The following is a 71,770-nucleotide window of genomic DNA, read 5'->3' as shown; positions in this document are numbered from 1 at the left end:
ACAATATTATAATGCCACAAGTTTTAAAGTACTATATTTAAGGGTGATTCATAATTGTTCTAACACTCTCAAACAAACAAGATAACAAGCCCAGACACTAGGACTAGAACTACATTTGAAATTCCATTTGTTAAAACTTTAAATGGTACAAAATCCATGTGAATCATCACAATCGACATCATGCAAATATAGCAAAGGACTTTTTTTCCAGCTATCATTCGGTACTGGCTTTCATATATAAAAGTAGAACTTACTTGAGAAGTATTAGTATCCACTCCTTCCTCCATACGGGATTGTAGTGTGTGAATTATCTCTATAACCAGTCAAAGGCTACTTCTTAGCTACAAGCCAAGAATCTTGATAAATATTCATGACAAAAATAGCACTTGCTATTCCACTTAATCATCTTGCTAGGGCCTCTGAGGATCTTAGCGGCCTCTTGAAATTTTTGCAAAGCTTTTGAGCAGACTTTTGAGCCTGTACATACTCCCTGTAATTTGTACTGCAAGATCATGCATGAGGAGAAAGACTCTTACTTTTCTGCAAGGCAGCCCTGCCAGTTCTATACCTTTCATCTAGTGCAAACCCCATGGTTCTATTACACAGTGTTGCAGAACATTGCTTGACCTTTAGGAAGCAAGGGCAAGCACAAGAGTGTTGTAACAGGAAAAATCTGGAATACTACTACAGACATTTATTTCACTTATCTATACCCAATCCTTGTATCCTTAAAAACTCCTGAGTTCATATATATTTTTAAGTATTTCATCAACATTCCTGTTACTCTTTTCTGCCTTTGAAAAAGATCAGCTTCCTGTGGCTTCACTTTACCCTTCTTGAGTGGTCTTACTACTTCCAACAGCACTGCAATACATTTCCCCCCAATGGTTTTTAATGTGCATTCCTACAAAAACCTGTTTCCAAAGCACTGCTGCATGCCATTGGATCCAATGAATACATTTTAGCCTTAGGAGATTAATTAAGCCTGTCGGATTAATCGTGATAGGAGCAAAATCTTGTGCAGTGAAAAAACACAGCATTATTTTCTTACATATAACTGGGGGCAGGGGGTAGTTAATCTGTGGCAGTACACTCGATGTCTTCCACTGTTTTTTATGAGCCAGTGTTTTGTGAAACTTCTTTTTACCTTTGCTTTTTCTTTCATGTTCTCCAGCACTGATCATTGTGGGTTACAAAATGCTCTTTTAACAGTTTTGGGCAAAGTTTTTTTTTAAGGAATATCATCTGTGTAACACAAATTGTGCATTTGTTTCCAGTTAGGATTTTTAAAGAACTTTGGTGAGTTAAAGAAGTTTGCTGATTGCTACTGTCCAAAAAAAAAAGGGGATGGGTGGTGTGGATGAAATTTTGTTCTTGTTTAGTCATTAAATTGTGTCTGACTCTTCGTGACCCCATGGACCAGAGCACGCCAGGCTCTGGAATGTTAAGGTAGAGCAAATTGCAATCACCCAAAGCAGGTCTTTGGACTCTGCTCTACTAGCAAACCATTATACACTGTCCAAAAATCACTCCTCGCAAGAGCTCTGCTTCTGTGTCTGGTTAAAAAGGAACAGTGGGAAGTAACATTGTACACGGATCCAGTCTATATATGCTTACTCATAAATGAGGACTGAAATTCCCCAAAACTAAGCATGGATTGTTGGACAGTGCAGCTTTGCATGTGATGGCAGCAGTTGTGGCTGGTCTCTTCAGTGAATTCCTTCCTGGAGAGATGCTGTCTGGGAGTTGTGGGGAGTCCAGGGGAGAGGAAATACACCCTGGAAATGCCATGTTCGCATGCTTAGGATCTCTAGCATAGGGAGGCCCTGCATCAGATGGCTCACGCATGTGTAAGGAAAGCAAACTGGTTTAAGTGAGTTGCCCAAGGAATCCAATTCCGTGGGGAAAGGCCAGTGTAAATTCCTCAAATAAAAAGGCCAAGGTGGAAGTGGCTACTGTTGGATTTTGGAAGTTGTCTGTGAGATACATGGAATCATCAAAGTTCATAAAGTTTATAAAAATGTATTCCATATCAGTTTCTGGAGTATGACTGTCAAGCAGTCGCTTAGCAGGAGAATCCGTAATCAGAGCTGTCCTACATTCGTTGTTCAGAGGGAGACTGTTTGGAGGATGGGCACTTTGTTTAAGAGGACCTCCAGCCAACATGGCACCCAACCCAACCCACCACAGAAATGATCTGCAATTTCTGATCCTCATCTCGTTGCAGATTACTCAGGAAATTGGAGTTTGTTCTATAGAGACCCATTTTGCTTTTGTTTTTGAGCATTCCATTTCTTCACTGAATTAGTACTCATAGAAGTTGCCTGTCTTCAGAATTCTAACCAATCTGTCATTTTCTTGATGGGATGAATTAGATAATCATTTCAAAGTATCTTGGAAGAAGGTACTGTATTAAGATATGTTTTGTATGGTGCTTTCCACAGGATTTCCAACCTGCAATAAACTGAATTGGCCACTTGAGGGATGCAATTTCCTTGCATTTCCTCTGCCTGCTCCCCCCCATGACTGTGCCAGTAAAATCAATATCTTAAGAAAGTGCAACTGAATGAGTTGCCTTTGCTGCAACAGTAATGATAAGGATCTGCTGATCCACACTTGTGAATGACAGAACAAGTTGCGTTCCTAGTTCTTCCCCAACAAACCATATTGTACATGTGTTTTTTTAAGCTCCTAAAAAAGTGTGCTGCTTATATACCGCCCCATAGCGCTTCAAGCACTCTCTGGGCGGTTTACAATTTAATTATGCAGGCTACACATTGCCCCCCCCCAGCGAGCTGGGTACTCATTTTACCGACCTCGGAAGGATAGAAGGCTGAGTCAACCTTGAGCCGGCTACCTGGGATTTGAACCCCAGGTCGTGAGCACAGTTTTAGCTGCAGTACAGCGGTTTAAGCCTCGTGGCGCAGTGGTTAAACCGCTGTACTGCAGCTAAAACTGTGCTCACGACCTGGGGTTCAAATCCCAGGTAGCCGGTTCAAGGTTGACTCAGCCTTCTATCCTTCTGAGGTCGGTAAAATGAGTACTCAGCTCGCTGGGGGGGGGGCAATGTGTAGCCTGCATAATTAAATTGTAAACCGCCCAGAGAGTGCTTGAAGCGCTATGGGGTGGTATATAAGCAGCACGCTTTTTGCTTTTGCTTTTAACCAGGTACAATGACATTATCTTGTTCTGTTTAGCATTGCTGTTAGATGAGAATTGGGTGGCCATATTACACAAGGTTTCCCTATGTACTGTAGTTCTGGTCCCTGTCCAGTGTGTTTGCCTTGACCTCTGTTCTGGTTATCTTAGGAGCAGCCTTCTCCTAAAAATTACACCTCCCACAATTTAACATTGGCTTGTAATTTTACAACCCCTTGATAGGGAGGGGTGGTTCAACATTTTCTCCTTTGGGTTGCAGCTATGGAGCCAAAGGCTGAGAGGTCAAATCCTAATGTGCCCCCAAGGAGAGGGGCCAGACAACATCACCCAGAGCATGTGTTTGCATTCCAGATAACAGTCAGCTAACAGTCAGCTAGGGGTGTATAGTAGAGCTGAATGAATGCATATAAGTCAAAAATAAATAAAATATAAACATGAATGACAATAACAATGTCGTGGCACCTTCAAAACTAACTGCTATATTTTAATGTGAGCTTCCAGGGACAAATCCACTTCCTCAGACTTTCTCCACAAAATTTTGAGGAGGTGGACTTGTTCACAAAAGCTCACTTTAAAATATAGCTGTTAATCTTTAAAGTGCTGCTATATTTTTGTCTTACTTTTTGTAATTTTTCTTTTCTTTTTACCAATATGGTAGCACAGACTAAAATGGCTCCCTCTTCTAAAACTGCTGCTGTAGTGGTATTTTTAAATTTCTTTCAAATTGGCATAGTGATATGCTAGTATAACGGGGGGGGGGGGGAATAAAACAGAGGGTCCCTGCAGTTCATGGAAGTCAGACACAATCCCCTCTTTCAGTAAATTTTTGAAGTGGCAGCAGCCTTCTCTTCTTGAACATTCCTGAGTGAGGATTCCCAGGAGAGAGATGGGGTGGTGGTGGAATGAGACAGCGGAAGGAAAGAGAAACTGACAAGACCTTTGACAAAGCCCTGAAGCTTCTAGGCTTCAGAAGGAGGGAGCACTTTCCCCCTGGTGCTGGCTGCCTTTTTTTAAAAAAAAATCTTTCAAACTGTGACACCACTAATGTCAAACTAACAGATAGCAAATTATAAAAATAAAAAAAAAATTGGACTGCAGCCATATGTCACATGGACACAGACGCATATGCACACGTGTACACACACAGAGGCCCAGTGGAGGAGATGACAATTCAAAGTGATGGTTCCAACCTATAAAGCCCTAAATGGCTAGGACCCACACCATCTAAAGGACCATACAGTATCTCCCTTTAGGAGCCTGCTTGGATGATAAGAACATCAAGAGAGGCCTTCCTCTCAGTCCCACCACCTTCACAGGTGCGCTTGGTGGGGACACAGGAGAGGGCCGCCTTTCTCTCTTGCTGTGCCCAGACTGTGCAGCTCCCTCCCACAGGAGGCCAGCCTGGCCCCATCTTTGCTCTCCATCCGCAAGCAGCTAAAAGACCTTTCTCCTCAGGTAGGCTTTCCCCCAGTGACTGGCTATAGAGGGAGGGAGGGAGGGAGGGAGGGAGGGAGGGAGGGAGGAAGGAAGGAAGGAAGGAAGGAAGGAAGGAAGGAAGGAAGGAAGGAAGGAAGGGAGGGAGGGAGGGAGGGAGGGAGGGAGGGAGGGAGGGAGGGAGGAAGGAAGGAAGGAAGGAAGGAAGGAAGGAAGGAAGGAAGGAAGGAAGGAAGGGAGGGAGGGAGGGAGGGAGGGAGGGAGGGAGGGAGGGAGGAAGGAAGGAAGGAAGGAAGGAAGGAAGGAAGGAAGGAAGGAAGGAAGGAAGGAAGGAAGGAAGGAAGGAAGGAAGGAAGAGAAAAAGAAAAGAAAGAAAGAAAGAAAGAAAGAAAGAAAGAAAGAAAGAAAGAAAGAAAGAAAGAAAGAAAGAAAGAAAGAAAGAAAGAAAGAAAGAAAGAAGCTGGCAACCAGTTGGCAGGAGGGAAGGCACACCAGATAGTGGTGCGATTGGAAAACTCCACAGAAACAATTTACACTGACAAGAGGCATTCTCATCAAAATAAAGAACCCTTTTGCTGCTCAGTAAAATACTTTTTTCCAACCAAAAAATACATTTCCTGTGGAAAAAATTCCAAGCTTCCATGTGTTATCATGTAATCACCTTTTAAAAAAATTGATTTAAAACATGCTAAACCCAATTCAAACATAGTTCCCCCGCCCCAAAGAAATCAGAGTCTAAGAGCTGTGCTTTGGCTCCATACACTAATAACATTTTATCTAACTGCCTGACTCTTAAGAGGAATACAGATATTTAAATATTTTTTTTATTTAAGATTATTTATATTAAAAGTTGTGTTTATTTATTCATTTATATTATTTACAATAATTCAATATTATTTGAATCTAATAAATACATCCAAACAAGAGTACTGTAACATAGTGGTTAAACTGCAGTACTGAAGCAAAGCCTCTACTCGCGACCTGAGTTCAGTCCTGACAAATTCAGATAGCTGGCTCAAGGTTGACTCAACTGTCCATTCTCCTGAGGTAAGTAAAATGACCTCACTGGGGGAAGGGGGGCAAAGTGCTTCTTTATCAAACCGTAAACTACCGAGAGAGTGCTTTAGCACTATTAGGGATGGTATAAAAGTCAAAACAACAAACAATTAATTAATTACATTACTCCCACAGTGCAATGTAGCACTTTTCTAAGGGCATGAAGAAGAGCCATGAGAAAGGCACGGAGGTAAAATGGCTGCCCCAGCCAAAATTTGGCGGGGGGCAAAAGCCCTCTCAGGTATTTGATATAACTTACAGTGGCAGCCTAAATGAGAGGGAAAAATCCTTCCATTTCTGTCTGAGATCCAGTGAAGGAGGAACTAGCTAGCTGGGGTTAAGCTCTGTGGCACTGCAAAGCATTAGGGATACTGTAGTCCCCTTGCCATTATAACTACTATATTCCTGATGCTTTGCAGTGTGGCAGAGCTGAACCCCAATTCCTCCTCCATCAGTCCTTAGAAATGTAAGGATCTGTGTTCTAATTTATGCTGTCACCGTAAGTTGGATCAAACACCAGAGAGGGTTTTTAGGGGGTGGGGAGGCTGAGGCGCCCATGACAACCCCATTCCTGATTCTCATCCCTTCTGTGTTCTTTGGGGCCGGGTGGGAGGGGAGGTACATGTGCGTCCTTCAGCATCAGTTGCCAGCTGCTGCTGCTTGGGGGTTGCCTCCGATGCCTGCTGTCACTAAACAGGTAAACTCTCTTTTGCCACGGGCTATGATTTAGCATAGTCTTCATGGAACTTACAGATGAGTTGAGCTCTAGGAACGTCAACAAGGCTTTAAAATCAGAGGCTTTGCCTTCCCTTGTTGGCCTTAAGACCTCTGTATGGAAATACAGGTAAAGATAAGGAGGAACACAACTGAACATTCCTGGTCTTTCTCTCAAAAAAGCATTTTAAGCTGTTCCTTCTTGGAAAACAACATTTTTGATCAGCGTCTTTGTGCCATCTGTGTGGGACTGCCTGTACAGATAACAGCTCACGGAGACGTCCTTTATAGAACTACTGCTCTTTGGCACTAGTGGTTATGTTTGTGCTTCTGGGCCACATGCAATGTACTGGCTTTGACTTAGGTCCTGTATATAATACCAGCTCCCCAAATAATGTCCCCATAATTGTTGCCACTTTAACAGTCTCATGATTTGGGCTGTAGAGGGAAATGAGGTATCACAATTCGAAATAGTGGTGCCTTGACTTACAAACTTAATCTGTCCCAGAAGATGTTCATAAATCAAAACGTTTGTAAGTCAAATCAGCATTTCCCATAGGAATGCATTGAAACCTGATTAATCTGTTCCAGCTGTTTTTTGGTTGTATATAAAGGCACCATTTGTAAGTCAAAGTATTAGTTCTCATAGGAACTAATGCAAAACTGGTTAATCCATCCTCTACCACTAGGGGGAGAATTTTTTTTCAACCTAAAATGATTTACAGTGGTGCCTCACTAGATGATGATAATCCGTTCCACTGAAATCGCTGTTTAGCAAAATCATTGTCTAGCGAAAAGCATTTCCCCATTGGAATGCCTTGAAACCTGTTTAATGTGTTCCAATGGGGAAGAATCATAATTGTCTAGCGAAGATTGGCCATAGGAAAGCCGCTTTGTGAACTGCCGATCAGCTGTTTAAATCGCTGTCTTGTGAAGCTTAGGTCCCGAAAACACCTGTTTCCAAGCATGGAGGGAGCTGTCAAAATTGTTGTCTAGCGAAAATTGGTTTGCGAAGCAGGGACCAAACATTGTCCAGCGAAATTCCCCCATAGGAATCACTGTTTTGCAAATCACTATAGCGATCACAAAAAGCCAATGTCTAGCGAAAAAAACTGTCATGCGGGGTAATTGTCTAGCAAGGCACCACTGTAGGTTTAAAAAAAGGGCAGGAAACAAGGGAGGGAGGGAACAAACACCTTTTAAACAGAACACCTTTAAAACCAAGCAGCTTTAAACCAAACCAAGCACCTTTTAAACCAATTCTTACATTTTAAAATTACAGTGCCAGGTAGTCCATTTCCGGCTTTCCCCATGGTTGTTTTTTTGTTCGCAAGTCAACGCAAAATTTTGCGAACAAAGCTGTTCGTAAATCAAAATGTTCGTATGTCGGGACATTCGTAAGTCAAGGCACCACTTGACAGCATAAAAGAGGAAGAACTCTGGGATTCGCTCAAGAATGTGAAAGTGAGGAAGAGCAATAGTAGGTGCTCCCTGAGAAGTTTGCCTAATACATATATCCTGATGAAAGTAGAAAAAGCTGTTTCTGCGCACATGCCAAGCACATTTTCTTCTCTGTGGAACTCAATCCTCTTGAGTACAGTTTCAGGATGTTGAAGCCCTGAGACCATCTTTGGGCTGACATCTTCTGTTTAGCTTGCTCTGCTGACCCAAAAACCACCATCCCTTTCCTCACAATTTGCCCAAACAGTTTAGAGAATGCGGAAAAATTGCCACCTCCTTATCTAAAACCGTCCACACACACACACACTTTTGTAATCCTGAACATAGGCTGGGAAAGTGAGAATGTGCTCTCTGATCAGTCCTGTAATCTTACTGTGCTTACTTTACCTAAGTGAGTAATGGGAAGCCAGCTACGCTGTTCCTTGTCTCCATCTAGGCCAGTAAGACATTCACTTGTGTTTTGCCACAGGGCTTCCCAACCTTTCTTGACGAGAATGTTGAGTCATCGGTTGAATCTCCAGAGCCCATGGCTCTCCTATTTTCTCTAATCTCTCTGCAGTGACTACTTATTCAAAGCTCCCCCCATTTCCCCCCCCTTTTTTCCCTTTCCTTTTTTTCCCTCTGGTTACCTGCCCTTTAACAACACACACACACACACACACACACACACACACACACACACACACACACACACACACACACACACACACACACACACACACACACACACACACACACACACACACAAAGACACAAAGACATATACAAACCACCAGTATCTGACAAACAAGAAAAACAGCATCCAAGAAATCCTCATCCAAGCAGATTTAAATCAATCCAGCAGTTAATTAACCAATAAAACCTGCATGGAGTGACTTGTGTGGTATTTTCTGACCCAATAGAAATTCTAATCTATGGAGGGTTAGACAATAGAAATGGTCAGAATTCCCTCCATTCAGTAACTATGGGTCCTTTTTTATGCACAGCACAAAAAAAATCATGGTTGCCCCATAACCCCACTGGAGGAAATCATCAGATCCTGCTGTCTCAACAGAGTAAAATTTTTAGGGATGACTCCCATCCGGGACAGCACTTCTTCATACTTCTACCATCGGGCAAGAGATATAGAAGCATAGCCAACCAGACAAATAGGCTGAAACATAGCTTCTATCCATGGGCCTTCAGACTTCTAAATGCCACATATCATAACTAGACTTACTATAACAGACTCACATGTTGTGCATTGACAATAAAGGTTGTTATTATTATTATTATTATTATTATTATTATTATTATTATTATTATTATTATTATTATTATTATTATTATTATTATTATTATTATTATTATTATTATTATTATTATTATCATCATCATCATCATCATCATCATCATCATCATCATCATCATCATTATTATTATTATTATTATTATTATTATTATTATTATTATTATTATTATTATTATTATTATTATTATTATTATTATATTAATAATAGCTGTTTAAGCAGCCGTGATATTCTGCAGCACCCAAGAGCATGTCAGCCTATCCCCACAGTAATTTGAAAGGAGGGTTGGGAAGTAGCCTCCTTTGCAGTTCAGGTTCTGACAGAGTAGCTGCACAGTTTGACTATTATTGCAGAATTATGAGATATCCCATAGGGGTGGCTATTCTAACAAAAAATGAAATAAAAAGCATTGGCCAAAATATTGTAACAGGACAGAACAGAATGTAAGCAGAACATTCTGTATCGTAACATGAATCTGTTAATAACTTGAAAAAGTTACTTTTGATTCAGGATAAAGAGTTTTAAATAAAATAATAATAATAATAATAATAATAATAATAATAATAATAATAATAATAATAATAATAATAATAATAATAATAATAATAATAATAATAATAATGCTTCATGTTTCAATTGGATCACTTGCTACTGGAATTTTTGCGTGATCAGCAGGCAGAAATCATAAGACGGCCACTGTCTGTACTTGAAGTGATGCCACTCTTCAAGCAATCCAAAATGCACCCTTCGACCAAGTCCAAAAGCCAAAAACTCCTTGCCAGGGGAATACCTTGATTAGGCCAACCCCTCTCAGGGGAAAAGCACCGCACCTCATGCACGCTTTTGGGATCACCAGACCCTTTCCTCACATGAAGTATTGCAAAAGAGGGAACGAAGGGGCTGGGTAGAAATGGCAAAAGCAGACTGAATGTTTAAAAAGTGTATGTCCCCTTCCCATCCTGGTTGTGCTAGTGGGGAAGAATCAGCAGATATGCAAACCTGGCTCCACCAGATTGAAACGGCAGTTAGATGCAACTCAGAACTAAGATGTGAGACAAGTTATGGGCCTCTGTTACTTTCGTACAATTGGGGTGGGGGGGAAAGAGCCCGAGACTGCTGGCATCCCTGTGAGCATTTTGACCTACTGAACTGTTGCAGCTGCCGGCCTTGAGGGAGTTGCATGGTACCGTGGGGGGCGGGGTGAGTGACTGGCATGGCATCAGTGGGAGCTGTGAATCCATTCATTCCCTGGAAGGTGGTCTCCTGACCTTCCCTATAGCTTTTCGAATGAGATACCTACTGAAGCTTGAAGATGATGAAATTATTCCCACTGAAGGCAGGCAATAGTAGAGATACAGCCCCAAGTTCACCAACTGTTTGGAATTGTAGGTGAGAGGGCAGCATTCCTCTCTGGCAGTACCTGCAGCTGGGCGCATGGCCTTGGCGGGTGGGCACATGTGTGCACCCAGTTGACCTGCCTAGAATCACCAGTCCTGCAAAGAAGCCCCAGCTTTGCTTCCCATGTGCAACCTGCTGTTTGGGTTGTTTTGGGTTTAAAAAACTAAACAAATAAAGCAGCAACTACAAAGAGATTGGATAAACCCACAGAATCCCCTCATCAAAATTACTAGAGCTTGGAAAAGATGATGATGAAGATGATGTTCACACACCCTTAGTCAGTTTTTCCAGGCTCCGCAAACGATACAAACCCAAGTAGTGCTGCATGTGGAACAATCTCTACTAACAATCACTCCAGACTGCCCGGAGTCATACAGACACCTGCTTCATTCACTAGCATCTCCAAATTGTGTTATTTTTCTTTCTTCCCTGTAATACAAAGAACTATCCCTTACATTTTTTAAAAGAAGGGGCACAGTTTTTCTTGCACTTGTAACATAAGAAAGACTATGTAGTGTTTTGCTATGGGGTGTGTTTGCAAGAGAGAGAGAGAGTCCCTGACCTAAACTGGGGATGCCTTAGAAGTGTAGGAAAGCTGGTGAGTCACGGCATGAAACCAAAGTTTCAGAGGAAGCTGCCTTACAGATACAGTCCTGTTCAAGTCGGTCTGTGGATACTTGTGAGGGCTTGTGATTCTGTTCTGATTCATATTTTGCACTCAACATTTCATCATGGTGTGACTCATAGTCGGAAGCATGAACAACCTCTCCTTAAATGTTGCAGGTGATGGGGAAGTTCCCTCTGTGAGGGTGGATCTTCAGTGGTTATCTTGTCCACCCAAGTTTGAACTTGATGATGTAGTCACCATAATTTGTCTGCTGTGCAAAGTAATCTGTGGATTACTTGTAGATTAGTAGCATGGTTTGTGAGCAATGTTCTGCCAATCTCACGCCACCTCTGCCCCTCCCCACCCCACCCCCAGCCCCACAAGGTTAGTATTGTACAAAGCCGTCTTTGGACACTTTTACAGGGACAACGCCAGAAACAGAAATATTGGGTGTAGGCAGAATGTGTGGTCTGAGCAGAAGGGTCTCTCCTGTGAGTTCCCCTCCTTCACTTGGATCATGGAGGGCTTGTATGGTGGTGGGAGGCCCAGGACCGAAGGGATGAAGTGAATTCAAGGCTATGAATGCATTTGTGTCCCACATCTGATTTCTTTAAAACTATTTGGTTTGCATTAACATTCTCATCAGAAACGTATCTTCTCTGAAATGAGTCCTGCTGATTATTTTAGCGATGTTAATTTACACATAAGCATGCTTCAGGCTGCAGCCCTACATTTAATCTCCATTTAATTGTGCAAACTGTAATATATTCTAGTAATAATTTGCACAATGGTCCAAAAATGGGGGGGGGAATAAAATCTTCATTGGGAAGACCGCATGTCCCTACCCCTGCCCCTGCCGTTGCCTAAAGTTTGAATGCTCAAAGGTTTGTGTACTCACAAGGCGATGCTAGATATATCTGCTCAGAAGTAAGTCCCGTTTTCTTCAGTGAACTTTAACAACAATAACAACCACAACCACAATCACCATCATCATCATCATCACCATCATCACCATCATCATCATCATCATCATCATCATCATCATCATCATGGGCCATCAAATTAATTCTTACTTATGGTGACGCTCTTCAGGGTTTTCCAGGTACAGAGTCCTCAAAGGTGGTTTCCGATTCCCTTCTTGCGGGGTGGGGGTGCCTCTGGATTGTGCAGCTTGCCCCCAAGGCCATGCAGGCTGGCTCTTCTTCCAGGAGGCATAGTGGGGAATCAAACTCCCAACCTGTGGCTCTTCAGTCAGTTATTTAAGCCACTGACTGCTAGGAAAATCCTCACAGGATTTCAAATGAGGTACTATTATTTAGCATGCCAGCTGAAAACCTTGCTTTAAATGGGGGATCTTGTAGAAGCCATGAAGAGATTTGCACAGGGCCAGCATTTGGGGTGATTTGCATAACCTGATAAAATCGACACAACAACATTATACAGGGAATGTAAAGGTTTTGTGGCCGTCTCAGGTATGGGCATGCCGAAAGGGTACAAGGGTTGTGTGGCCCAGCTGAGAGCAGAATGGAAGGATTGCCTGCCTCATACTCTGAATTACTGCACAGACACTGTTTTCTGCAAGAAACTTTAGCCCTTGTATCCTGTATGGGCTGAATACTTCCCCTGCTAACACACTGCCCCCAGTATGGCTAGCGGTGCTCAAGTGAGGGGTAGTCCTTCACTCACTTGATCTCCGATCAATGTGGCTTTGACTTTGACTTGTGCCGTCAGGAGAGTGGGTGCAAGCAGTCTATTTCACCGATCCTCCCTGCTGCAGACATAGCACCATAAGCAGGATAAGGGTTATGGGAATAATTATGGCAAAGTATGCCCAGTAAAAAAAAAAACAATGCCTAAAAAAAAGATGCATAATAAAATTACGCACATGGAAACACAGCTGCACATACAATTTTAACAAGGAGGGGGTGCTAATTAAAACTGCCCATATTAGAAGAAGAGAGTGTGCTTTTCATCAGAAGACTGGATAGGATGTTTTTGTTAAAAAAAAAAAAGAAGGGAGGGAAAGAGAAAGAAGGTAAGTAGGTAATTTTGTTATACTATATTCTCAGCACATACACTAAAGTGGTTTTTATCACGGCGCAGTGGTTAAAACGCTGTATTGCAGCTAAAACTGTGCTCACGACCTGGGGTTCAAATCCCAGGTAGCCGGCTCAAGGTTGACTCAGCCTTCTATCCTTCCGAGGTCGGTAAAATGAGTACCCAGCTTGCTGGGGGGGCAATGTGTAGCCTGCATAATTAAAATTGTAAACCGCCCGGAGAGTGCTTGTAGCGCTATGGGGCGGTATATAAGTCCAATAAATAAATAAAATAAATAAATAAATAAATAAATAAATGGAATAGCCAAGACCTGTGTTTTTGCTTCTGCAGTGCTACTCTGTGTGCTCAAGTGTTCACATGTGCAGGACCTGCTAAGAACAGCAGGTCGCTTCTAACTACACGTTATACCTTAAAAAATCCTACAAAGGATCACCATACATGGAATTTACTTGACCACATAATTATTATTAATATTGGTGCAGGCCCTGGAGAGAGAAATGAGTGGATGGATTATGGGTTCCCACTGTAGAACTATTCTTGCTCTCAGGCATTCTGTGGATGAACACATGTCTTCCCAGTCCCAGATGTTGAGAAGCCAAGACCTCCCTTTGACTCCTAGCAACACGGAGACAAAAAAAAGACAAAATCATTTCACATGTATTTTATTATATAACAGCAATTAAATCTAGCATGCCATTAATGAACAGACACAGAATCTTTACTTACTTTCTCCACTTCCAGGCAGGATTCTCATTTTTCCATCTACACAGTACAAAATTTAATAGAATTATAAAATATCAGAGTTGGAAAAGGCTGGTAAGGCCACAGAGTTCAACCACCACCTGCTCAATGCAGGAATCCAGATTAATGTATATCTGACAGACAGCTGTCTAGCTTTATCTTGAATGCCTCCAGTGTTGGATGCTCACTACTTCTTGAGGTAATTGGTTCCACTGCTCTAACAATTAGGACGTTTTTCCTGAAATTCAACCAAAATCTGGCTTCCTTTAACTTGAGCCCATTATTGCATGCCCTGCACTCTGGGATGATCCAGAAGAGATCCTGCCAATCCTCTGTATGACAGGCTTTCCAGTATTTAAAAAGTGTTATCATCTGTCCCCTCAGTCTTTGTTTCTCAAAGCTAAACATGCCCAGTTCTTTCAGTCTTTTCCTCATAAGATGTGGTTTCCATCCTCCTCCTCCTCCTTGTTGCCCTCCTCTGAATGTGTATCCCATATGCTTTTATATCACCTCATTATCTCCGTGGATTTTCCTCAACGGGCTTCAAAGCCATTATAAATTTTAACCCTGCTAACATGTTTCTTAAGATTATATTGATTATTTAATTGCTGTATAGAGTGTAGACTTCCCCTCAACCACCCTTTCCCAAGCTAGGCGCCTCTAGGTGTGTGAGAACACAACGCCCATCATCCCAACCCAACAGTTATTGACAGATGTGGGGCACAACTGACATTGTAATCTAACACATCTAAAGAGTGTCAAGTTGGAAGAGATGGGCGTATATCGGCATCTTCTGACTGGAAGACAAGTTCAGTCTTCCAGCATCAGTGGGAAGAAATTTGTTACCCTCTCAGACCAGCCCTGTCTTTTACACAAGAAAGTGAGCCCATAATCAAAACACCACTGTTCTGGTTTCACTCAGCTTTCCCTCTTCCAAAGTCTTCCCTTGGCAACAGATGACTTGCTGTTGACAGTCGAGGCCTATTTTTGCCTAAGCAGTTATGCAAGTAGAGACAGAGCAGAACGGGAGCAGCAGGCCAAGACAGGCATCTGGCTGAACCTGCAGAGAACAATCCTGCTCATTTCCTGTTGTTTGAATAAGCAATTCTTTGGGAGGATAAGCCTGTTGGTGCTCCAGCAAAGCCTTGGGCAGGCCACTCCGGCTACCCAGACTTCAGCTCAATGTGCTTGTGGTTGTTACACATTCAGTTCCCCTTTAGTTTTCTTAAATTAACAAGGTGCAACCTGGAGGAAAGAGGCATGGAAGAGGGCAGAAGAAGGAGCACAAGTACCACATTTCTAGTTAAGGTAAGAGAGGTGCTCTTGTGCCCAAGTGCAGTCAGCTCTCCTTACCTGATCCTGTTGTGGATTGCATTGTTAGGGACAAACTGCATAATACCCCATAGAAGCCAAGCGGATCAGGAGTATGACTTTCCAAAGGGCATTGAACTACAACTGCTATCCACCCTAAACAACACAGACAATGCTGAAGAATGACAGGAGTTGCCCATCTTTGATTTAGATGTTCACCAACACTGCCCTTTTTTCTTTCCCTTTTGACAGCAACAAACTCTCTCTGAGGTTGACCTTGTCAAGAGAAAGGAAAATAAAAATAGGGATTTTTTTGTGAAAAAAAAAATCTAACTGAATCTTTCCTGAAATTTTGGTCCTTCAAATGTTTTAGGTAAGAACTCTAGTCACTCTTGTTCATTCTGGTGGAGCTGATGGAAACTGCCATTGAAAGATCTGGAGGGCACAAGGTTAGGAAAGCCTAATCTAGAGGCTCCCCAACTAAATGGACTTCTTTTGGTATCTCCACGTCATAAACGTCCACCCACTTCCTCTTCTCCATCAAGCTTCTATAGGGGAAGAAGGCAGGTGATATATCTACAAAGGAGGCTTCCAAACAATTCTTGGCTTCTCTCTTGCTAAAGACAGCCTGCCTTTAAATAGTATGAAAGTAAAACAATCCTAAATCTTATTATAAAGAAGGAAGAACATACTTTGAAAGGAAAGGAGAGCAGTCAATATTACAAAAGAGGATTCTGCATGCTCCCCACTCCCTATTCAGACCACATGCATAGTCAGATGGCTATGGAGGTAGGCCAGCCTGTAAAGTAGCCTTTCAGCAATAGCGCCATAGGTAAACACACACACAGAATGCAGACAATAAGCCTGTAGTACAAATAATGGCCTTAAGCAGTTCTAGCAAACTCCACCTATGCAGTCAGTTCTCAAACAGGGAAAAGGCAGGAAACAGACGCATGCCTGCAGGGAAGGAGAAGGAAGAAAAACAAAACCTCCCTGGCAAAGACTATGTCTCTGAATATACATTCCCTTAGAAGGACTATCTTCATAAAATAAAAGGGTAGTATTACTGATCCTAGTAAATAGGATGCTGCATTATAACAGGTCAGTTTATTCATCCACCTGGTCCAGTAATTTTCTACTTGAGCAATGTATCTCAGGGGTCTGAGGCAGTGGTAATACCAGAATAAAATATTAGAAGTGGGTTTTTTTTTTATAAAGCTGTACTGTATTATTCCAGTCTACTTTGTTCTTTTATGTTTCTGCCATGAACCACCCAGGCAGTATTTGCACACGCAGAGAGCAGCTTAGGGCTACGTCGTCGTGAGCAGACGAGAGACCTTTGGAAGGACAGGTGGCTAAGCAGCCTTTCACCAAACGAGAGTTGCCCAGTTGACTAAAAAGAAATTGCCTGACCAGATTTATGGCCTTTGGCCCATATCCCAGAATTTGATGTGTAAACCCTTAGAATTTGAAAAATGGCTGCCAGAATTTCTGACAGTGGGATTTCCTAAAGAAATGATTTAGACACATTTCCCCCAACACTGAGTGAGCAAGTGCAAACGAATGCCTCTAGTGAAGCGGGCTTTTCATGAAATGAAATTATGTTAATTTATACTTCTTAGGCCTACATCCAATTAATAGGTGCATTGTAGGACAGACCCACTGAATCAATTGCCAGCTGGTGAGTCAACACTGACGTAAATCCCACTCCTTCAATGGGTTTACTCCGAATGGGGCTCTCAACTGCATTCAGATCTTAATATGTCAAAAGATTATTTGATGTTTATGTGTGGACTGGTAACCCACCTCATGACAGCTAGGGAGATAATGTGTGTGTCGGAACTTCTCTAGCTATTACAGTCTGTAGAAGTCCATCAAGTCTAAGATAGCAAAATGTGTGGTGGTGAAGGTGAGAATAATAGAGTAATTTAGCAGGATCAGCTGTGAAAAGAGTTCTTAACATCAGAGACAGAAAGCCTCTGGCCTTCCAAACATTGTTAGACTCTACCTCATCAGTCCCGTGGCCAATAGCTGAGGAGAACGGCAATTGTTATTCAACACTGGAAAAGGGAAAAAGGTTCCAGAGCCCGTCCTTTCATCCATTTCCATGCTTAGCCTCTCTTCGCAACTATAACCCTATTTATACAGACCCTATTCTTTCCCTCATAGGGAAGCCCCAAACAGTTTCATTAATCCAAGAAAAAATCATGCATATTAAATAGAGTATCAAAAAGATAAGAATATGAAAGAAACTATCTGATGAAACTTGGGAGAACCAGATTCAAATCCTTACCCCGTCATGAAAATTTGGAGCAGTCCTTATCATGCAGCTGAACCTCTCTCACAGCATGTCTGTAGGATAAAGCAGAAAGGAGAAGCGTGGGCAGTACTTTGAATTCCTTGGAAGACATGCAGGATAGAAATAAGCATACATAAACATTCTAATCTTGGTTTTTAATTTTAATATATCTTTAATTGTTTCTAATATGTTTATATAATATTCTCAAAACTGCTTTTTTATATAATTTTAGTAATTGTGAGCTGCCTGGGGTCCCCTATGGGGAGAAAGGTGAATGAATGAATGAATGAATGAATGAATGAATGAATGAATGAATGAATGAATGAAATGCCTTGCCATTTGTGCAGCCTCGAGCAAACTCTACAGTCTCAGGATACCATCAGAAGGAGTGACTTGGTAAACTATTTCTAAATATTTTATTCCTAAAAAATGTTTTTAAAACCCCCCAAAACCCAGAAGAGTCACTGTTAAGTTAGAATTGACTTGATAACACATAATTATTAATTAATATTATACCAATGGACTTCCAATTCAAGACTAAAATACCAAATCATGTAACAGCCAGTTCCCCATTCAATATTTGCACACATGGTGCTCCAATGGTGGAAGCTATCATGGAGATCTGATGGGTTGGGTGACCAGGCACCCTGCCAAGACTGATTGGCACCTTCTTAGGTTGCCAAGGCAACTTCACAGTTGGAATTCCACACATGTAAATATTGAACAAGATGGTGGCCAAATAATACACAATTCATAAATGATACACCCAAGCGTAGTATGGATGGAGTCTGTCTATACACAGGCGAAAGAGGAAAACGTACATAATATAAAAGCATGCACTAATGCAGGAAATCCCTCCACATAAGATGTGAAAGGAACAAAGAAAGCTATCTTCTACAAAGACAAGCCACCTGTGTTGCTAAAACAGTGTCGTCTGGCTGTCCAAAATATTAAGACTTTCCCAGTTTAGGCTCTTGATGCCAGGAATTGAGTCTGGAACCTTTGACATATTAGCTGTGTATCTTTTCCACCACTTGTGACAAAAAGCAATGGAAACTGAATGACTTCACAGCCAGCTGCACACTAGAATGCCTCAGAAGAAGTCGTCATACACGAAGCTGCCACTTGGCAGCACAAGGACTGCCTGCCAGGATGAAAGCTTGGTTATCTGTGGATGGATCATGTTGGGGCAAAAGGGTGCAAAGCACCAAAGACAGCATCAGTATACAACCGCAGACTCAGAAAGGTGGGCCCAGGTCTACACCTCTGGTTTCAAACATCAGTTCTGAAGCTGCCAGAAGGTATACAAGAGCCAAAGCTCCACCACCCAGACATGTTCATTTTTCCTAATGAGAGGGGGAAAGAAGAGGTTACACAGGCAAATTGTAATTACACCTTGCTTGTTTGGATCATAGCATTTATTAATCTACAGACCTATCAGGTTTATATCCCACCTTTCCACCAATACATTCAAGCACATGGCTTTCCCTTCACCCCAGCCTTGTGAGGCAGGTCTGACTCTCAGAAACAGGGGCCGCAATCCTGTTGCACAGCTCCCGATGCCCAGTGGGGATGATGTCCTCACCAGCGGCACATCACCATTGATTAAAGGCCATTTTGGAGTGCATGCAACTTGAACACAACATACCCTGAAATTCCCAAAGGAAGCTTTTAATCAGTTGCTGCTGTTGGTTGCTGCTGTTGATGTTACTGCTGTTCTGGGTGCGGAGCTGCACAACAGGATTTCAGCCAGTGGCTGGTCCCAGGTCACCTAGTGAGTTTCTTTGCTTAGCGAGGACCTGAACTTGACTTGCCACTCTAACCACTGCACCATCCTGCCTTTGAATAGCCACCCCCTAGTGAGCAACCACAGAGCCATAAAGAGTTCTTATAGGCAATAGCTAAAAACCTCATGTCAGGTGCAGTGAGGTGTGCTGGAAGAAATAGTATGGAAGATCAAGCAGAGAACAGGGACACCTTTTGTTTTCCTCAGATGACACTGAAGTTGCTTCCCTTGGATTTACACCTGTTGCTTGGTTCTTCATTGCAGAGAGACTCCGTGTATTGGGGGAGGGGGCGGCAGCAGGGGCAACAGTACAAGCTACAAGGCCAAACAGAAAGGGAGAAACAGGTGCTCACAGGTAGAACCACAGATTCAACATCTCCTCAAAACCTGCACAGCCCCCAATGACAGGAAACATCAAGAGCCATCAACTACTATCAGGCCCTTGTGTGAATGTGCCTTCCTGCCCTTTCCCCTCGACATTAGTTTCTCCAGTGGAGAGCAAACAGGGGTGTTCCAGATAGTGAGGGAGTCCGGCTTCCCTCAGCACCAACCAATATGGCCAACAGTCAGAAATGAAGGATATTGTCTAATAACATCTGGACAGTTATGAGGTTTCCTGCCAATGACCTAGACCAGAGTCAGGAGGCCTCCGAGCCTCCTGTCCTTTTGGACCCCTTCCCCAAAACCCCAAATACCCCTGACCTAGATGTGTACAGGCAGGACAGCTGTGCAATCAAAACAGATGAACTGGACACTAGACAGATGCCCTAGACAACGGCAACTAAGGGGCACAGTTTCCACAGAAATGCAAAATATATGTTCCTCAGCTGTACCAGAGGAATTCTGCCGATACTTCTCCTGCTGGACAGACTAAAGGTAAGGAATCTTAGTAGGTTTTAATCTGATAAAGCAAAGAAAGACAAGGAAATACAGTTTCCTAACAGACCGCAGAAGTACTTTGGGCAACGTCTTGCGAATGCAGCCATCCATCAGAATGTGTCTCCAGCAATCAGCTGCTGAGATGTACCCCACAACAGGTGGTGGCTGTAGGCTTCCTGGAAACATCTGGCTAGCTGGCTGGCCTGTTGGTTTGATCCAGCAGAACTTCTTCCATGTCTGCCAGATATGGAGATGAAGAGGGGGAAGTGAACGGAGTTGAGTCAGGGTTCTCCAGCTTTTAGGGTGACCACTTATACATCATGCAAAAATCAGAGGATAGAAGAGCCTGCATTTGCATTGCATTTATTTTTTTAATGTAAATGTACAGATCCATATTTAGAAACAATTACTTTTAAAAGAAATATAAAGCCTGATGAAGAAACCTGTGAGCAAATGGCCCCTATAATTTTTACATCTGCTTTCCAGGTGGGCATCTTCAAGGTTTCTGCTTCCTTTCTTCCTGTGATTCTTTATTTGATGATAATGAGCTGCGTGTCTCTCCCTCCTCTCACATCCTCACAACAGCCTTATGAAATAGAACGGGAAAGAAAGAATGGCCAGCTAAGGGTTCTCCCCAGGCAGTTGTACTACTTGGGGGGGGGAGGGGACTTGGACCTTTATCTTCCACGTCCCAAACCAACCATACAGGCTCTTTGGCCTTAAACGTGAGAAGTTTAAGGCAAGCTTTCCCAATGAAATGGTCTGCTGGAAAGTAGGAAGCCAAGGCCCAAATCCTTTTACACTGGTACAACACAAATGGGGGCAACTGTTAGATGCCAAGCGCCCCAAATTCAGAAATCACCTGTTGCATACTGCATTGTGTAAGTCAGCATACCACTGATAAATGCCTGTGGTGATTTTTCAGCCTGGGGCACTTTGCCTCGTAAAATCATGCTATTTGCATAGCTATGCAAGAGGCTTTGGGCCCCAGCTGCCCCATCAGCCATGTAAAGCTGAACTATGACTTTCTTTCCATCTCCTCCATTCGCTACCTGATGAGACCAAGTCCTCTTCTATGCTAGCCCCAGTTCATTTTAGGACTGCCTTATGATTCATTTAATCAGGCACCAATGCCACAAGTTCAAGTTTTGCCACGTCTCCATCTGGAAGGGTGCATGTGTGGGTCTGTCTTCTTCTTTTGATTCATCATAGGATCACTGATCAATCAGAGACCCATTTTTTTTTGCCTTATAGGAAGTAATTAATCAATGCGTACACACATCTTTCAAAACTGATTCCTTATCTGTGTCCTTTTTAGTTGGGTATAATTGGCCACCTTAAGCACAAAAGGCAAAGAGGTGATTTCAGTTTCTTAGTAATTCAGCAAGAAGAATCGGAGATTTTTTTGGTAAAAAAATGGACATCAGACAAGCTCACGTTTATTATTAAATAATTACTCTTTCATAGCGTGTGTCCTTGAAATAGAGTGAGGTGTAGAAATCAAAGCAAATACTATTTCTGGGTCAAATCAAAGGGATGCAGAAATCTTTCTGCTTCAGGTGGTTGTCTCAGAAAACATACCAGAAAGCCAAACTACTCTTTCTTTTTGCAGGATCCTAACCTTACCTGGGTTCCTGGGGATGGTGGGGGGGGGGAGAAGAGAAAATTCTGGAAAGGGCTTATCGATTTGCCCACCACTTCCTTCTTGGTCTAGAAGACAGAAAGGCCTCAGCAGCTCAGTCTTAAAAACTGGAAGATGTAGCCAAGATGGAGGCATGCAAGAACAGAAAGCTTTGAACAGCCTACAAGGCTGGGAGAAAGGATCTCAAGGAAGGCAAAGAACAGGAATACTTAGCCTTCATGCACCACCATAAGGACATCCTAATCCCTCAGAAATATGTTTTAGTACATAATTCACACATGATCTAGACTAGGCATAGGGTATCCCATGTCTAATTTAGACCCATAAATAGGTAGGCATGCATTTTAGGACATGGTATGCAACTTTTTAGAAGGCCAGGTCCCATACCTTCAACTACTGGCCATGTACAGATTTTCTTTTCACAAAGGAAAAAGTTGGATGGGCCAACCACCCAACCTACTATGTTCTACCATTGGGGTGCTTCCTCTCCCCCCCCCGCCATCCAGTATTAAGCATTGAGACACCATGACATATTCTGGTTTTGAGCCCCCGTGGAAGGGGGCCATGGCATTCTCCCTGCACTGTGGAAATGCAAGAAGGGAACATTAGATACTTCTAACATGACCCACAACCTGAAAACAACCCGTCAGTACTTCAAAATTCAGCGAGAAAATACTCCCAAACTCCCACAGTGCAAGTATTTGTATCCTAGTGGAGGATGAGGATCAAGAGGCAGGATTTCAATAATAATAACAGCAGTGATAGCCGCAGACAACCTTTTACATGAACTGCAGAAGACATTTTTCCTATTGTCTAGCGTGGAAAAAGTCACTCCTTCTCAGATTTTGATTTAAGAACAAAAAGGGGATTGGCAACCAGCATTAATAAGGAACAATCTGACATACCAATATCATTGCATTTACAGTAGGAACCCATTTTCAACATACAATTTTAGCATGAATGAGGAACAAGAGGGATGTTATTGGCTTTCACCAAAACTTGAGAACATTAACACTGGGGCTACAATTCCCAGAATAAATGCCTGACAGACTTAGATGAATTGCAGGAATAGCACCAGCAGTCATATTGAGTGTAGGCTTGTGGTAGTAAAAAAGCAGCCTAACATTTTTACGTGATCGCAGGTTTTTATTCTCTGCTTGTCAGTTTGTCCTCAAGGAAGGGCTCCAACTGTTGATTAGAAGAGGATACTGAAACAGATGGTCTGCTTGTCTGATAAAGAAAGATGCTTCTTCGACTCTTAATAAACAGGTTTTGATGACATATACGCTCATCTTTGTATAGTTAGTCTGGCAAGTTAGAAAACTTTGTAGCTGGGATCATCCCAAATCACAACACTTAAGAGATGCAAGACACACGGGATCTTTTCTTTATTAAGACAGAAAATATTATTTTTGACTGCAAACTCAAAACATGTCCAAAAGATGAGGATTTAAAGCATTTCAGATTATGCCCACCTATAAGCATGCACAGATATTCTGACTGATCTTATTTCACTCAAATCAAACTGGACGAAGCATGGCCTTGAGGCCACATGTTTGTGCGGCACCCCATCCTCCTTTCCTCTAGCTTTCTCTCTGTTTTCCAACAACAGCAATAAAAAAAGTGGACTGGAATTGCTAGAATCCTCCAGGAGTGACAACTTTTCAAAAGGTCACAAGCTCCCTTTGCAACTGTTCAACAACACCCCCTGAAATCTAGCAACTCCCGGTTTCATATTTGTGTTTTAGACAGTCATGGCCAGGCTTCGGGAGGCAGAAAACTGGCCCCTATGCCCTGCTTCTGCTTAGATGCAAGATGGTGGTTCCACAAGATCAACTCTCCAGTCACAGCTGGTTGCAGCCAGTGGTCAAGCATGATGGGCACTGTAATCCAACAACACTCGGAGGACCATCGATTCCCTCGTTCTACCTTGGAACATTAGTCTAACTATACGTACATCAACTAGCAGCAAAGTCTTAGTGGGGCCAGACACGCTTGAGCAGCGGATCAGGCTCCAAGACAAGGATTTCCTCCAGGGAAACAATGGCAATCCATCTGGTCTTTTGCTGGAGAGCTAGGAGCACCTCAAGGGTCAGTCTGCCCACTTCCCAACAATGCTATCCAAAGCAAGACTGGGAAGGGGCTCCAAATGCTAATGGACTACGTCTCCCATCACCCCTTATCACTGGTCATGCTAGCAAGGACTGATGGCAACTGGAGTCCATCACCACCTGGAGGGCCATACTGCAAGAGTTTTGTTCCACTTACACTGTATCATATTATAGAGGGAACCTGTAGCCTGAACAAAAAGTGTGGTGCGGTGTTTTGTTTGCAAGAAACTGTTTGTCCCAGTTAAGTTGGTGTAATCAATTCCAAGCCTTCCTTCTTTAAGTAAGTTACACTGGGATCAATGGAGTTTGCTTCCCCGTGTGAGCAAGCTGAGTAGAGACATACAAGCTCGTTTTACAATCCCTCTAAATCATTGTACAGAGTACAGGCCAGGATCCCCCAACGTGCAAGTAGTCCTTGCTTACCCAAGACTGTTTTGGACTTTCAATATAAAATTACACTAACTAACAAAACCACTCAAGAGGCACAACTCAAAACTCTGGGGCTTGTAATTGTTTGGTCACTTAAAAAAAAGCAAACAAGCAGCTTTCATCAGGAATTACTTCCTGTTGGCAAGATTTGATTTGATCTTAAGACCAGGAGTGGCAACCTCCAGAGGTTTCGAGAGCTAAGTTCTCTTAATAGCAAGTCTTTCCGGAAGAGGCACCGTTCACTTCGGTGCGCTGAATTTATGCCTTTCGCTTTGTGGGTCAGACGATTTACATCCGCCTATTAATTCCACTGAGGTCACTGAGGTTTTTTTTTTTTTTTTTTTTGGCCAGGCTCTTTGGCTTTAACAGCTACTTGATAGGTGGTGAAACTTTTTCATTCCACCTCTCCTACCAACCCAGATCAGGCAGGTGTTAAAGGCACAGGAGGTCCGTTTGCTAGAAAACGACCGCCGGCAGCCCTGATGTATGGAGCGCAACCTACATTTTTAAAATCCCCCAGTTCTTGTTTCCTTAGGGCTTCCAGGCACTCTTAAGCCTCTGAAGGGTTTGATGATAAAGGCAATAAGATCTGCAACCGACCCAAGAACTAATGAAATGGGAATACCTGGACTCCACATCAAAGCCCAGCGGGGCAGGCAGGAGGAAGAGAAGAAGCGCCCCTTCTCACCCCAATCTTGCAAACTCACTGGAAAAGCCAAGTAAATGGATCTCAGTGGCTTGCTCATCCCGCTCATAAAATCTCAACTTCAGAGTTTCTGAGAAATGCAGGGAAAGGAGGGAATTCGAAGCAAGGCGTCCGCAGATCTGATCCGGATGATTCGGAGCTGGTTGGCTTGCGCTTCCTTTCTCTCTCCTCCTCCTCCTCCTGGCGGGATAATTCGCTGTTTAGTTCTCGGACCCCAGCCTCTCGGCGCAAAACTCTCCCGCCGCGCACTCCGACGACTTGTCTCCTTTCCTCCCGATGGTCTCGGGGCCGTGGGCTTTTTGCTGGGGGTCCGGCCGGCGGGGGATCGCGCCTCCCAAAGGGAGCCGAAGTGGAGGAAAGGAAGCAACCGCCGCCAACACAGTCGGCTCTGCAACCACCGCCGGCAGGGAGACGAGCAAGCCCTGAAAATACACGCCGCCCACCTCCCCCCCCCCCCCGGTCCCATGCCGGTAAGCAAAAGGCCCGCCGGCAGCCCCCCCCACCCGGCCGCCCAGTTTCTCCGGCGGGGGCGGGGAGGAAACGCCGCTTATGGTCCGGCCGGGCAGGACTGGGGGGCGTGGTGGCCGGGGCGGGGCGGGATCCTGTCGGGGGGGGCGTGGCCCCGCAGTAGGTGAAGGGCTTCGCCTTCGCCTCGGCCGCCTTTTTGCACAAGTCGCGGGCGGCGGCGAAGCGAGGAGCCCAGGGCAGAGCCGGGCGGCAGCGAGCGAGCGAGCGCGAGAGGGTGCGGAGAAGGGCGGTTCGTCCCCGGGGCGCGCTTCCAAGGCAAGGCGGCTGCTTCGAAACGGCGAGGATGGTCCCTCCGGCCCGGGCGCTGTGCGTGGCGCTCCTCTGCTTGCAGGCGGTCGCGGCGGCGGTAAGGACGACCCTCCGAACAGCCCCCCCGAGTCGGAGAGCGGGAGCGAGGGAGGGGGCGGTTCGGTGGGGCAGGGGAAACGAGAGCGACAGCAAAGCCTCGCCGGAGGGGTGGGTGGGTGTCCAGAGAGCCCCGGGGGGTGGGGTGGGGGTTCCCTCGGGGAGGGGGGTCGTGCTTCCCTGTCCCCGCCTGCGGGGCAAGGACGCCGCCGCCCCCCCTTGGCCAGCGCCGTCCCTTCCCGCCGAGGCGCCGCGGTCTTTTGGGGCAGGGCGCACGTGAAGCGCCGGCTTTGTGTCTCCTGCGCCTCGCGCGCGCGTGTCCTTCCCGCCGCCTCCCTGGGGCTCCCTTCCTCTCTCTCTCTCTCACACACGCATACGGGCAACCCCCCCCCCCCCCGGGAGGGCTGCAACAGGTTTGGAGCGGGTTGGAGGGGAGGGGTCGTCCGCGCGCGCGCGCCAAGAGCGGCGCCTTGCAAGAAGCCGGCTCCAAGGGGGCTCAAGCGCAGCCTCTTGTGCCGCTCGGGGGGAATCCAGCCCAGGCGACCATCCCCCCCCCCACCGAAGGCTTAATTCAAACCAGACCGCGGAGGCTCCTGACTGGCCTGGAAGGCTTCTCTCAGCCCCCCCCCGCTCCTTGTGTACTTCGCAGGATACTTTCCATGCTCGGAGCAAGCCGCGGCCTCTTTCCGCTCCCGGGCTGCGAACTCTCTTCCCTCAGGTTGAGGCTTCGGGACCACCGAGCCTTCGGGCCGAGCGACCGCCCGCCCGTCGCAGCTCGTGCCCGGCTGGTGCTCCCCTCTGTGCTCTAAATTGTTCTCAATGCCGGCTGTCGGGGACGGGGCAGCGGGGGGAGGGCGGCGGAAGAGCTGCCAGATTGCTTAGAAGGATGTTCTCAGGTTGGTCCCTTTGTGGCAGATGAACCCGAAAGTGAGTGGGGAGTATGGTCTCACGGGTTAAAACCAAATTCCATGGGCGCGGCGCCACGCGGGGTAGTAGCTCCCAAGTTACGGGTGTGATGGGTGCTGTGTAGGGGAGGCACGTGTGTGTGTGTGTGTTTCAACACTGGTTTTTGGTGGAGGGAAATTCCTGCCATTTCTGGAAACAGGTCACACAGATCAAATGAGATTTGAATCGATGCATCACAGCAGCCTTGTTGTATTTCATTTATGACAGGACAGTTAAACTTATCCCTGTGCCGTTCAGCAGTAATGAGCTGGGAGAAGAAGTGTTGATTGAAAATTACAACAGCGACATAGGTGCCTTATGACAGGCTTCTGGGGGCTCTTTTCTGATAAGTAGCCGATCCCTAATGCTCTTGGAGGACCATTGCTTTAATCCATAGAGGTACAGGATCTTAAGCTGATCTTGCAATTCAGAGCAATCCCAGTCCACATGAGAGAAAAAGAAATTGGCCTTATGACTGATACTCGGGTAGAGAGAGCTTCCCAGACTCTCCCTTTACAACATATATTCATCCTTAAAACAATGGGGTAGGGTTTTAAAATGCAGGAAACAGCAGAACTATTCAGCACCCAAGCTTGGAGGCAGAACAGGAATACATCTACAAAGAGATTTCTCTACTTTCGTTGCTTGCACAAGGAAGAATCTTATGTCTGTCATACATAAGTGGAGTAATGTTCTCACCCCCCCCCCCCAATCTCTTAAGACTTTAACTAAATAGTTCAGATGCCAGCTGGCACTTGAAAGTAATATGGAGCCATGAAGATTTTCTAGTACATTCCTCCCCCCCCCCCCCGCTGATGTCCTGACAATTAAACATAATGAGGAACTTGGTTTTGAAGACTGTTAGGAGCATTGGGGAATTGGCTTGTATCAAAGTGTATGAAATATTGTAGGATTTAACCATCTCTTGGTTTCGTTCTGTCATTGTTGTGATCATAACCTCCAATCTGGACATCCTTCCTTGGACCAACTGTGGCCACTGCCTTCATAATAATCTGTTGCTGACTGCTCACTGTCCTCTTAGCAAGGGACTCAGTTGAGCCCGGTGTGTTCTCTCATTTCATATTCACACTGGTGCAGCGTTGCCTAGCTTAAAAGCTGGAAACGGAGTGCTTTGGGAGCGCCTCCCCCCCACCATGATGGCTAAAGTCATTAATAGTGGATTTTTCTTCTATTGGATATTTGTGCTTAGTTAGTGAAACAGGAGATGCATTTTTGTGTGTTTCTTAAAGGTGACATTTTGTGTGTTGAGCTGGTGTCTGTATTTGCAGCCTTACCCATTACAGTACATTAGACTAGTCAAACTGGAGCAATACAGTACAGTAGGTATTATACTAAAGCTTGATGAGACCCGTTTCCTGTTTATGGCAACCAGCAGGTGTCACCCGTGAATAACAGTCTTTACCTTCTACTTCACTGCCACTCCCTGAGTCCTCTCTAACTTGCAAAACTGTGTGTTGAAACCACTTCACTTTTAAGAAGAAAATCACGTAATTGCATCTGAAACAGTCAGGTGGCATAACTACCGCAACAGCATGCCTTTTTCTCCCAGGCAAAGCATAAACTGTTTGATATTTATAAATGACATATCACAATTGTTGTGCAAGGACTACCCGGTGTCTGTTTTGGCAATATAATCTTAAACATATTTAGCAAGTCACATATGCATGCACAAATCACATTCTGTTTCAGGTCCCTCTTTTCTGGAGGTATCTCCAGCCTCCCCGATTGGGATGTTGTATTTGTATATTCTCAGCGGGAGAAGGAATTGGGCAAAATCAGGTCCAGTGTCCCTTCATATCCATGATCTTGGACTCTGGTTGCTTGATGCTTAAAAGCTGGCAGCTTTTAAGCATGTGTGGTGCAGAGGTGCCTAGTAATTTGATTTTTTTTTCCTGGTATCTGATACGACACAGAAAAGCATGGCTAAGGAAGGAAGGCATCATGTAGTACACATGTGTGTACTGACTGGTCATAAAATCCATTTTGCAAAGTCACATCTAGAGTAGACTGCCTTATATATCATTCCTACAGTAAACTCTAGTTTCAGCTCCAGTTAGGTTGTAAGTGCTTTTTTTCCAAAAAAAAAACTAGCACATATATTTTGTTGAAAGCACGTGAATGTTCTTGAATATAATGCTGTCCTTCCAGAAGGATTTGTGTCCAAGAAGTTGACTTCCTGGCTATACAAGGTTTTGATCCAAGTAATTAAAATGTCTTGATGATTTGAATACTGCAGAATTTGCTGCTGAAGGTCTCGTTGACTCCTCTGTACTGCATGCTCAGGAAACCTGCCATATTCATTTACTAAGAGAGAGAGAGAGAGATAATTCCCCAGTTGATTCTTTTCTATTGTTTATATGGAAACTGCCACATTGAATGACTTTTCTTTAGAAGTATACACAAAATATATACAGGGTAGCGTTGTGGATTCCAAATGATCCATTGTGAACACCACTTGTCTGTATCTACATTAGCAGTCAAACATTCTAACTCTGAAATCTGACTTGAGTGATTTTCTGGAGCAAAGTTTGAATGAATGCTGTTTATGACTGAGGTGTATGCAATAAAACTCTGTGAATTTATGTGATAAAGTGTTGTGAAGCTGTGCCTCAGATCTCATTGGTCTGTTAAGTGGTAGTGCTGGAAAAGGTCAACTTTTAGTAACTGAGGTGTCTGGGATGGAAAGATGAGAGGCCTTTTTTTCTATTGGTACTATTATTTCGGAAGTGAATGGAAAGAACTTCCACCCCTGTGTGCAACTCTTAAAGATCGCGTTGCATGTTGCTTTCAAAGGCATAGCTGTATCAATCCGTTTCAACAGCATAAGAAAAAGTATTGTGGCACTGTAAAGATGATTTTTTTTCAGTGTGAGCCTTGTTGTTGATCATAATCCACAGAAAAACATACTGAAATAAATGTGCTAGTCTTTAAGGACCTGCAGTGCTTTTGTTTCCCCACCCCATATTGCGTAAAACTGGTAGTGGTGAGTGACAGTTTTGCAATTTAAGATTATTCACTGCTGTCCTGTGTACCTAAATCTGCTTGATGCCAAAGAAAGCTGAGATTTGTTGAGAGAGTCAATGCTGCTTCTATTACAGAAAGAAGATTACAGGGGGTCCCAACCTTGGGTTCCCAGATGTTCTTGGACTACAACTCCCAGAAGCCTCCATCACTAACTGTGCTGGCCAGGGTTTCTGGGAGTTGTAGTCTTAAGAACATCTGGGGACCCAAGGTTAGGAACCACCGCTCTGTGGTATGAACCCCTTTTAGTAGGAAGGGAAACTGGTCCCGAAGAAGAACTGGAGATTTCTCACAGTGTTCTGGCTAAAAATTCCAGTAGACAAATTGTACTGCATTCTAGAAATAAGTGGAATCTTGGTTGGTTTCTTAACCAGAAATTCCAAAAGGTAAGCCCAACATTTTGCATGACTTATTCTCCTGTTGAGTTGTGAAAACTGTGCTGTCTAGTATAACTTTATCCTGAATAATAGCCTCAAATCTCAGTTATAACAAGAGCTGTGTATGCTCCAAACTACAACCACCACCACCACCCCAATTAAGTTGAGCACACCTGTATTAAATGTTGACAAAATCAGTCTCCATCTGTAACACTTGGAAGATCGAGGATCTGGACATATTTTATTTCTCAAGAAAGAAGCATAACATGGAGCTATATTTCTTCTCCATCGACAGTTGTACTTGAAGAAGGACATCAGAACAACCAGTAAACTTTTACGTAGTTTTGCATAAATTAAGTTTACACAATTGCCAACTAAAAAGGAGTTTTGCAGGTCTTTGAATTGTACTTGTTGAGAAATGTTAAGCAATATTTGCATCTTTCAGGAGTCCTGATGAGAGGCAACTTAAGATGATATGAAGAGAGGAGCATGGCTGACAATTATGTTCAGTGATAAACATCTATGCACTCAACAACTGAACTTGTTTTTTTGTAGGTTTTTTTTAAGGAACAGAAGAAGTTACTAGGATTTTTTTCAGGAGGACCTTTCTGAAATACTGCAGTCTAGAAAAGAGAAAGATATGAAGCTAAATCCAGTATAGTTAGTCCTGATAAGACTTAGACCCGTTATAACAGTAGAACTTTGGAAGTCAAGACTTCTGTGACTCCCATTGATTAAATGAGTCTGTTCTAATTGAGGATAATAACAGGATTTAGCTTATGGTTTTCAAATTCTACTGGAATTGAAGACAATTAACTGTAGTACAATTTTCTATTGTGCTGCTATAATCACATGGGTTTTCAGAGGGCTATGTATGGCCCAGACAGTTTCCCTAAATTAAGAAAAATCACACTGGCTTTAGTCATTGCATTGACGTTTCCAGTGACTGTACACCCATAGATTGTACTCTGATGTGAAATGTTAGGACACCAGTAGGTTTATTAGTTAATTGGGTGAAGGGTCAGTAAACAAATATTATTCTTTGAGAGTGGGTTTATAGGAAAAGTCATGTGATGTGATGGAAATGCGTGCACATTAAACTTAAACTTATCTAGTCCTTAGCAAAGAGAACAAACCTATCCATTTTGAAGGAAATCAACCCTGAGTGCTCACTGGATGGACAGATCCTGAAGTTGAGGCTCCAATCCTTTGGCCATCTCATGAGAAGACTCCCTGGAAAAGACCCTGATGTTGGGAAAGTGTGAATGCAAGAGGAGACGGGGACAACCGAGGACGAGATGGCTGGACAGTGTCACCGAAGCTACCAACATGAATTTGACCCAACTCTGGGAGGCAGTGGAAGACAGGAGGGCCTGGTGCGCTCTGGTCCATGGGGTCATGAAGAGTCGGACACGACTTCACGACTAAACAAGTCCTTAGATATAATTTTCTAGCATCTAAATGCCAGTCCTGAGAGGGGAGTGATGGCAACATAGTAGTGCTGTGTTCATTATTTTGAGTTGTTCTTCATATTGTCTTTGGTGGGAAGCAACAGACTGAACAATGTCGACTTTGATCTACTGTATTGAGTGTTTTAATATATGTTACTGGCAATAATTATCTCCGTGCTTCAAAGTTTATGCAGTGCAGTCTAGCGCTACAAAATGCTTATAAAAGAAATTTCCGGCTCGTCTTGGGAAAGTGTAAGGAGACTTCAGTACTCACACATTGTTGCTGTGCTTCTTTTGTTTGTCTCATGTTGTTTGATGGGGTTATCCGTGTTCCTACCTGTGCTGCAGACTCAGCACCAGACTTCTTCCAGGCTGCAAAGCAACCACTACCTAGTGTGGTGGTGTGTAGTGGATAGAATAAGGGATTAGCATTCAGGAGACCTGGGTTTAATTCCCTGGGTGTACCACTGAGGTGTGTATGTGTGGAGGACAGGTAAAACCACTCCTTAATACCTCACGATACCATAGAAGTAACTTCTGACTTGGCAAGACCTAAACAACAAAAGCATTGTTAGGCATTATGGGAGTTCAGCTACTGTACACTAGTTTGGCTTCACATAAGCCAAGGGTGGTATTGCATGATCTAAGCACTGGATAGCAAGCGGCTCTTGTTCTTCTGCTGCCTTCCGTGTGTATCTAGGAACCTTTTGGCTAATGCAGTGTAGTAGTTGTTTGCAAAATGCTTGAGAGGAAGCGTTAAGCAGCAGGTACACAATGTATTTGCTGCTGCATAGGAGTATTGCTGCTGTCTTTTGTCTTGGATTTTCATGTGTTCCCGACAGTTTACTTCTCTGTTTCATCTGGTGGTCCTCATAGTTTCTGTGTTGAAAAATGCATCTTCAGTATAGTTCTTGTAATTCTTTAGTTTCTGTTTCCTATCCAGAATTTCACTGCTGGGTCTGACAAAATATTTGATCCCTTTTAACAAATGTAGAATTTATGATTACCCGCTAAGGTTGTTTTGTTGCTGCTTTCGGGAATGCTACTGTAGGTGAAATAATGGCCTTGGTTTGTTTAGGTGACACACCAATTGCCTGTGTGTTAGTTTCCTGGCCAGTTCTGAGCATATGAGAACTGATGGTAGAAAAATCAGATTTGAAACAGCTTGGCTTCCTTCTACTGCCTAAAAAAACCTGGGTTTCTAAACTATGTTGATGTGTTTCTTGTTTAACACATTCTGTCAATCAGCTTGGGCAAGGCCCTGGGGTTGACTTTCCTCTGTACTGAGTGTCTTCTGTGGAGGGAGAATTGTACCAAAGGCTGATTGCCAGTAAGGTTAATGTCCTTTTACATAATTGACAATCTGAACCAAGCGTAAGTTCCTTACTGAGTGGCAGGAATGTCCCACCTTTCTCAAAAAAGAGTGAGTATCCTCTCAGGGCAAATTTGTTCTTCTTCTTCTCTCTCTGTCTCTCTCTTTCACTCCCTGTTTCACCTTTTAATATGAGAATAACTACCCTTTCAAATGCTGATCATTGGTTTGAGTAAAAATCAGACATTTGTGGGGTTCAGAATGTGTGAAATGCGAATGCAGGATATATAAATATATAATCTGGAGACAAAAATAACAGTTTTTGAAGAATTATTGCATGGTGCTCTCTCTAGTTGTTACCTGTGCAGTTTATAATGCCACCTTCAGGAGAGGAGACCATTGGATCACAGGAGCAGTGGGTAGATAGATGTGATACTGTGATGAACTGTGAGAATAGAAGAGTTTCAGACGTCTTGAGCAAGCCACAAAGATGATGGGATGGCTAGTTCGTCGTTTGTGTGCAGTTAAAGCTACTAAGAGTTATTGACCTACAGAACAAATTCATCAAGGTTTCCACTGCATTATAAAGACCCATAAAAATATTGTAAAGCCTCAGAAGGTAGTGCTGTGGTGCTGTCACATCCTGAAACTCTACTGTTTAGGTTGCAATCAACAGAGTGACAAGAAAATACGCAACTATTCTTAGAGAGGGCAGCAGGTGTAGGCACCTGCTCTTTCTGTCAGGGAATCTTCCAGCTGAAAACACATTTGTTTCTTGAATGCACCCATGTCAGGGCCCCCGAATAGTCATAAAAAGTGTATGATGGGCAAGAAGTATGAAAGAGCCTTCATCTGGATTGGAGCCTAACAAAACAAATAGAAACGTTTTGTTCTCTGTTGCATCAATATCCTCTTGTAAGGCTGGTTGGCCCACAAGCCATCTGCCATGAGTATTTTAAGATCCTGGTGTTTTAAAATGTAGGTCATGTTACTTAATATTGACTAACAGCAGCACTTGGTATCTTCCAGTGCTTCTGTGATTTATGACAAAAAAGCCAGATGTGGTGCTGCTGTTGTCAAATAATTTCTCACAAAATGAGTTGCATCAGAGTCGTCATTGTAAACCAGAAGGGTACCTCACAAAGCCTAATGGTGGAAAGATTTCTCCCGTGTCTGCTGCCAGTGCAAAAAGCTAGCTAGACTGTTTGATGGCAAGCGGTGATGCTGCTGTACTCGGATCAGCAATATCAGTGGATAACCTTCAGAGTACAGCATACCTTGCAAGGCTGAAAAAATAATCCACCATTTTGTGCAACACACGTCGGCACATTGGTGTGCCTTCTGTGAGAGGTCTCGGGGTAAGGACATTTGGCCTGGTATGGGAGGGTAGTTGCTGCATCAGCTCAGCTGTCAGTATGGTTTGCAGACTCTGGAGAGAAGACTCCAAAGATGTAATGCTTAGCTACTGTTTTCCAAGCCTTGAAGTAGAAGGATAAGTCTTTGGATCGTATTTCGCTTACTATAATCAGAAAAGTTTTCATTATCATATGCTTGCCATGCAGCTGGTACCCAACTACAGTATGTCTTTGCATCAGACTTTGTAATACATGAATAGTACTGGCCTCTGTCCCATAGTAGTAAACGAGATTTCTTAGATAATGGAAATGAAGAGTGTTGAGCATCCACACTGCGCTTTCTGTAATAGTGACAAATTGAGCTCTGATATTCTGTTCCGTCATCCTATTACTGTAATTGGGTTTTGTATTAACCATCTGCTTCTATCCTCAGGTCACTGAGGATAACCGTATGGAGACCATTAGCACATTTCTTACGAGCCCATGAGTTGCTTTGGTCCAGGGCACAATGATACTTGTGTGCCAGGTACAAATGAGAAGGAAGGAACAGAGTTAAACAGCTCAGAATTAAATGTTGAACCTGACAAGGATCAAGGCGCAGCGGAGTCTTGTTCAGTTCTATGGTGGGCAAGGCAGGATGAGTACAGTTTGACTAGAGGCTGGTGGTAACGAATAGTAGATGGCTCTGCTTTTTGTCACCTGAATCAAAGAATTGCAGAGCTTTGTTTCTAAGTAGGTGATCCACAAAGAGGAATAAATTGTATGAGGGGAGAAAAAAATGCTGTATTCCCACTTACGGAACTTGCAGCAGGAAAAGAAGACAACCAAATATGAGATGGACTGATTCCCTAAAGGAAACCCCAGGCTGGAGTTTACAAGAACTGAGCCAGGTCTGTTGAGAACAGGACATTTTGGAGAGCGCTCATTCACGGGATTGTTATAGGTTAGAGGCAACTTGATGGCACATAACAACAACAACAACTGTGTAACTGGCTGGCTTTTCCCATGTCTGTCAGTTGACCTTTTAAACATATTTGCAAAACAGTCATGATGTCTCCTCTGTGGCACCTGATAAGTACAGTACTTCTATCACTTTATGTGATTGATAAACATAGGTTCTCTGGAAATAATCCTTTTAGTCCCTCGCATGTTGATAACAATGTGTTGATGGACACTTGGCACAAGTGTAGGTACTGGTTGGGCTGGATTGTATGACTGCTGTATGAGATTTCAGAGGTGATTGTACAAGGCCCGCGGAGGGAGGAGCCTGCAAGTATTCCTCGGTGGCACCACCAACTGGACCCATGTTGTTACAAATCAGTCTGTGTTCGCAGCTGTTTTCCCATTTGGCTTTTCACAGACGTTCCTGCATGACTTTTCAGTTTAGGGGACCTAACGAAATTATTTTGTCTCTCGAGATCTTAATGCATTCAGTACCCCCAATTCACCTGATGATGACCCATATTGCCCTCTGGACTGATTAGGAATAGGTGATATGGCACAGCCACCGGCCTCCACTCTACAGTATGTGAGGGTGCTTTCAGGGGCTGCTCTTCTTCTAACACTATCTTGTTCTTCAGGCTTGTGGCCTACAGTTGTCCTGGCAAAACATGGAACAGTTTGCCTTTCCTGGTACCTTTTTTTGTGCTGTAGTATAGGTGTGCCTAACACCTTACATGTCTAGCCCTCAACAGTTTCTTCAGTTGTGTCCATTAAAGGTGTTGTATTAAGGAGTTGTTTAGAATAATATTGCGGCGGCGGGGGGGGGGGGGGAAGGGAGAGAATCCTTTCTAAAACCTACTTTCTTCACTTCCTGGAGCAGAAGACCTTGTGGTGACGGATGTCTGATTCTGTAGGTAATGCTGTCTGTTACTACTGGCTAATCTGTGGTCTTAAGACTTCAGGTGGAAAATGACTAAAAAGACTTAAAAGTCATGGCAAAGCCTTGACCATGAGAGGTGGGTGTTGTCTCGACAAGATAATCTGTCTCCCCTGTTTGGCATTGATCATGAAAACCCCATGAGCAGACAGGCGCCCACGATTACGCTTGCTTTGTGGTGTTTGACAGGTGGGACAGCGATGAATCAGCCTGCAAATTTCACCTTGTGTCTCCCTTCCAAGGACGACCTGCTGCCGCCCATCTGCCAAAATGTTTCAGGCGTGGGAGTCAGGTCTAACCCTTCTATCCAAGAAAAGAGGGCATAATGGCCATCTAAAAATGTTGATCTTTGAGGGGTGGATACCGTGTAGCCCTCCAATTGTTGCTGGACTGTAATTGCTATCAACCCTGGGCAGTATAGCAAATGACGATGGATGATGAGATCCACACACAAGCAACATCCTGGGGCGGAGATTCTCCATTCTGGTATTGGCCCATACTATGAAGGGCACATTCAAACACTGTAGGGGAAAGTTAAATGAAAAGGCTGATGTGCTTCCCCTTCTTCCAAGCCTAGTTCACTGAGTGTACGCTATTCTTTTTCTGTCTGTTTGAACTTGATCTGATAATAATTATTGAAAGAGTTTCAGTATGTCTGGTCGTCACTCAAGGACATCCATGATGATTGTTCAAATTGCATTATTTCATGTGGCAGCTGTGCCTGACAACGTACTGTCTTCCAGACATTGGCTGCAAAGATGATGGACTATATTAATTATTGAAGGGCTGACAAAGAATATTAGTGGCTGTGAAGATTCCTCTTTATCAACAAATTAGATAAAACTAGAGAATCAGATACAGTATTAGGGATAGGAATTTTACTCTGGCTGCTTCCTGGAGTGGTAACTTCTGTAGGTCATACAGAAGACTGCATGATTTGAATTTGAGTTGATAAGTTGAGCATTGCAGGCAGCATTAGACAGATCTTGTCCAGTAACTATTCCAGAAATTGTTCCTTAAAATAATAGATTTCTCAGCAATGCAGTTCGAGGATTCGAATTGTTCTTTTTATGTACTGTAAAGTTTACGTCTGACTTATAGCAACCTTAATAGGCTTCTCAAGGTTTTTTATCATTTCCATTCCCCAGTGAGTTTCTTTAGCTAAGTAGGAGTTTGAATCCAGGTCTTCTGAGGATTGTCTGTCCACTGTACTCTGTAGACAATCCATTGATAACTCTTCAACTTCAGGATATAAACAAATATTTTTGTATCAAAAATCAGCGGAGGTGGTTTAAGACACGTATAGTAGTCATTTTGCTGGCACTCAGAAGTAATTGAATTATTTGAATTATTTTACCTTGATGCTTTCAAGACATGCTAGTGAAAAGAAAAGAAAAACTTAGATGGATGATGGAAGAAACATTTAAAATGGTTAAGGACAGGTGAGAAGCAAAAGTAAAAGCTGACAGAATTAAGGTCAGAATCGTGAATACAGCTTTTCGGTGACTATAATGTAGAGACAAAGAGAACTATCATAATGATATGTGCAAAGAAATACAAGAGAACAACGGAAGAGGAAATACAAGTGTTCTCTTCCAGAAGATCCAAGAAATCAGAGGAATTTAAGCCTATATTAGGAATGCTGAAAGACCCAACAGAGAAGCACACTATCTAAACAGGATGCAATAAAGAGAAGGTGGAAACAATACACTGAAGACCTGTACAGAAGATATAAAAGAACGATAGATTCCTTTGAAGACAAATCCTATGGTGAAGAACTGGCAGTTCTAGAAAGTGAAGTCAAAACTGCTCTGAAAGCAATGGGAAGAAATAAATCACCAGAGGTAGATGGAATACCGATAGAACTATTTCAAGCCACAGAGACGCAATCTGTCAAAATTCTAACAAAAATATCCAAATAAATATGTAAAATGAAACAATGTTTCACGGACTGGAAATGTTTGATATACATTCTAGGCCCCAAGAAAGGAGATGCCATGGAGTGCAGTAACTATGGGACACTTGCTCTAATTTCTCATGCAAGCAAAGCAAAGCTCAAGGTGTTGCAGCAAAGCCTTTTGCCTTATATGGAGCAAGAAATGCCTGATGTTCAAGTTGGATTCTGAAAAGGAAGAGGCACTCGAGAACATATTGCAGATATCCACTGACTACTGTAGTGCACCAAAGAAATTCAGAAGAAAGTCAGTCTGAGCATTATGCATTACAGAAAAGCCTTTGACTGTGTGGATTGTGAGATGCTATCGATTGTTCTGAAAGGAATGGGTGTGCCTCAGCACATGAGTGCCCTGTGTTGTGAAGAAAATGCTACTGTTAGGACAGTATATGAATTGACAGAATGGTTTCCTAAAGCAAACGTGTCAGACAGGGGTGCATTTTATTTCCTTCTGTTCAATCTGCATGCAGAACATATCATATGGAAACCTGGACTAGATTCATATGGAAGAGGAATGAAAATTGGTGGAAGGAACATCAATGATATATGATTTATCAGTAAGATAACACTATCTTACTGATAAAAAGCAACAAAGACTTTAAATGGCTTGTAGTGAAAGTGTCAAATCAGGACAGCAGCTGAGCATTAAAAATACCAAAATCATTACTACCGAAGAATTACATAACCGTAATATATACAATTATTAAAGATTTTTGTATATGGTACTTTGGTTCAGTCATCAAGCCAAAGCAAGACTGCAACCAAAAAATTAGAAGACTAAGACCTGGAAGAGCAACAATGAAGGAATTAAAAAAATTAATCAAGTGTAAGGATATGTCACTGGAGATGAAGATTAAGATTGTCCACACTCTTGTATGTCCAGTCACCTTGTACGGGTATGAAAGCTGGACAGTGAAGAAAGTTGACAGGAAGAAAATTGATTTGTGTGAAATATGGTGCTGGAGGAGATGTTTGCAAATGAAACTGGCACTGTTGTGCTTTGGGCACATCATGAGAAGGCAAAATTCATTGGAAAAGACAATGATGCCAGGAAGAGTTGAAGAAAGCAGAAAAAGAGGAAAATCAAATGTGAACTGGATTGATGTCCATCAAGGAAGCCACGGGCTTGAGTCTACAAGAACTGAGCAGGGCTGCTGAGGACAGGGCATTTTGGAGATCACTCATTCCTAGGGTCGCCGTAAATTGGAATGACCTGATGACACATAACAACATCAACAAGCACACAAAAACTTGACAGAAGATGTTTTTATTTGTTCACCAGCGATGGAATTGGTGCCACCTCAGAAGTGATTATATTGTGTGAGCCAGTGCCCAGATCTGATCACTCAACATAAGCAGGTTGGCTGGCATTCTCTTAGCCTGTTCTATGCACGTAAAGGTTAGTTGCACGAGCAGGTGGACTTTTAGTGAGCTTACAGAAAGAGGTATCCACTGCCTCCGTTTACCCTATTCTGTTCAGTACGGCTTGTATCGTGGGAAGTCAGACGCTGCATGGAGAGCATAACACGTCCAGGTCATTATGGTCAGTGATTCTGAAGAGCATGTGGGAAGCCTGCGCTCAGACAGCATTTTTCCCTCATCCCCATGTTGCTACTTGGCAGTGGGATTCTTTCATCCTATTGCATGTCAGAACTGTCTCTAGTTGAGGGTATTGGCTACTTGTATCTTTCCAAATGTCAGTATTCATTTCCCAAGAGGGCAGGTATCACGGAGGATTAAGCCTGGAATTTCTGGGGACTTCAGAAGTTAACACTTCCCTAAGATGTGTTGATTTATTGAATCTGCTGTATTTAAGACTGACAACTGGATATTTAGTCCAGTGGTGCATACATCTTCATCTTAGTCCTTAGCTGAAAGACTTGCTCAAGGTATTTTGGAATGTTACAGTTCCATGCTTTATAATTAGTTGATGATTTCTTTTAATGCCTATTATATATACTGTTGTAGCTGTCACAACCAAGAAGGGAAGCTTATGTCTCATGTAGTTCACTTCCTGTAAGTATAATCTGAAGTGAAGAATAAGATGCTATTTCTACACTTGCTAAGCAGCACTTGTAAAACGACTTCTTAAATATCTCACATACCTAGGGGAACTCATTAGTGTTGGCATAACATGGAATCCACTTGATGGTATAGAACAACAGATGTGTACACTGAGAGGATATTTATTCTCTCCCTCCCACTTCTGAACTTGAATATAAGGGTGGAAAGTCAATGAGTTAATTTTATTGTGTTGCTACATTTACTTGCATTGATACCCCACCTTCCTTCATGTAAGTCCAAGCTGGTGTACATGGCTTTCCTTTTGCCCACTTCTACATGATCTTCTGTAACACACCGGGAATTTTCAGAGCACTTTCCTGAGCATACTCTGCAGAGGCGCCTTTGAAAAAGGGTTTGCCAGCAACACATAGTGATTAATATGGTGGCCAGATTGATGAGGTCCCCTTCGCAACCACCAACAAGATCTGGGTAACCACTGTTACCTCCTTCGATGGGGTTGTTCCATAACAGATTGCCATCATTTTTTTAAAAAAGTGTTGACCAAATTCACTTCTAGGGCCCTGTCCAGGATTAGGGGCCATGAAGCCTAAGCTTCAGTAGTTTCATAGAAGATCCACCCCTCTGTCTGGCTTGCAGTTGGCACTTAAACAGTTCTGTTTAATGTGTACTGATATGGTAAGAAGCTGCCCCAGTTGATAATGTAACAAAGAACCCCTTCACCTACCCCTCAGTTAACCAGAACAGAGCCTGTGTCCCCCAGTTCATCCTGTGAGAACTTCAGTACAGCCAATATTTAAGCACAGTTTCCTAAAAGGATTAAGAGGCAACAAAATAGAGCAAAACAAGAAAAACCAAGATAGAGCAATCATGAATCTTTTGTATTAACTTACAAATTGCACAGAGATAAAAGGAAGTTAAGAACAGAATTTTCACAAAATGCAACGTAGCTGAAGAATGATCTCCATATTTGTGGATGGCAGCCAGAATCCTATTACATTTTTATGCCAGTGTAACACATAGCACAGTTGGTTTAACTTGAACTGCTACAAGTTAAGAAGTTGGTATAGATATCTGTTGTCCCATGCTGCATTGTGTAATTTGATGTACAACCGCAAGTATTTACAGTTCCTTCCTGCGGTAATTCTCTGTTCAGATTTACATCAATTGAGTCACACTGGGAGTTAGGTGTGTTTCATTTTGTTTTGTTTTTTTTGTTTTTTTATTGCAATGCCCAGAATTCTCAAGCTCAACAAGAGAATTAAATCACCAGAAAGCTCATCCATAATTTTTAAGTTTCTGGGCTGCGCCTTCCAGAATTCTTCAGGGGGATTTCTGGAGAATTATGGGAGTAGCAGTCCAAAAATAGGAACCAGCGTACCACTAATGGCAGTATTTTGACCGTTAATTTATAAAGATGGTCTTCTCCCATTTCCAGTGACCTTAATGCCACCATCCTACTTATATGAATCAAAATAGCTATGTGAGGATCTGAATGATTAGCATACACCCAGCCTAGATTCTGAAAGGCCTTGGGGTCATTTTTATGGCTTGAACAGGTGACTCCAAGGCCTTTCAGAATCCAGGGCACATGCCAGTTGTTAGTTTCATTGCCCCAAATGGTTGGTTTGAACTGGTTTAGTACTATAGGACTTACAAAAGAACCCTTCTGCACTTACAGAATCATAGCCTAAAGAGGTGCTTTTTTTGTTTCTTTTTTACTGTCAGGAAGTCAGCTGATGTGCCCTTTGTACAAGTTGAGTGGTTCTTGCTTACTCTTGACACGTATATGAGGGGCGGGTGGCCGCAGTCTGTTATATCAATGCAGATTGTCAGACATGCACAAACAGATCAGGTGTCATAGCCAATCAGGCCCTAGTCAGGATAGATTAGAAGTCAATAAATCAAATTCTAACGGTGCTGTTTAGACAATAAAATGCTGGTTTTGAACCAACTGCACTGGCTTGCTATTGAACATAATTCAAGGTAAAGCTTTGATATGACTTGCTATTCTGCTGCATTGACACTGAAATAATTACATCTGAATTAAACAGGAGAATAAGCCAACTGATTCATATAAAGAATCATGTTTTTGCAGTAAAGTTTCTGATACTGAAACATTTTCTGAAGCTTCTATGCATTCCTCCTTGTTTAATGTGGAAGTAACGATTTAATACATTATTTCCAAACTCTGATTCATGGTGCTAATTTTGATTTATAAAGCCCTAAATGAGATGTACTTTTAAATAAATGTAAACTTTTAAAAGTTACTTTGGGAGCTGCAACGGACAGAAAAAGAATACATAAATATTCAAAATAAATGGGTCAAAAAAATTGGGGGGGGGGGAAGAAAAGAGATAATCTAACAGAAAGCAACCATTACATAGATATTTTAGTTTTATGGATAATCTTAGCATTAAAATGTTAAATGGCAGCTTTGATGTCAGTGATCATAGTAAGATGAGTGATCCAGCTGAAATTGTGCAACTTTGGTGAACAAATCTTCTTGCTCTGATAGATATAACTGCAGGGGTTTGATTTAAATCCACGAAGGGGGGTGGTTTGTATTGAAAATACTTAGAATATTTCCTAAATAATAATAAAGATTTGACCACTAAAAAAAAGATAAGCCTCCAATGACAGTATGCTATACACTCTTTGCTCTTTCATCTTGATCCTGCATCTGTTTTGCACACGTTCTTTTTGACTTGTAGAAATGTCTTTCAACTATTCCCATACTGGGTATATCATAAGACCATGTGCCATGATTGTTGACAGCTGAAGTAGAAGAATATATGGTCCTGTATGCTCGACAGTGTTACATATTTTCTTTTCCCCCCCTGTTGCTTCTTTTAATTTCATTCTCTCTTGGTTCTGCTTGATCTTCAAATGTCATAGCAAACAAAAAGGTGTTGTCCATATCCCATTGAAATAGGAGTTGACTAATTACAGGATTAATCAAAGCAGTTGTTTTTCCTCAGGAGAAGGTGAAATGTGTGTGTTTGCTAGGTGGAGTATATATATTTTCGTTTTTGATAAATAGTGTTGTTGGATCCTTTAGATAGAAAAGCTTCCCTTTTGACTCAGAGTTTCTGGTAGGATCATTGATTCCTTGTAGAGATTAACTGGAGACTACTTCTCCCTCTTCTTGTTCCTCCTCTGCTGGAGGTTAGATGACGTCATGGCCTCTTGACTTTGGATCCAGCAACTCTGTATTAAGCAACAGTGTTCTGTTGCTTCCAAACCAGTCTTCCTTTTCTTTTTAACCCTTCTTTCCCCATTTATTTTGCCTTAAATAATCAACTGCATCTCTACTTTTCATTTCTCACTATGTGACTGAAGGATGCTTGCTCATTTTCCTGCATTTCTGCTTTTAATGTTTTAATTTTTTTGGCTTTTTTTGGCTTTTTGCTCATTTGTTTCGGTATTAATCCATTTAGCCCTTTCTTGATTTGAGAAATTCGTAGGTTCCTGCAATAAAGTCTATGGTGAAGATGTCCTGTCAGAGAAGGGTCAAATAGGAGCACATAGTTCCATGTAGCCTGAAAAGCCAATTTTAATTAATTGCAGGATATTACATCCTTCTTAAGGAAGTTGCCCTGAACTTTCTTTATTCTGACTTTTTCTTGTGTGACTACAATCTCATTGTTCAAGCAAATTCAAAGGTATATATTTTGGCTAACAAGCTTCATTTTAGGAGCTTTAACTCAATTTTTTTCTTTTTGGACTGCCGCGTACTTACTGGTTACCATGAATTTGGTTTTCTTAATATGCATTTTTATACTGTTTTCATTACTTTTCATTTATTTTATTGGTTAGCTTTTGCAGAACCATCTAATTTGTCAGTTCTAAGTGTTTTATTTCAGTAGTTTAGAGGGGTGTACCATTTTTATTTGGCTAACCTAATTTTGTTCAAAATATTTTTATGCGGTTCCTCGTATTTTCTCTCTTGTTTTTTTGTTTTGTTTTTTTTCCTTTTTTATCTCTTAACATTTCTTCCATTAAGTACTTCTTTTTATCTTATATTTTTACTTTTGAACATGTCATATCTGCATACCTCTGCTAGTTTAGAGCAGTGGTTCCCAACTTCGGGTCACTCAGATGTTCTTGGACCTCAACTCCCAGAAATCCTGGTCAGCATAGATAGTGGTGAAGGCTTCTGGGAGTTGTAGTCCAAGACTATCTGGAGACTCAAGATTGGGAACTACTTTAGACAATCTGAGCTATCTGAGTGTACTGTCCTATTAATACCTCCATGAAAAATCCTCCTTTCTTCTCCTCCTGCTTTTTCTTTATGTTTTCTGTGGTGTTTTTTTCACAGATCTAATACTGGTTCTGCACCTCTGATTAACTAAGATATAATTGACTTTGTTCCTTGCAACATTTGCTATTAGTGTAGGGATTTCCACGTATATTGTCTTCTTGATAGCAATTTGAATATGACATGAGTAGATACAAGTTCTTTTTCTTAAAACTGTATCATTCATTTTCCACATTTGATCACTGTTTCCAGCAAAATCCCCACATATTCATTTGCTTATCTTAACCTTAAACCTATCCATTATGAAATGCAACTGCTGTTTCTTTATTTGTTTTGTAGCAGCATTGATTTCTTCATTAATTTTTTGCCTGTTCTTCATTTCCAGCACTTGGGAGACATAGTTCTACCTTGTTGATATTTGTGGAATTTTCTTTTCATTGGATAAGTATTACTTTGTCTGAGTAAAGGCACATGTTTATCACAGCTGCAGGTTTGAGTTCTTGTTGCTATGATTGCACCTGTATAACTGTATTTGGCATAATCTTCGCTGAAATAAAACATATTCTGCCGAGTATCTACCTCCATTTGGCCAGATCCTGGGCAAAGCACTTAAAGGAGGCATCTGAAAGGCCATTGTTCTCAGTACTCTACTGGATTGTAGGTTTTTCCTGCCCCATAATATTCTGTTCATTGCAGGTTTCTCATATAACTTCCACCCTAGAGTTTCATGGCAGCCAAGCCTCCTTAGATTCTTATGTAGCCATCACAACAGGTGTGCTTGGATGATGCCGTGTGTGTGTGTGTGTGTGTGTGTGTGTGTGTGTGTGTGTGTGTGTGTGTGTGTGTGTGTGTGTGTGTGAGAGAGAGAGAGAGAGAGAGAGAGAGAGAGAGAGAGAGAGAGAGAGAGAGAGATATGCTTCATTTGCCTTTCACATCTCAGTGTGACAGTGAACTGCAGAGGCTACCATGATGCTTGCAATATTCTGTTCTGAGGCCCAGTCAGCATCCTGTCTGCTGGTGGGCCCTGAGGGCTCTGCTGGACTTTTGCTCAAGTTCCTCTGCCTGAAGGCTGTTGTTCGCTGTTCCAAAGGGCAGTTTAACTAAATGCTGCGTGGTCTTGACCGAAGTGATTACTCACGAGGCTCGGTCCAGAGGCTGACCACCCCCCCCCTCTACTTTTAACTTCAGGGTAATGTGCTGTTTGTATGGAGATAATTTAATATATACCTAGCTGTTAAGAGAAATCTTGTTGTTTTTTTTTTAAAAAACCACTGTAAATATTGACTGAAATGTGTTTTTTAAAATAGGTGATTTGACCTTGCCTTGGAATAATGTAGTTTGCTGTGCCCTTGTAAGTGCCACATAGTCTACTGTGGTGAGCATGTGGGATTCGGATCCTTTGTGCAGAAAAATAAATGCAGGGCTATAAGAGCCAAGAAAATTTCCAGGTGGAAGAAGCTTACTGTGTGAGGTTCTCCATCGTCAGCATTTAACAGACCATGTTGGAACTCACAGCACTGCCTTTTAAGGTATGCTTTGTGCAGTCAGATTGCCCGGAGGTGGATGGTAACAAGTTCTTCTGGCTAGCTCACAAGAAGACTGTGAGCCTACACAGTCTACCCAGAGATCTCACCTGTAGCTATCTAACTCCAGGGTTTCCCCCTCCCCTTAAAATAACACCTGCACAGAACAAGAACCTACAAGAATTTTCCAAACAGAATTCACATTGGTTGTACTGTATAACTAAAATCACCTTGTGTTTAGAACTCTGTAACTGTAAGGTTGGAAAAAGAGAGAGAATTCATCAATCTACAGGGTGCAAAATTCCTTTCTACTACAGCTTCTGCTAGTAGTCAGTACTGACTTCTCTCTGAGCTGCATGCTGAGGGTCTTCTCGAAGGATCCCTCTGAGAATTTTCCCTCCTTGTTCCCAGGCAGGCAGATGTACTCCTTCTGGTGCGTTGTTCCAGTCTGCTTTGCTTTCTCTTGCAGATTTTGTAGAGTGAGATAGCACCAGGTGTTTCTTGCCTCCTCCTATACTGTATGATCAAAAGTTAACACTGCTGCAGTGCTGCTGCTGTGAGAGAGAACAAGAAGCTCTTTCAGGTGGCTGTGCCAGCACAGGTTTGTGGTGCTTAGAATGGACTGAATAGGATCTGCAGCAAGGGTGGACGGCATTTGTCCCACCAAACCTATTTGGGCAGTTCCCAATCCCAGCTGCCAAAATGTCAGGGGCAAAACAATACAGCTTAATTTCATTGGGGAGCCAATGTTTTAAAGTAGTCTTTTTAATTTGCAGCCAAAATGGTGGTGGAACAGAGAATTAATAATAAACGTACAGTGGATGGACCCCCACATCTACTGACGTTCCCTATCCCTGGTCTGCGACAGTGTGTGGAACTTCAGATTCCCACACTGGGAAGATGAAGTGCTGGAAATAAGGGTGATCTTGTCTGTGAGGACCAAATGCACTTTGAAGCAGACATTCGGAAGCATGCATCAGCCGTCAGGACTGCTAATGCCTTCACGTGAGAATGACTTTGTCCAGATAGCCTCTGGTCATGAAACTGCAGGTCCTTTTCTGCTCCTCCCCTCCCATTTCTTGGTTCTTCTCCTTAATTGGTCAACGATGTGGCCATTGAAGCCTTTTTGTACTGCTACAGAAGAGGAGTTGGAAATCTACGTGGTCTTTATTCCATGTCTGCCTGAATGAGGATCTGTGAGGATGTCTTGTACTTTGGTGTCTAATATTTTGTGGAAACGGATAATAATTCACTTAAAATCATATTTGTGTGGAAAGATCCATATTTAGCATTGATTGTAAGCTGGGTTTTAGTTAAAGGTGTGTTTTCTAAGGGAAGTTAGTGTTTAATCCTCAGTGTTCCGAACGGATAAATTGCCCAGATGATAATAAGTAATCATAACTCTTTCTCAAGACCTTGCTTGGAATGCTGCATCCACCACTGGTTACTGCAGCGTAAAAGGGTTCTTTTTTTTTCCTTTTTTAAAAAACTTTTTATTTTTAACAAGGGGTGACAAAAAGGAAAAAGGGAATTGAGGTTAAGAGGGAAGAGGAGAAACAATAACATACTAACATCCATTCTATACATATTGCCATATCAAAATTCCAGATTACTCTTTTTACTATTTTCTGCCTTCCAGATTTAAGTTCTCATTTCAATGTATGCTCTATTACAATAACAACTTTTTGCTTTTTCACAGTTTGATTACCCTCCTGCTTTCATCTTATCATTTAATTTTAGTTTAATTCTATGTTACTCCAACACTATCTGATAACTGCAGCCATTTATACAGTACATCCCATCGTTCAGTTTCCTTTTGAATTGAACAGCCTTTCAGCCCATCTGACAGAATATCCATTTTTGTTACTTCCCATATTTTCACAATAAGATTCTCTTGTTTCAGTATCTCTGCTTTCTTGAGATTTTTAACATAATTCTTTTAAATTTTGGAAGCTGCATAGGTCACTGGATAGCTCTCTATCCCATCTATATTAGCTGGTATCATGCCCAATAAAGACGGTTCTAAAGTTTGTGCAGCTTCATTTAAGTTTTGTTTGGCATCTAATGTCCCCTCTTTCATTACTTTCATCAGATCTTCTGTTTTGCTAAGACCTTCATTCACTTGCTGAAACCCTGTTATTATTGTCTTTTGCATAGTAATCTGCCATTCCTTTTCTATCTCTTGTACTACTGTTCCAAAACGTTGGGATTGAACAGACCAAGTCTCCATTTGTTGTCTTAAATTTTTGGAGGCCATCTCAGGCTTTCCAGTAAATGGGGCTTGTATAGATGGTACTATGCCCTTAACCACAATGATCACCCCTTAGATATCCTTCAACAGTTTCCACAATTTTATCAACAATCCAAACCCCTAATCATAAACCTCCCCTCCAATCTTTTCCAAATACTGTATTATAATATAAAAATCCACTTTTAACCTAATAAATTCAAAATCAAATAGAACCGTGGCACAATTATTTCTTCTTCTCCCGAGTTTAGCAGCCCGACAAACAAAACAACAATCACAGAGTCTCAAACTGTCCAGTAGTTGTCCTTGAAGCCCGTTTTATGATCTTTCCATTAACCCCTTGATGCTCCCCAGTCCAGTCGACCACGTCAGCTCCTTCTTTCTTCTCCAGAGAACCACCAGATTCTGTTACTAACAGTTCACAGAGTCTAGGAAAAGGCAAAGAGAAACCTGTCCCAGCCAAACTGCATTCACAAAACTCAAGTCTCTTAGATCCTGTCATGGCATTACCATCTGGGATTCTTTTCCAGAAACATAAGATTGATTTTTCCATCTTACTCTCTTGGCTTTGAAATCAGCCTGCTATATTAGGAGTTCACTTGGGGAGGAGAGTTAGTTTCGCTTTTGAGACAGACTGATAAGATAGGCTCGCCGCTGCTTTTCTTCTTTCAGCCAAATACAGTGGTGCCTCGCATAGCGAGGTTAATCCGTTCCGGATTAACCCTCGCTATGTGAAAACATCGCTGTACGGAACGGGGAAGCCCATTGGAATGCATTAAACATCGTTTAATGCATTCCAAATGGGCAAAAAAACTCACAGTTCAGTGATGTTTCCAGGGTCCGGCAGCCATTTTCGTGCCCTCGGTAAGCGAGGGCAGGGCGTGAAAATGCTGCGCATGGCCATTTTGGGGCTTCCAGCGGCCATTTTGGAGCCGCCGAACAGCTGATCCAGCGAATTTTGCCCATAGGGGCCATCGGTATGCGATCGCATTTGCGATTGCAAATACCTCATCGCTATGCGATTTTGTCGTTCTACAGTGCACTCGTTAAGCGAGGCACCACTGTATTTTCATTCTGATTTTCAGCTTAATGGGGCTGTTTCATAAATCAAAGGCTTCAGCTTACTTAGTTGTTATATATTTTAAGCTTATATTGGTTGTTCTCTTCTTCCCCGGTAAAGGGTTACTCACGGCTTCGTGCCAAATATGGCTCCCGCTCCGATCCGTGCTGGGTGATTTTTTCAGAGGGAAGAAATCCGGGTTTGCCTCCCATTCTTCTCCTTCTGCTGCTCACCATCTGCTTCAGAGAGACTTCTTCTAGACTCTCCTTCGATCCCCATTTCAAAAGGGGGATCCCGGACCGGACGGTTCCAGTTTTTCCAGAGAGAGCTCTTCTCTGGAGCTACTGGCAGCACCGCAACAAAGCCCCACCTCGGCAGCGTAAAAGGGTTCTTGACAGGCTGATATATGTCTAGAGTAGGGCAAAAAATGGTGAGGGGGGCAGAAGGATGATTAATAGATGGTAGGATGGCCATATTTAAGAATTTAAAGGTCTGTCATAGGGATATCAGAGCAAATTGGTTGCAGCTGCAGATTATAAGGGCTTAAGCACTTGGTATCAAATTGCAGGAAAAACAGTGGGCTTCAGAAGATGATGGACTATTGCTGGAAATCTTTTAATTGAAGGTTGATGATCCACCTGGATGCAAGCCCCCCAGCTCTTTTCAGGGGTGCGTATTTGGAGACTTGCATGAACTTTCAAGCGTGTAAAGCACCTGGACCTGCTCTGCCCTTTTAGGCCACTTTGGGTCTTAGCAATATCAAACCCTTCCCTCCACAGGTACTCATAATGATGGACATTTTGGAAACGCTTCATAACTTTTTCTATATGACCAAGTGAATATATCCTGCAATTTCTTTTTTTTTCTCTCTTTTTTCTTCTAAAGGAGCCAGCTGACATCAGTCTCCCCCCTGAAGACCAGGACTCATCTGGAGACGATTATGACGCTTTTTCCGGCTCCGGTGAGTGTGGTTTTTGGAGCTTGCGATGCTGTGAATAGAAGCCTTCTTGACTGACAGAAATGCTATTTTAGATTCACTTTGACTTGTGTGTGTGAGAGAAAGGGGATGGGGAGGGCGAGGAGCTACACAGTAGTCCTAATGCTTTTTCATGCGCAAACCATTTCACGTAACTTATTTCTTGTTACACTGATATCTTTCCTTTTCCGTAGTGGCTCAGGGCAGGGCAGAGTAGTGGTCGCTCCCCCCTTTTCTTCTATTCTTTCAGCCCTGTGAGATAGGCTAGCTTAAGGGTTGGTAACTGGTAGTCAGCCAGTGAGCATGTCCGTCTTATGCAGGATGGTCAAAACTGTTTTTTTTTTCCAGTCCTGATCCTTGTTTGAAGGATACCCTTTTCCTTCCTAGGTAGTTATAGTAACCCTGTAGCTGGTAGCTTTGCATGTCCTGTTAGGGGCAGAGTCATTGTGGTATCCCCAAGGCTACGTTAGGCCTTATCATACTGAGTGTAATTTTAAAAACAAACAAACACAGAAAGAACTTAACATGGATTTTTAGCTTATGTAAGGGAAAAACAAATTTAATAGTGAACAAGGGGGTCTTTAGTTCTTCTTAGGCGGCTGTGTCAAGAGTGTGAATATGTGGGATCCTCTCAGCCTTTAGAAAGGAGTAGCATGGGGGGGTGTCACAGAGTGCAGCTGAGCTGTGAAGGAGACAGAGTTTCAAGCTCCTGGAGCCCTTGGCTATATGTTGTCTGATACAGAACTGTTCTAGAGGATCTCTGAAGGTTATCTAAAACATGTTTTTTATGTTTAGGTTCGTTGCCAGACCATCCTGTGGCTGTTTGGGACGTCACAAGTACCTCTTTGATGCCAGAACTGTCTACTGCCTTTGGAGATAATCAGCCTGAGATTCAGAAAACAGAAGACTCTACAGAAGACCACACAACTGTAGCAGGATCCACCACCACAAGCCCCTCTATGTTCCACGTTTTAGGTATGGCGCCTGGCGAGCCCAGAGCTCCTGTTGAAGAGGATGCCCTGGACTCGCTTTCTAAGCAAGGAACGCAGTCCGCAGTTGTAACGACAGGGTTCCCGGTCACTCGCCATGTTTCTACTGTCAGACTCACAACCTCGCAAGCTTCTAGCACGTTAAAAGTTGCTGAGCCTGAAGTCTACCATAATATTCATCACATATTGACCCCGGAGGAAAAAATACCTGCTTCTGCGGTTGTGCCACCTAGCGAGAGAAGTCCAGATATTATCAGTTCCACTACAGGGTCCTCTGCTGTCCAGAAGGATCTCTCTTCTCCACCTGAAGGAGAAATTACACAGACTGAAGAGAGTTCTGGTGATCCGGTAAGGCCATAATCCTTGTGTTTTTAGTTTAGGTGTTGAAACGGCTTTAAATGCAGAGGGTGGGGTATCAGTGTGCTTTGTTAATAAGTATGGCTGCCTTCAGAATCCATAACTGTATGAAAACATGGGTGCACTGAAGTGAAATAGGTGAAATGTAACTGACATGTTGTTTCATTCAGGGAGATTTCGTGTTTCCTCGACATGGTGAAAAAGAAGCTGAAATAGATAAAACGGGAGTGGGTATAGGAGTGAAGGACGAAAAGTCTGCAGGAGCCCCACAGGGAATAATGGACAGGAAAGAAGTCCTTGGAGGTATGTGAGTCCTTGAAGGAATACTTGTGTGTCTATTTCTCTTTGGCTGCGCTCAGTGTTACCTCACTTCCCATCTATGTTGGAACTGCCAAGTGCACAATATAGATTGCTGTATGATATTCTGGTGCCCCTATTGTGGCACAGAAGCTTGGGTTTGAGGGGCTGTACTTCTGATCTAACGGGAAAGTTGCTAAGAATGGTTACAGAGGTCACAGTACAAATGGCTGAAGCTAGATGGATCCTGTGCATCTGAGGCCAGATGCTGGTCCCACCTAGCAATGTGACAGAATCACAGTGGCTGGACAAAGAGCTGGGTAGGATTCTCAGCTCTTTGTATGGCAGGTGAATATGGTAGCCCTTTATTCCTTGGGGGGGAAAAGGTGTGTGTGAGGGGGAATCCACTAATCCATTTCCTTCTGCCAGTCATCATGTGGGATGATAGTGTCCCTTCAGGCCAGTCTTTCCTTTATGGCACTGACTTTGTTCAGTTGCTAGAGAACTTTGCTTGAGGTGGGGTGGTCTGGCTTGTAGGCCTGACAGATTTTCCAGCAGTTCTTGGAAATTGATATGTCAGTCTTGTCCCCACTTTGGTGGGGAGGGTAGTCCTGGGTTGTCTCCCAATTAGTGATCAGCAGTATTGTCAGGGAGTCCCTTGCACCCCACTCGCTCTCCTGGTTGTGAGCTGTGTATGGGGCAACCCCTGCTGTTATCTCTGGTCTGTGATAGCAGAGATTCTGTTCTTATGCTTCTTGGCTGTCTCTTGTCGCCATCACCTGGAAGCGCTTTCATCCTCCTCCTTCCCTGTGTTGGAAATGGAGAAGAGGAGTAAAACCCTCAGCCGAATGTCCTTTACTTTGTGCTTTGGCCAAGGATGTGGTACTGCTGGTGATGATGATGATGGGAAAGTTATGATACTGACTATGCCCCCTGACAATATTCAGGACTGTACGATGGGTAGATTCCACCCATTCCAGTTACACTTCCCCCCCTCCCCCCGATGGTCAGGAGTTTAAGTGTTGCATAAACTAAGAAAACTCTGATAGGAGTGTGACTTATTTTCAGCTATTTGAAGGAATATTCCACACAGAAAGGTGCCCATTTGGGAACCCTTTCTAGGCCAAGGATGGGGAACATGTGCTCTTCCTGATGTTGTTAGATTCCAGTTTCTGTTAAGACCAAACAACAAGGTGAAGGATCATGAGACTTATAGTCAAACATCTGCAGGGGGGTTGGGGGCACAAGGGGCTCAGTCTTGAGCTAGACGTCTTCCACATAAACAGCTGTCTTGTTCAAACTCCTCTGGTATTGATAAAGCACCCATGTCTTATTTAAGAGGAGGAGAAGGGTGGATGCCTTTATTTCTCATTTGAAAACATTAATCCACACCTTTTCTGCAGGGGTCATTGCTGGTGGACTCGTGGGCTTATTGTTTGCTGGATTCCTCGTTGGGTTCATGCTGTACAGAATGAAGAAAAAAGATGAAGGAAGCTATTCGTTGGATGAGCCAAAACAGTCAAATGGAGGCTATCAAAAACCACACAAACAAGAAGAATTCTATGCATGAAAAAGCTGGACTTGAAATACAGTTTTCTTCTGTCTCTGGACATCCTGAGTTCTCGCTGCATTTTAAAGGGGGGGAGGAAAAAAAAACTAAAAGCCATAAGACTGAATTTAAGCCTTGTGCCTCCTTGACATTTGGAACTACTGCTACTCTATTTTTTCCAAAGTCATTCTGGATGAATAAAACCCTTACCTGCCTTCTTGCACAAAGATTCCCTGTCATGTGGGAACTCTTGTCTTGTCTAAGGACTCCTGGGGGAAGATAAGGAACTGATTGTATATAGTCTTGACGTCTTAGGAAAGCGCCAAGGAATTAATGAGGTACAATATGTGTATACTTATGACAATTCCCCCTCCCTCACCCCTCGGCAACATTTACTGGTCACAAGTGAGTGCTTTAGAAAATGTTCTTTTTTTAAAAAAAAAAAGGCTATTAACATGATGTTTAACAGGTTTTCTCTTTTCCAGGGATAAAACTAAGTCACCCTATTGCAGTTGAAAGAGGGGAGTGGTGTTAAGAAGGAAGGGTCTCTCTGAAACTTAAAGGCTTGTCTAAAGTGGTGGAGTTCTTAAACCGTGGCCTTTGCCAGATTAGGTGCGATTCCTGTAGAATTCAATAGGATAATTTTTTATATATATACACTGTGCTTCAAAGTCGGAAGCAATGTAAGAGAATGACACTTGAGGTGCGGGTATTATTTGAGATGGGCGTACTTCTCTAGTTCTTCTGACCCTGGTGTTAACCCCCTGTTCATTCACTGTGCAAAAAAATCCCCTTAGCAGCTCATGGGCCACCACTTGTTATCTACCTCTTCTGCATTTCCTGATAGCAGCAACTTTACTGGATTTGCAAGCCCTGACTTTACCGCATGGTACTTAGAATGCTGGGGTGTGGCATGCAACGTACAGGACTGAGCATGCTATGGGTAACGAAAACCGCCTGATGCTGCCAAGTCCCAGGGACTAGAATCACATTAGACAGGCGTTTGTAGTAGGAATTCAGGGAGCATCGGCTCGGCATACAGAGCCGGGGGTGGGTGGGGGGTGGGGTGATGTTTGAGCATCTGTTCTGTACGTGGCTGACTTTTATCTCAGTCCAACTTGTGTTCGAACGCTGAGTTTGAAGATCAAATGTCTTCAGAAGCTGCTCTGTGTAGAAGAGGGAGTTAATGATGGATCGTGTGCCTTCATCTCCTTTGTGTGTCCAAAATGTAACATAGGGGTCTTGTTGGGTTTGTGTATCTGTGGGACCAAATCAGTGAATCTCAGCACTTCGAAAGCAGTATTTAAATGTGTTTTAAGTACATTGTGTGTGGAGCAGTGGAGAAGCTCTCTTGAAAAACAGTTTGCTGGTGTAGAATAATTAGTGCAGATGTATGATTTCTGTAATGTACAGGATGACATGGATGTTAAATATACTAAAAAAGTGTTCTGTAAAGGCTTTGGAGTTTGTTTTTTTAAAAGAATAGCACACTCATCCACCTTTTAGGCTTCTCTTCATTTCACCATGTACACTTGTTGGCTTGCAAGATGCTCCCTGAGTTGACAAAAAATTGAGGCAAAAAATTGAGTTGACAATAGTGCACTGTATGCAAGTGTATAGTCCTAAATTTTTGGGGGGGGTGGGGGGGGAAGAGAGAAATCTTTCAGATAAAGCAGAATCATGAGCTGCCAACCACACTGTTGGTGCCTTCCCTATTTCTCCTGGCGGAAAAAGCTCCTGATGGTTACACTACTGGATTAAACACCTTTTCAGTCTGTGAAGCCTGGCTTGTCCTCCCTTGACCTGCATTCAACACATAGCGACTATATGTAACTGCCTTTTTTACAGTGAGGTTTTAAGTGGTGGTATGTCCTTTTTATGTATGAAAACATTGTTCTTGCCCTCAGAGCCTCACTTCTGTTTGGCAAGATCAATAAAATTGTGTTTCTGTGTTTTGTTTCTTTTAATGGTCAAGCAGAAACTGGAATCCTGTAACTCTGAATAGTGCAAACTTAACTTCTAATTTCCAAGTGCAAGTACTTCAATTGGGATTTTTGTATTTCATAAACCATACACATGCAATAAAAAGGTGGCCTGCCAAAATGCACTGTCTCGTTTCATTGCCTGAACTCCTTCCCCCCCCCCCAGTCTGTCTGTCTGTCTGTCTCTCTGTCTGTCTGTCTGTCTTTCTTTAAAATATTTGTCTAATTTTTTTTTTCTTGAATGCCTCCAGCCTCTGAGTACTCCCCACCTCTGGGGTAACTGGGTCTGTTGTTGCACTGCTCTAATAGTAAAAGAAGTTCTTCCTGATATTCAACGGAAAGCAGACTTCCTGTAACTTGAGCCCATGGTTGCATGTCTGGGATGATTGAGAACAGATCCTGCCCCTCCTCTGCATGACAGCCTTTAAAGTAATTGGAGAGTGTTATCATAGTCTTCTTTTCTCAAGGCTAAAACATGCCCAGGTCTTCCAGTCTTTCCTCACAGGGCTTGGTTTCCAGTCCCTGATCATCCTTGTGGCCCTTCCTTCCCAGAGCTTCAATGCAGTTTGTACTAATGCGCTCCAGTCCTGCTTGCCAAATTCCTAAGAGGCCTGGGGCTGACCATGGCAGGAACAGAGTGCTGGGCTTGTTAGCCTTTCAGTTTGTTTTGGCTCATCTTGTATCAGGCCAGAAAGCCTGGCACATTCCTTCCCTAGAGATAGAAGAAGTCAATTGAAATACATGCAGCATGGTCCCATCTCTGTAAATTTCACTTCAAAGATAGGCTCACTGATTTCTTCAGTGGGGTGGAACAAGTAACTGTGCCTGGAGTTAAAGGGGAGCCCTGCTGCTAGGTGTCTTACTTCTCCAGCAAAAAAAAAAGGCCATACCAGTACCTTATCTGTTTGTTTTCAAAAACCCATGTAGATATTGGCCCAAGTCACCCACCAGCCTGCACAGAAATCAAAGTGGTAGACACAGATTTAAGTTGCTTTTTATAGCTGCAGCACTGGCTTCTTAATATTTGTTCAGTTTGAAGAGTAGAGAAGTATATGTGGAATGAGAACAAACGATTACTTCATCAGGTGCCTTAGATAAGTGACTTTCAATGCTTGCCTTTCCCCCTCCGTCTGTGTGTGACAAAAAAAGGTAATAATCCCATAATAAAATACACTTTATCAAACGAAACCCTTAATTGCTCAGGTTAGATGATGATAAAGAGAATAGCATTAATAATACTATGTGTGAACTTATTTTAGGTTTGATGACAGTACACCCCCACAGCAGCAAAAATATGGCTTTACAGTACTTTGTGGCAGGCAAGTTTCTTGAGCTTTTGAAAGGAAGTTGTGAACATGTGGGTTTGAACTCGGAAGTAAACAGCTTGCGGGGGGTTTTGTGCCTAAATTCTTTGTTATAGCAAGGGTTGGTGGTTTGCACTTCTTAGAAGTCTGGTTGCTCCCTTGTAGTTGGGAATGATCCATAGTACCGTTTCCCTGAAAATAAGCTCTAGTAGGATTTTTCAGGATGCTCGTAATATAAGCCCTACCCAAAAAATGAGCCCCAGTGAAGTGAAACCCTAAAGCATGGTAGTAGAGTAACATCTGGCTTGATACATCACCTGTGAGACTACTTTTTCTCCTTAATAGAATTAAAACTCAAATTAAGATATCATCCCATTGCACTGCATTGAAGGAATCCAAGTAGAATCTAATACTCTAATGTTTTCCATCTATTTTTCTCCTTTCCATTCTCTGCCCACCTCAAACACTATGGAAGAAAATACAGAATAACAGTATGATTTTCCATCCAGTTGCCTGGAAGAACTCTTGGCAATACAGGATCCAATGGCTGTATGCTTCTGTATAAATATTCTTCTGCTAAGGCTTCAAGATCAAATTTGATAAACCTAAATGCATGGTGTGTGTCCCCCCCTCCCCGCCGCCTGTGATGGTGCTTAAGCCTTATGGTTTCAGACTTCATTGGAATGCTAGCTATGCAGTGCACCTCATAAGTATTTTCATTAGAACTGGTGAACACAAACTCTTCTGGAGCAGTGACGTCAAAACAGAAGGTGTTTCACTCTAAATGTGTTTGTCCAATACAAGTTCTTCCCCAAACAATGGTTTACTGGTTTACAGAACTACTTTAATGCCATTCTGGTGAAACTACTCCTTAAATATCTCACAATTTTAAAGCCCTCTTAGTGTCATTATAAGTTGATTCCATATAACAACAACAGCAGTGTGCACGGCGGATCAACTATATGTATATCTGCGTGCATACAGTGAATGCTTCATGATACATGTTTCAGTTTTCAATGATTCTTGGATAACAGAGTTTCTGGGTAGTGTCTCTGGAGTCATCATGGATTCAAACTGAAACTTTGTGTTTCCTATCCCTGTATGCAGATTTCTTTCCCCTCCCTCTATCATAAGTGAAACTGCATTGCTATTGGAGGGGGGGTTGTATATCTCCAAATGTTTTCCAGCTTTTTCTTCATCACGTTAAAGCTAGTAGCAGGATTATTAGGCTTGGGTGGTCTCCTTGCAGTCCTGGAAAGCTTGAATTTTTTAGTCCTTATTTGAAAGACCATCAACCAAAGAAGCAAGCTGGCTTTATTACTGGCATTAATATTTGATGGCGTTCCACTTCTCTGTGCTGTATTACCATGATATTTGTCATAAACCTACCAGGGCCAGACATAACAGCTCATAGTAAAATGTGCTCAGCTAAAGCCAGCTAGAAAAATAATAATTGAGAAGCATAAATCCTGCATGTTCAGAAGTCGCCGATTTCATACCCATTTTCCCTCCCATGCACTAACAAAGTTGTACAGTTTCCTAAGGAGTGGCTCTATGGGTTACTCCATGCTAAGCATTAGTCACACATTAACCACAGCTGTAAAAACACATCTATGGGAAAATTGCACCCAAGCTGTAACACCAAAGCTCGTTACCTTCAGCAGCAGCTTTCTGGATCTGTCTCAAAACAGAAAGTAAAGTTGTATAACTTTTCTTTACTCCTTTTTTTTTTCTTTTTTGGCCTCAGCCTATTTGCTGTGGTAAGTATTCTCAAGGTCCAAATCTGTTCCTAACCTAAATTGTATCTGAACCTCAGTGAGGTCCTGAATAAGGCCATATATCCATGAGTCACAGAATCTCAAATTGCTACAGCTTTCCACTGCCAGCTATATGGACAGGATGACTGTTCGTTTAGGATCAAATGCTGTTCCCCTTGAAACTGGGGACTGAAACTCTTTGAGGATTCAGAAACCTTGAAAAAGTGGCAAAATCAACCAGGAGCTTTGCTGTGCTTGAAATCAATTAGCAAAAGCAGCAGAATTTACAGACCTGGTCCAACTCTGCTAGAGACAATGTTTGCTGAACTTAAAACTTGAGACCCACATCTTATTTTTGCATGAAGCTCATGGCTTCTCTTCCTACCCAAACACTTCCTCCTAACAAAAGGCTGGTTGATGTTGCTTAGACTGCGAAAGAGAAATGATGGGCTTTGCAGTTAGGACTTGTATATCTCAGGTCTTAGTCTTAATCCTCTAACCACTTCACACAGTTTTTCATTGTCAATTTTCCTTGTTATAAAGAGAAAGGATGAAGTAAAGTAACCTACATTGTCACAAGCTAGCTACCCTAAGCCTATTTTGAAATCATTGTTTTGCAGTTTGTTTGTTTGTTTGTTTGTTTGTTTGTTTATTTACAAGAATTCTTTAGCCGCGCCATTACCAATGGTCTCTGATTTTGTGAAATAAATGGGTTCTTAGGAGGTTGCTCTCCCACTAACTCATGCAGATAAGCTGAGTAATAACTACACATTAAACACAGCAAAATTAACAATGACAAACATCCTGTTTGTCACCTAATCCAAATTGTAACTTTGGGCCTGTTCCCCCCCCCCCGATAAACAAAGTGTCCCTGTGGTGATTCTTGGGGGTGCACACACCAAACTGAAAGTTATGACTTGGCTTACGCTATGGACAGGATGATGTGCTCTTCCCACCACCACCGTTTTATCCTCACAAAAAGCTGGTGACATTGTTTAGAGAGCAAAAGCATAGCTCTCTCATGGCCATCCAGTGAGTTCTTTTGTAAAACTCTGGATTTCTGAAGAGCAAGAATGCCCTGTATGGGAATTCTTGTATGGGAAAACAAACCATCTGGGGGAGTGGAGAGGAGGCTGTGGCTGTCCATAAAACTTTTTCAAAGAGGACAAATTTATATGATCCAAACAATCTATTTGTATCCTGAAATTTTGAATTCAAAGGAGTTGGATGCAGAACTGGCCTTCCACAAAGAGCCCTCCACTACAGAAGGGCTTCGCGTTGCTGTACTGTATCTTTCTCTCCACTCCCCCAGGGAAAAAAAAATCCTAAATCCAGGGTTGTTGTTTTTGTAAACAAAAAAAAATGTGTGCTATACCTGAGTTGACTCAAGCAACTGTCAAAAGCAAAGCAAGGAGACACGACGATGTTGCCGGAGGGAAATGCAGCGCAATCAGCATTTTCAATGTTTAACAGGTTGCCTTGACCTGAACATCTGTCCTAAATGCCATAAAACTGTTCAGCAAGTATCAATGCCACTGGCAAACGCTCCTTTTCCAAAGCTATGCCAAAGGGGGTTCCAGGTAATAAGTGCTGATCAGCACCTTGGGTTTCCCATGGAGCATTGCTCCAGAAGGCAGAAGCCAGGCTTTCTCCAGGAATGCTCACAGATGTCAGAAACTGGTGCTCAGAATCTGAGTGGAAATAGACTTTGCACAGGACAGCTGTAGCAAAAAGATGGATTCTGTCTGAGCACACATGCATGCGGGCTCAGCGGCCTTGCATACTCTTCCATTTTGCCTCTCCTGAAACTGCTTATTAACATTCAGTCTCTGTTTGTCATAAACAGGCAGGCACTTGCCTTTAATCTGCCAGATATTTTTATTCTTTGATACTCCTTTCAAAAGGACGGAGTAGCATGCCTCAGCTGGATTGCTTTATGAAAAGAAGGCTTTGTTTCACTTGTCAGGATGCATATTAGCACATTGCTGGGTGTTTGTGGGTTGTTGGTTTTTTTTTTGGACTCGCAAATCAACGGCACCTTAACTCATTCATCGGAAAGGTTCGCAGGCCATAAAACAAAGCGGGTGCCTGAATCTCTGCGCTTTAACACATGCACAAATTAGAGTCCTCTCCGTTATCGGTGATAATTTTGCTTGCCTTTGAACCATCCCTACTAGGGAGAAAATCTAGCACATTAAAAGCTGTCAGTCCTGGAAGCCCGCTTGGCAAGTGAGCAGGTGGAATCTGGCTCCACTTCCGCCTCTCTTTAGGCAGCCATCAGTCTCCCATCTGAAATAAGTGAAGATGATGTATCAAGGGTGGCAGCAAATGGTTGAGGGCAATGAATGATCTCATTTCAAAAGATAAAACTCATCTTGGCTTTTGGCTCTGCTGCGGACTCACACGTTGCGATGGGCCAGGGCCAAGCTTTTCACATCGTAAGATGGGACTTGCCCAGGCAGCGCTGTTGTTCAGAGGCGGGGGGGAGGGGCTGGTGTATCGTGGTGGCACATTTGATCCGTGCCCTCTTCAGCTCTGCTTATGGGCACAACAAGCCATGCCATCACTGGCGAAAGGCGGCAATAGCTGGCATGCATAGGCAACTGCATTTCATAAGTTATTTTTGAAACTGAGAAGCTTTTTCTTGATTATACGCATTGAGATCCACGCACTTCTTTGTTTCTCTATCTGACTGTTAACGAGCACTGATGCAACACTACAGAGGGCTGAAAAGCAGTTAATCCACATTGATCACTGGGCTGAAATTATTTTACAGGTGATGGAGGCAAGCAATTCAGCCATTTGCCTAACTGGGTCTACTTAAGGAGCAGCTGCCAAGAGTAGCATAAGTTTGCTTGCCATGGAGGCCATGTTGGCTCCCTGTAGGGCAGAGAGAGGGACACCTCCAGTTGTTGCTGGACAACAATTCCCATCATTCCCTCTGGCCATGCTGGCTGGTGCTGATGGATGCTTAGAACCCCTCTTTGAGGGGAGTGCCTCATAAGAACAAGGCCCTCCTTTCCATCCTTGGTAAGATTGTGGTATGACAGAAAAAGGCAGCCGCTCTGAAATCCTGGGCAACCAGTGCCCAAACAGAAAAAAATGGGAACAAGGAACCCTCCAGATAGAACTCCTATCAGTCCTAGGCATCATCCTGAATGGTGAGGGATGATGGGAGTTGCAGTCCAAGAGCAGCTGGCAAGCCACACATTCCTTACTCTGAATGCTGAGTTAAATACACCAAGGGTCTTGTCTGGTAGAAGGCCATTCTAGCTTAAGTGTTGCCTCTCTCTCTCCCCCTCTCATAATTAAACAAAATCCCAAAAACTTTCTTTTCTTAATGAGCAAATGCCCCATAGTATAGTGAAAGATACTGTATTTCTGATGATAAGGGAGTAGAGTGCTTGTGATGACTAAGAAATTCTATATTTGCATGCCTTCTATTCTAAGGGTAGACAATGCATCACACACGCCTGACTTATTCACCTACCACTTCCCTACCCTCTACTGCTGGTATGTCATTTCCTTTACTGATCACATGACTTGCGTTTAAGGATTGTCTGATGCTAGTGTTTTATCACTGCACATTCAGCAGCCGCAGCAGAAAAATTATCACATCAAAATGACACGAGTACAAAGAGGGACAGAAACAAGATGGAAAAAGGTAACACAGAGGATGCTGGTATGATGACCGAACTAGTCTTTCCACATATGCTGTCTCTCATTATCCCTATGCTGTGCTATGTGAGGATACTGTAGCCCAATACTTCTGGAGTTGTGACGGTTGGAAAAGACTGGTCTAGAATCTCAACAACAACAACAACAACAACAACAACAACAACAACAACAACAACAACAACAACAACAACAACAACAACAACAACAACAAGGCCATGCAGGGACCTTTTTTTATGTGGGGCCTTCCCAAAAGAGAATTTTTAGCATCTTCCTCAAACTACACTTCCAAGGATTCTTTGGAGGAAACTCAAAGCAATTAAACCAATATAACATTAATCCAATTAAACCTATCACTAGACAGTGTACAATAATTTCAAATCAAGGTGCTATTTGGGTATACTGTGTGTGTGAGAGTGTTCACTCAAGGGCTGGCCTTTAAAGTTTTGATTTTGGTTGCCCTCTCCATGCTTAGTTTCATTGGAATATGTTGCGGATAGGCAGTATAGCCACGTAAGTGGATAAAGTGACAGACTAAGACTCAGGAGGTCTGCGTTCGAATCCCCCGAGCAGCCATGGAAACTCACTTGGGGTGGAACTGAGAAAGCCAGTCCTTAAATATCTCACCTACCTTGACAACCCTGTTAGAGTCGCTGATTCCGACATGACAGCACATGACAACCAAAGGATCTAGAGGGGAAAAAGAATAAGAACTTCGATGAAGGGTGATCCCAGACCATCTAGATTCTACACATACGTTTGTTGGGAGAAACACTTTCTAGTTCAGTTCTCAGTGCATTCTTTCTTAAGTCGTTCACCAACTTTAATGATAAAAATGAAGGAGAAACAGTTAGAGGACTTGAAAGCCTCAAGGGAGTAATTATCTCTATGCTACAGATAAGGAAATCTATGGTTATTCAATAAAGCCAAGTCTGGAACTGATCTAATGCAGAAGAAAGAGATAAAAAGCAAATATTAATCAGTAATTCAGAAATGCTCTCAGGAGCCCCAAGGCAAAGGGGTTTGTATTTCATTTCATAATAGACTTTTTAATTGAAGCCTCTCATTGGGGGGGGGGGGGGAAGTGACCATGATTTGAAGCGAGATGAATGATGGAGTCCATGCAGACCATGCCCCCAGCATGTTGACTAGTCACTTAGGTGTTTCCCTCCCCCATAGTCTTCTATGCACCACTCCTGGCAGTGGTCCAAAGTAATATCTCAGAGATCATGGCGTGATCTCTGAGCTATTACTTACCTTTTACTAGCACCTAGGCAGCAAGAGAGGAAGCTACTGCGCCTCCTAACCCAGACCTTCTGGGTGAAGCACACAGATCTTCCATTCCTGGTTGGCAACAACCTCCTCCTTCAGCATCTTCTTAGGTAGACTTCCATCATCAGAAAATCACACAGCCAGCGTGGTGCAGTGGCTACAGTTCAGGACCATGACTGGGAAAACCTGGGGTCAGACCACTCAGCCATGAAGCCAATGGGGTAAGGGGGCTTGGGTCGGTCTCTCTCTCTCTCAGCCTGATCTTCTCCATAGGGCTGTTGTGAGAATAAAGTAGGAAAGAGAGCCACCATCAGCCCGTCGTCTGGAGGACGCTAGGATGAGGGGCCTCTTCATTCAGACTGTAGGCCAGCCCTGAAGAGAGGTGGCCCTTCTGCCTGAAATGTGGTGAATACAGAAAAGGAGCACACTTGAGCTTTGTTTTGTAACACACGTGCAGTGCCTGCATTGTGACTTAGCCCAAAATGCCTCTCTCCCCCCTCCTCCCCCCAAGTTCCCCCACGACACACGAAGACAGAAGGCCAGTCAGTCCTAGCTTTGCAAACACTGTGCCTCTGTAAAAAAAGAGAGACAGGATTAGTCCAATACTGGAATTTCTCTTGATCTAATCCTTGCAGTGAATTTAGGTAAAACTGACGGGGATGCAACCCATGAGCAATGTGGGGAGGCAGCTCGAAGAATAACACCCCCCTCCACACACATTCACACCCCAACACCTTATCCTCAGGCATGAACTCCAGCCTGCCCTCATTTTTCTTTCCTTTTCACAGGAGAAGGGACTGCAGCCTGGCCCGTGGGTCACTTTAGATCTCTAGGCCACGATAACGTTTACTGCTCTTTCGTCCCCAGGGGTTGGGAGGGAGGGAGGAGAGGAGTCAAGTAGGGTTGTGTGTGTACTTTTGAGAACTCTGCAAAGCTGCTGAAATCCCAGGTTCTCATCACTCCCATAGGCAGCATCTGTCGCTTGCTGCTCTACAACAAACCTGTTCAGACAGTGTCACATGTCTGATTTGTGCCTTCCTTGCCTGCAGTAAGCAGTGCCCGAGCATGCTTTACTCACAGGGCAGGCGAGGTAACAAGCCATAATCAGCAGCAGCTCATCCTTTCGGGTACAGGGGGCGCTGCTCCATCTCAGCCTCAAGGTATGGCACTCCTCCTCCTGGCCTCCTCTCCAGAGCCCGACAGACAGCATCCATATGCATGCTTGGGTGAAGGCCTGCTTGCTTCCTTGCCTGTTTCCTTGCCTGGTGGCGTATGCCCCCTTGTGTGTGTGTGTGTGTGTGTGTGTGTGTGTGTGTGTGTGTGTGTGTGTGTGTGTGTGTGTGTGTGTGTGTGTGTGTGTGTGTGTGTGTGTGTGTGTGTGTGTGTGTGTGTGTGTGTGTGAGACACAGAGAAAAAGGAAGAGCAAGCTAGAGGGTGCGAGAATGCCCACTTTTACCCATTGGCTCTGCCCGCTACTGGTTATTGTGACAATTGCGCAACATTAACCACAAAGGGAAGCAGACAGGACCGGCTGTAATGAAGTCCCTCCGTCTGGCGCTTGCTGCGGACCCCTGCCTACTTCTCTACCGCTACACATGCATTCTGCGTTAGCCATGATCGTTTTTTTTTCTATAAATGCAAATGTGGTCTGTGACTTTTGATTACGCACCTTTTTCATCTTTTCCAGGCAGCCCCCCCCCCCCGGGGGCAAGGGCCCCTGTTAACCTCTCTGACATAGACTCCCTTTGTGCCTGCTTGGTTTGATCTTTACAAAGAAAGCAAAAATGTCCACCTTGGTAATAAGAAAAAAAATCCCTGAATCCCTGTTAGTGTAATATTCTTATTATGGGCAACCAAAAGATTGTTTTTTTAAAAAAAAAGGATGGGGGGGGGAGGACTGGTAGTTTCAGGTTGTGCCTAGGAGCAAGAAAGGAAGAATGCTCTGATCCTCCCAGTTTTGAAAAATATAACATCCAGCTATTACTTAGAATTGCCTCTTCCACAGAATTCTTTCTTGGTGGGAAGCTGTGAGAAAATAGACCTTTGTGTGGGTTGGTTCATCTTCTTTCTTCCCACCCCTGTCCTGCTAAGCTCAGCAGGCTGGATCATAATTTTTAAAGTCCTGCCCAGTTCTCGTGTCTCTTCCTCTTTTCTCACCCCTAGACTTGTCAATAGCCCAGCAGTGGGGGGAATAGATGTTTTTCATCTTGATGTGAACTGCCTTGAGTCTCAGCCCTGGAGAGAAAGGGAAGGTAGAGCAAACAGATCAATAAGCAAAACCCATGCGTTGCCATTTTACCAAACCTCGTGTCCTGTCATCTAGGATGGCTACGTAATGCAAAGCAGGCCCTGCATCCTGGGTGAGCCGTGCCCACCAGCAACTAGAATGGGTTGTATTGTTCATCACTGAAAGGTAAAGGATGATACGGACATCTTACCAAAGAGAAAAGGCTTCTGGAGAAAGGGGAGAAGTGGATTCTGGAAGCAACACCACCATCTGAGCAGCCACTTCAGACAACCATTGTTCTGAACGGTCACACCCAACTTCCTCAAGACTGCCTGCCAATTAGCCCTAGCTTTCCATTGTTTGGGGGATCCTTCCGAAACTGGGGTGGTGGAACTAACTTCCCATCTTCTGGTGTAAGCTTGCTGTGCATGGCTGACTACAGATGACAAGAGGACCAAAGAGATAGAGGAAAAAGATCCTGCAGGATGCTAGGATAGTTGTTCTCTCAGAAGTTACTTTGGCCTTTGGTGCTGGCAGCTTAACAACTTAGAAGTTACAATATTTGTACGTATGATACCACAACAGTTCGTCCTGTGCTTTTAGGCTGGTGGAAATCTGAGATCCACCGTGTATAAAGTGAAGCCAACAAAGAAGGAGCTTTCAAAGAGACATTTTCCTTCCTTTCTCTCTTTCTCTTTCTCTGGCAAATCAGAAAGTCCACCTCTTATCCCTCCCACACCAACCTGATGTTTGGGCTTTAAAGAATCTTCTTGTGAGCCCGACTAACCCTCTCTTCCATTGTGTGATCCATAAGAACACAGCATGGCTGTTCAACCGGGTTTGTTATAACGTGGAGGGAGAAGTGCTAAAAAAAAGGTGCAACAGAGTCCAACAGGGTGATCCACGATACCTGTCCTCTTCACACCACTTTCATAATCCTAGCAACTCTTGCGTTACTCTCACGGCCTGGCTGTGACCTCACTAGGAGCCTATGTATGCATAATCCTTAATATTTACTGTATTCTAATATTTCAAAGCTTTGCAATCAGGCAGAACTGTGCTCAAGACAATGGAAATGTCAAGAAAGTGTTAATCAGGAGGTTTCAGTTTTGAGCTCAAACCATTCTTTATTTGTACCTGAATCCTTAGTGACACTGGACAAAACCCGTTGCCAATCTGATTTCAAGAACATGCTCAGGCAAAGGCTATAGTGGGCAGGGCAGCATTTTTAGTAGGAATTGTATGAGAATTGGCCGTTCCCCCCACCACCACCATGTTCCTGACTCTCCAGAATGTTTGTAGATCATTATCAAATTATCTTTCAGGTCCATAAGAACATTCCTTTTTGGATCAAAATTTTCCTTCAGGCTTATCAGGCAAAGATACTAAAATACATAATAGATCCTCACACAGAAAATTTATTTTAAAGAAAGGGGAAGGTGTCTCAGTGCCTATGGGTCTAAACTACGGATAGGACCTTTTGTAAGAGTTGATTCGTAGGGCTGCCATAACTTGGAAGCAACTTGATGGCACATAATAAAAACGGTGGATATATAACCATAAAGCAGACAGTCGCACCTAGGGCAGCTGTTAAAGGACAATCTTTGGTTTGAAAAACCATCCTCTGTTTGAAGGTCTCTCCTGCCAAATCTGGTTTTTAGTGATAAAGAACCATACGGAATTAGAGCAAGCAGGGGTCTTGAACGCAATTTAGTACCTGGACTGCAGACTGAGTAGGTACACAGGTCACTTCATCACCCTGTTCCCCATGATGGGAAGATGTTTTGTAATTTTATCTCAATTACAGTAATTGTTTATGAATTTGCACGTATACGTATATATCAGCAGCATATACACATTCTATGCAAATCTGCCTCACTTTCTCTTCTTTACAGGGGACAATGCATTCTCAAAGTGTCCACTTTGATCAGATCTAGTATGACGCTAACAGAAAAAGGACAAGACAAGGCCTTGTTCTGTGCTGGTTGCATGTTGTACTGGTTGCATTATTTGTCTGTTAGCTTTTGTGCCAGTTGCAAGTATTGTGGGCTATAAGCAGTCATGAATGCATTTGTGCACTGGCTTGCACAAGGAGAATCCAAGTGTTGTGCCAGAATGAAAGGTGGCATTCTACAAAGTGAAAAGCTTTATGTTAGCAGGATTGACACCATGGGATGCAATCATTGTAGGTATAGGAACATCAAATACAATACTGTATATACTGAAAAATTGGAAACTAGTTTGCTGCCCTTCTCATTGTTATTTCACTGATTTAGAATCTACTTATTTTTTCTTTCTAGTGAACCATGCAATCCATAAAAACTCTCCCCAACATCACATCTTCTCAGCTTTTTTTCATTGTCCAGGTTCCACAACTTTATAAAGCAATATGGATGCCCTTTGCCTTGGTCTCCAGCGATTCCTCTTTACTCTCAAGGAGGCTGCAGTTCAGTAATTCTGGCCTCTAGTGGCAAACTAGATCCCGTATTATTATGAGCGATCTCTGCAGCTGAAGCTACTATTTAAGGATGTGGCCGTGTCCCTTGGTTTTTCAAGTTCTTCCTCTTAAGCCAAATTCCAGTTCTTCTCTACAGAGTTCTCATGTCGCACATTTCCTTTTTTTTAAAAAGGGAAATAAATAAATAAATTCACACTCTGGCTCTGAATTCTGTGGTGGTCTACCTACAACAAAAGGTGTCTGTACAATTTATAGCCATGTCCTGTCTCTTAGGGCATGTAATAACAACTCACAAAACAATTACATGTAATACAGCTCCATTAGAGATTGCAAGGAATTAAATTGGACTGTACTTATTCCTAGCAATGAAATGCTTGTCTGGCTGAGAGAGCAGGTAATTGTGGTGGGCAGGCTGATTGCACCCCTCCTCCATTTAGAACCTTGACTGAGCTGGCTTTCTGTGTCAATGAGTGTTCCTCAGATCAACATATGTGAGTGTTTTTATGCAGTTGCACCCAGATAGCTAAACTTCTCTTGTCCTCCTCTTCCTTTTTTTTCCCTGGAAGAGTCACGTTGAAGTCCACACAAAGAAAGAATTGCTTTCAACAAGTTAGTTTTTTTAAAAAAAAAAATTAAGAGAACAAATGTTCACCACCACCACAAATGTTTTCATAATAGCATAAAAACTGCACAACAGATTTTTGTGCAGATTTTGGAAGATTTCTGAAAGGTAGTTTGCTGGAGCCAGACATAGTCATTGCTGAAAACAAACACTCTGAGATCAGTGGGACTTTAATTGGCCACCACCAATTGCCAGCTGATTATAAGGGGCCTACAAAGGAGCAAGAACAGCTGATCCCATTTTTTCATAGCATACAGGCCTAGGTAAAACCTGGATCTGTTTCTTGGCCTGGTTAAAAAGCACAGCTTCCAGAGAGAGCGTAGAGTAAAATAAAGGGGAGCATGACAGTTTTATTTCAAGGAAATGAGATTATTTTTAGGTGATGCATAGGATAAAATACTCAACTGTCACCAAATTACAAATAATAATTAATGGATGTAGAGAATAGAACTCTAAGCACATAATGGCTGAAATCCAGTAGGAAACTGCAGCTACAATAGGCCCACTGAATGAATGGGAATTTGGTGAGTTAGCTCTTCTCGGTTCCATAGATTCAATGGTCCTACTCTAGTTACAGTTTATTACTGGATTTATTTATTTATTTATTGGATTTTTACCCTGCCCCTCTAGACCATGTCTACTCGGGGCGGCTTACATAGGTAAAACAGAACAATATAAAATATAAAAAATATATAAAATTATAAAATTACAATTACAATTGAACACTTAAGTTGAAGAAGATTACCAAGATGGCATGGCATAAAAGGGGAGAAAAATAAGAAAGACTTAATTGGCTGAAGGGAAGGCCTGCTTGAATAGCCAAGTTTTTAGCTGGCTTTCAGCCAAGATCTCTTTAAATGGTAGAAAATCTTCTGATGGTGGCAGATGCTACCCTGAATACTGTAGATAAATGTGGTATTTTCCAAAACACATAAAAAAAAAGAGTGACAAAGATAGTCATGGTTGTCCAAGAGACAAATCCAAAATCAACAGCCAGAGAATGTCTTTGCTAGGACCAGCCAAAAAAACACAAAATTGTTTGGGTTCTTGAGTCACCACGAACTCTTTATCAGACCAGACAGTCCAAAAACAAAGAAGAAGTGAACAAACAAAATCCCCCCCCCCCCAGATGAAGTCACAGTACTCTTGCAACAAAGCTGCGGCCGGTACAGGAAGGCTCTGGTTCCCCAATCATAGTGCTGACTTCTGTGGAAGAGACAATCCAGGAAGTTAGGTTCTCAGCTGTTGCCCACGGACAGTGGAAGTGGTTTCCTGAGGGGATCAGCGGCTTCTCTGCTCTCACCCTCTTCCTCCTGGGATGATAGAGCAGTGCTAAGAAGAGCAGCTGGAACTTCGACCCAGGGATCCCAGTCAGTATATCCATGCCCCTACCTTTAGGGATTAATCCATGACAAGACAAGGTAGAAAGACAGACAAAAACAATTGTGTCCACCCCCTAACAGTGAGCAGCAGTAACAACAAAACTGTTCTTTCATTCTTTCCTTCCTTTAATCCTGAAAAAAAAAATCAGGAGCTAAGAAAAGATACTGCTTTCCTTAGAAAGCAGAGCCAGAAGACTGAGAGGGTTCTTCTTTTCAAGGGCTGAGATAGTTTGTTATTACTGCTGCATGAGATTACAGTAATGATCTTGCACTGGCAGAGTAAATCACATTTCTAGAAGGTAATTCTAAAAATTGGGGAAGCCCAAACAAAAAAAATTATAACTGTAAAGCTGGCTTCAGATCAGCATCAAATCTGGCTTAGATGTAGCAGACAATCAGTTCTTGCTCTGTGCCAAATTTGAGGAAGTTTGGGCAAAAGGTTTTCAAGTTATAATTTTTAAAAGCAAAACTGTTTTGCTCCCTCACTTCAGAAATTGGCAACTTTAAATGTCCCCCAGTTTAAAATAGATCATATACACTGGAAATACCAACCTTGCTTATCATGAAAGAGAATGGTGGACCTCATCTGCTTTTTTAAAAAAAAATAATGGAAATAGGCTGAGGGGGCCTAAATATTGGTCCTCCAAACAGGGCGTTCAAAAGAGAGATACTGTGACTTCTTACTATACTGGGCATGCATGGAAGAGGCTTACCAGCAAAAGGTTTGCAAAATAGATATGTTGCTGCAGCTTCATGGGCAGGAAAGGAAGATATTCTGAGAGCTTAGGGCAATTGTAGGTCACAAAACAAAAGTCAAAAGACAGATATTCTGTAAACACACACACATACATACATACACAAACAACAACAACAACCAGGGAGTGAGTCTTCCAGAAAGTGTGACATTTTGCCATGTATCTCTAGGGAATTGGTATACAATGTTGTGAGACATAGTTGAAATATTTGTGCATTAAAAAAAGCACAAAGCAATTGTGTTTGTCCCAGCCACAAGTGCTTTCAGTAAACATTCTCTCAGGATTTCTGAGACTGGCTCCTGACTTCAAAGGGAAAATCAGCTCCAAGTCTGGGGCAAACTTCTGAACCTGTAAACCAGGACCCAATTTAATTTTAACACCTTCCTTGCCAAACAGGAATTGGTGCTTGCAAAAGGATTCTTTGTCTGGTTAGAAAAATATTTTTAAAAGGTATTTTTAAAAGAACAGATTAGAAATATTCTGAAGCTCACTTGTTTTAACTGTGAAATTACTGATTTTTTATTATTATTATTATTATTATTATTATTATTATTATTATTATTATTATTATTATTATTATTATTATTATTATTATTATTATTATTATTATTATTATTATTATTATTATTATTATTATTATTATTATTATTATTATTTGCTTTGTGGCTGGGCATGATTTTACCTGATGTTAGCAGAGCTTTGGTGTTACGTGCCATCAAGTCCCTTAATGTCCCCCCAGATTAACAGCTCCACTCAGATTTTGCAAACAACAACATCTGAGGTTTG

General features: G+C 42.8%; 1 protein-coding gene and 1 long non-coding RNA gene across 2 annotated transcripts; one reads left to right on the top strand and one right to left on the bottom strand.

Moving 5' to 3' along the window:
- Positions 1 to 13,620: 13,620 nt before the first annotated feature.
- On the bottom strand, positions 13,621 to 25,134 carry LOC110074235 (uncharacterized). The gene is made up of 4 exons (XR_013542700.1): positions 25,000 to 25,134; positions 17,522 to 17,580; positions 13,903 to 13,938; positions 13,621 to 13,791 (listed from the first exon to the last, which is right to left on the bottom strand). It is a non-coding gene; the product is annotated as an uncharacterized LOC110074235 (long non-coding RNA).
- Positions 25,135 to 25,713: 579 nt separating this feature from the next.
- SDC1 (syndecan 1) lies at positions 25,714 to 55,653 on the top strand. Its single transcript, XM_020784286.3, has 5 exons — positions 25,714 to 25,954; positions 50,268 to 50,343; positions 51,154 to 51,695; positions 51,875 to 52,007; positions 53,405 to 55,653. The coding sequence occupies exons 1-5, from the start codon at positions 25,892 to 25,894 to the stop codon at positions 53,569 to 53,571; spliced, it is 981 nt and encodes a 326-aa protein (XP_020639945.3). The 5' UTR covers positions 25,714 to 25,891; the 3' UTR covers positions 53,572 to 55,653.
- The last annotated feature ends 16,117 nt before the right edge of the window (positions 55,654 to 71,770 follow it).

Source organism: Pogona vitticeps, chromosome 1 (genome assembly GCF_051106095.1).
Source record: "Pogona vitticeps strain Pit_001003342236 chromosome 1, PviZW2.1, whole genome shotgun sequence".
Lineage (NCBI taxonomy): Eukaryota > Metazoa > Chordata > Lepidosauria > Squamata > Agamidae > Pogona > Pogona vitticeps.
The sequence above is the reverse complement of the archived record's forward strand: the minus strand, read 5'-3'. Positions and strand labels throughout refer to the sequence as shown.

Excerpts from the sequence above, each read along its gene's own strand:
- SDC1 (XM_020784286.3), top strand. The coding sequence starts at position 25,892 with ATGGTCCCTCCGGCCCGGGCGCTGTGCGTGGCGCTCCTCTGCTTGCAG. Across the intron at positions 25,955-50,267 it reads TGCAGGCGGTCGCGGCGGCG|GAGCCAGCTGACATCAGTCT; the intron begins GTAAGGACGACC and ends TTTCTTCTAAAG. Across the intron at positions 51,696-51,874 it reads AAGAGAGTTCTGGTGATCCG|GGAGATTTCGTGTTTCCTCG; the intron begins GTAAGGCCATAA and ends TGTTTCATTCAG.